Consider the following 72,089-nt stretch of genomic DNA (forward strand, 5'->3'; position numbering starts at 1 on the left):
TAAGGCACCGCCAGGACTTTTGATATTGGGGCCAGAACTCTTTGATATGGTCACTCCGTGTGTCAGGCCTCTGCAAGGGTGGATATATATATTCCTGTGGGTATATGTTAATATATGTAGAGGGAGAAGCCCCTTTCGGATACAGTGTGTTGGGAGGAAATCATGAGAGTATTAAGCATCCACAAGGACAGGTGGGAAAATTGGTTAAGATAATAGGCTCCTCCTCAGAGAGGTGGGACACAACCTCCCAAAAAGCAAGGCAGCTGATAGAGCACGAGTATCAGTGGGCCCTTCAGCAATAAAATGGATATGTCCTAGATAATATTTCAGTCACCATTGATCACATGGAAACAATGATAGCCAGGAACCCGCTGAAAGCCACAGGGAGTGATGCATGGGGTTGGTTGTATTCCTGGCTGCCTGATGGCAGTTGGCTCAGGAATGTTATAGTATTATTAGCAGGACCGCTATTAATCCTTTTGCTTCTTTGCCTCTGTATCCCCTGCTTATTGCAATGCTTGCAGCAAATGATGCAAAGACTCCTGTCACGGAAGCTAGGACCCACAGTCATCGCTGTGATGAGGGAGTATAGGCCCATACCCCAGAACGAACCTAAGTATTAGGTTGTTCAGAAGAAGAGGAGGGAGTGAAGGGAGAGGGGAACGGTTAATCATTAATATTATCTACACATAGTAAATTCCGGCACTCTGCTAGGATGGCTACACAAGCTCAAAAAATGCAGTTATTTGCAAAGCCTAAATCAGACAGGTCAGGAGACCGTTTCCTGTCTAACCAGCTATCTGAAACTGCTGATGCTAGCTACAGGTCAGAAGGTCGTTTCCTGCCTAGCCAAAAACTGCTGTCAACTAAAAACCACTAGCAAGATGTTTCCTGCTTTACTTCTGCTTTAAGTAATGCAAGATAAGAAGAGATACGAAGGAAATGCTTAGCTAGCAAAAGAAAGACACGTGTACAAGAAGGTGGGAGGGGGTGCTTACTGAGCAGAGAAAATGCTTAACCAGCAGAGGAAGTGCTTAGCTAGCAGCCTTAGCCAGCAAATATTGGGGGGGAGGTATGGGAGGAGGGTGAATGCTTTCAGGTATAAAAATGCTTGCTGAACATGGTAACAACACAGTCAGATTTCAGAAACTATATTCTGCTGACTGTCTCTGTGCACAGATTTGCAATAAATCTCTTTTCTCTGACCAAGAAGTCTCTGGAATTGTTTTTCCCCTCTGGCCACGGGGTTGGCGGACCGCTGGACCTCCGGGTACTGCTAATCTAAGGCTTCACAGCAAGAAAACACAAATATTAGAGGAAGTCAGTAATGCATATTCCAGGGCCCTTAACACGTGTGTGTGTGTGTCTTTTAAAGTGTCAATGCTTATTATTATGTTACGGTAAATTGTTTAGGAGTGGTGACCCCAATTAAATCAGGCCGCAGCTTAATTTTCATATACCTGTTAAAAACTATTGTTAAAGATGCAGAAGTCATCTTAGAGGCACTGTTTTTTTCCTTAATATGGTGACTGCTTCAAACTTATTTCTTGTTCATACAGGGTCATTAAGGTATGGTGCTTTGCAGTGTACAAGAGGCCAAGTCCCTGCCCAAGCAGGTTGCAATCCATAATTTGATAAAGGAGGCAGGAAGAGAAGAAGAGAAGTGAAGGTAGCAGGAAACAGGGAAATGTATATGCACTGTTGGGCATAGGCCCAAGGGGGCTATACCAAAGGCTTGATAGAAAAGGTGATCTGAAGGGAGAAGGCGGGGCGGCATCATACAGGTGCATGCACTATCATATAAAAGCCCCCCCCCCTTAGAACTACTTCCTTTTTACTCATTGCAAACATAATAAATCCACAATTTAATGGACAATTTAGGTTTCTGCCAGCTGCAGTATATCTGCTTAAAAAGATAATGTACATACTATACAGGATTTCCTTCAATCTATGAGGCACCCCTAATATAAGACTTTATGCTTAGCAGCAATATTCACTATTCTAAATGACCTGAGGAACAACTCAAGTTATATTGCACCATAGTAAAGACACAGCCCAATTCTGAAGAAAGCAAAGAACAATTCCCTGATAAGTGAGCCAGATTGCTGTACATAAACACGTGCACTGATAAAGGTTCTCATGTTGCTTTTAAGGAGAACTGCCATACTAAATAATGATTCTCCAAGAACCTCTCTCCCAACCCCCAAAAATCAGAGAAATGACTATCAAACTGGAAATTTAACAGGGGCAGATCCAACTGCAGAATTACGCTTTTTGGTCTCGGCTCTCATATCCAAAACAGAGGTAGATTTTTTTAAAAAAGGCTTTTAAACACAGTAATTCATTATTGGAAATCATAGCTACTCCTTTCTTCATTCTTTATAGACACTCCTGCAGAGTGCTAAAGCATCCTACCTATAATTGCTCTAGTGGCAGTGGCTCAAGTTGCTGAATTTAAGGACTGGTGTAGTATTTGGCTGCCCTTGCCAGATTTTGTCCCATTGGTAAAGATGCAGGGGGGGGGAACAGTTCTGGAGAGTTGTAGAAAAATTAACTGTATTTCCCTTAACAAAACGAAACAAAAACTTGAAGTGCAGCAACAAAACTCCAGCTTCATCACTGAAATAAATGTCTGCCATTCGTAATTAAAAAGAGCTGGCACCTTCATAACTCTTGCTATATATTAATATTCCCTATAAAGTAATATGCATTTTAAGACCACTACTTGATAGGTGTCCATCTGACATTTCTTTCTTTCTTTAAATTAATACATTCTTATTTTTGATGCTGAGTACAGTCAGGACCTCAGATTTTCTTGCTTGGGTACTGAAATTGTCAAGCAGAAGCCCTTGTAAACTAAAGGAGTGCTTTTTAGAAGCGTACTCTTATTTTTATGTCCCTTCTCAGGATAATTTAGTCATGCAGATAAAACAACTATATCTCCTCATTGCAGCCTTTTTGTTATGTGGTTTGGCTGCTCTTGAAAATATCTTCAGCATGATTTTTGCACTATATGCACCAGTTTCTAAATTTTCTCTCTTCTTAGTTATTTTTCAGTTGCTCCAGGTAAGATAGGGGCCACTTTCCTGGTAATCTGACCTCATGGTTTCTTCTTTGCCAGCTAAACAACAAGACTTTCTTCCATCTCTTGCCTCTCCTCAAGGAGGCAAGGTGTAGTCCATCTTAATGTTTCAGTTGCCTTGATACCTTAAAGCAATAATTTGCTTTAAAAAAACTTTTAGGCTGTAGAAAACAAAATCAAGATATTCCATCTGATCAAGATGCAGCTTTCTCAATCATCCTTAAGCCATTATTGAAACTGGCTGTCTGTCTTCTACCTCAGTAGGATGTGGGTCAATCTGCAGAGAAAATAAATACACTTTACTGCTTGGGATTCTGAAGTTAATATAAACTTTTTTTGGTAGACTGAGACAGAAGTTGCACTCAGGGATCTTGATTTACCTCTGAATAGAGAGGTGGGGGCTGAAACCGGAACTCCTGAATGTAGGCCAACATAGGGCAGCATAGTTCTTCATTGCAGTCAAGTAGTTGTGGATAAGCAGTGACATGTCTTGAGAACTCTTCCTCTGACACGATATCGGCATAATTGGGCGGTGCTATCAAAAGAAAATATTTTTTAAAACATACATTAGCTACTACTTCCATGGTTCTCTTCTGCAGATGAATCTTCTCCTAAGCCCTACTCTATGATGGCTGAGGACCAACAATACAAATGAGATTTTAGTGTAAATGATGCATCGCTTAAGAAGCACTGGAATTTGAACACATGTATTACTTTCTGTTTCACCAATATGCTTGTGACAAACCAGAGGGATTTCATGATTTATTATTACTTAATGTACTTGTATTTCTTCCTTTCCCAGCATGACATTTTCTTCTCATAGTCACCTGACAAAACATCAGCTAGCCCAAGGCAGGAATGGGGAACCTATGTCCTTCCAGTTGCTACTGGACTGAAACTCCCGTCATCCCTGATAATTGGCCTTGCTGGCTGGGGCTGATGGGAGTTGGGAGTCCAGCAACATCTGGAGGGCCACATGTTTTACCATCTCTGGTTATGTTGACAAAAACCTCCCCAGTTCAAGCCCAACAGACAATTTAATACAGTGGAGGCACCGGGGGAAAAAAATGAAGTATGTTTCTAGGTGGGTTAAAAGAATAAATAAGCACTTGCATGTCCCCCTGCCCTGCCTCTGGAACTATCTGTGACTTTTTACATTGGCTCTATTCACTTCATGAGAGATTCACAATTTATTTTTGCAATGTACATAGCAGCTCCTGCTACTGCAAGAAAAACAACAACAACCCAGCAAGAATAATACAGACACCAATCTCATAACCCAAAATTGTACCTTCTGGATGTTCTGGCATTGATAGTGCCAACCAGCTCATATCCATGTTGAATTGGCTGGCAAGGCTAGAGTTTCTGCTGGAAAATGCAGTACATGGAATCGTGCCAATCACTAGAGGCAGCTCAAGCATCAACTTTTTAGCACCAGGAATATGAATGTACACCTGTGATGAGAGAGACACAATTTCACAGAATCTGTCAGAGAGGAGCCAAACCTAGCACTACAAACATATCCAAAGGCAAGATCAGAATTTTCCCATAAATCCAACAGTTTTGGATTAGGGTTGCACCAATCCTGCAAAGGATGAAATTACAATCTGCCCCATCCTAGTCCCACATAGTTTTAGAAGAAAGTCACATAATTTTTTTTTAAAAAAGGGAGGGGTAAATGTTGTTTACAAGTTAAAAAAACACCACAAGGTGGTTATAGATCTTCATATGTATGAGGTGGCCTGAGGATTGCCTGTCTTCACTCATTGTTTTAAAAAGCTTCTTCCAAGGACCTAGACTAGCAGCTAAGCAGTGCACAGGGCTTCTTGAAGGGGTTCCACACCCTCTGAAGGAGCGGCTATGCAGCTTGGGGGTACTTTTGCATCCTTTGCTGACACTTGAGGCTCAGGTGGCTGGTGGCTCAGCTGTGCCCCTATCTGGAATAGCCTAACTACTATTGTCTATGCTCTGGTAACCTCTAGGTAAGATTCTTGCACTGCATGACACATAGGGCTGCCTCTGAAGATGGTTTGGAAACTTCAGCTAGTGCAGAATACAGTGTCCAGGTTGCTCATAGGGGCAAGACAGTTTGAGCATATTACACTGATACTGGCCAGACTGCACTGGCTGCCAGTTAGTTTCTGGATCCAATTCAAAGTGCTGGTTTTGACCTACAAAGCCTTAAATGACTCAGGACAGCAACACCTCAAGGACCACCACTCTCCATATGGACCTATGGACCATATGGACCTGTTGCCTGTAGTACCCTGAGATCATCATGTGAGGCCCGTCTTTGGGTGCCTCTTCCACGAGAGGTCTGGAGGGTGGCAACACGAGAACGGGCCTTTTCTGCAGTGACTCCCCATTTGCAGAAAACTCTTCCCAGGGAAGTTCTCCTGGCACCTTCATTATACACCTTTAGGTGCCAGATGAAAATGTTCCTCTTAAACCAGGCCTTTGGCTGATTTACAACTGATGCCTTTTTAAATGTATTGTTGGGGGGCTGGGGTTGTTTTTGTTCTTATTTTATTATGTATTTTGTGTTTTTCATACAGGCAATTACTATTTTGCACACATTCAAAGCACGCCCTACTGCGCATGCATGCATCTCCCCAACCCAGAAGTTGCCAGAATAGGAGTGGGGGTGAAACAGGCTTACATGTGCTCTGCTGTTACACACGGGGTCAGGAACGCAACCCCCATGCAAAACAGCTGTTGTCTGTAGTACTTTTATTGTGAACCACCCTGAGAGCTATGCATGTAGGGCAGTATGCAAATTTAACAAATCATGATGACAATAATAAAATATCTAGAAAAGAGGGAGGCAGCCCTCAGGCCACCTCATACCTATGGAGAGCTACAATATATCTACAAATCCAGCCCTGTGCAGCTTCTGAAATGGACTCCTGATCTGATCTGCACATCGGTTTGGGTGAATGAGATCAGACGTGTTCACTTTGGAAACTATGCTCACAGGATTCTTCCTTTATCCCTATTTGGGGGTAAAGCACATATAACTGTGCTGTCGTTCATATACTTCTACCCTCAGCAATTTGGCCTTCTTTCATACTTTCAGCATTACCTTCCAGCCATTTTAACACCATCTCAACCACTTCAGTTGTGGACTCCTAACCCCTTAAAATTCTAGCAGCTAAATGTTACCCTACTGCTTTTGGACATATAGAAAAATTCAAACTCTCTGAAGGAGCAAGCAATGCTTAGGAAGATTTAGTAAAAAATAAGTATGCCTGAATTTAAGTCTGTTTAGTTACATTAACACAGTCTTCAAACCTTAAATTAAACGGTGAAAAGCCACACTTACAGCTAAGGAATATTCAACTCTGATAATACAGCAGTCAAGGATAGAAGGGGTGACAGGTGGAATTTTCAAAGTTTTCCCATTCCAGGTATCCGTGCTCCCAGAAGCAACATGGTTTCCTCGCACATTGGCGACCATCTGCCGAAAAGTTTTCGTTTTCCCACTAGCCAGATAAGTCTGTGTTTGGAAAATAGCAGCTTTTGGAACAATTAAGCGAGAGGAACAATTCTCAATTTCTGCATAAATTGGTATTGCTTCACCTAAAGAAAGAAAGAAAGAAAGAAAGAAAGAAAGAAAGAAAGAAAGAATTTCACAAATAAAGAATTAATTACCAAACATTATGATGTACTTGAGTGACAAAGAACTTCATTCATCACATGATGCAAATTATTTTTCTTCCTTCTGTTGCGAGTTTATAATGTTTAGAAAAAAACTTCCTATGTTTATTGTGGCAACAAGCACCATGAATAGTCCTACATTTGTATATGCATCTGCAATGATTTTAACAATCATTTATTTGGCTTTCTGCTTAACCTTTTCCCTCTTAAAGCGACAAAACCTGAGGCTTTTTAGATAGGGCATTGATGTTATGGGGAAAACATGGCATTCCAACACTAATATAGAAGCAGAAGGACACCTGCAGAGGAGAACAAGAGGATTGGGGAGGGGAGGTCCTTAGCTGTTCCTCTGCCCACCAATTCTACTCTGTGAATGCCCTCATCCCAGACCATCTAAATCACTTTTTCCTAACTCTGGCTCTGAAAACAGCAGAACAGCGTGAGAGCTGCAGAGTAGAGATATTTTTTTGAAGAAAACCAGCTGATGTGGAAATGTTTGAGCCCTTCCATCCCACTTGTCAACACTCCCAAGAAAATTCCACCCCCAATAGGAATTTGGGATAATAGGATCTTGACAGAGGGGTGGGACTTGGTATTTATCAACCTAATATCCAGTTTCAGTCTTATTGAAGAAGATACACTTGCCATTACAATAACCTTTCCTTTCTATTTTGGCACTGAGGGAAACTGGGCCAGAAGTGAAAAACCAGCATCCGATCATCTTCTCCTGGCTTCGTCTTACAGGGCTCTGTAAAAAAGAATAAAAACTCATTAAAAGAATAGTGGTTTCAAACCCACAGGTACCAGCAATTCACCTGTGTTTGACTCACCAATTAAGAGTTCTACACACAACTCAATATAATTAAACCAATATAACATATCCAACCCACAAAGGTCTGTGCAGAAAAGTGCACCTTGAGATAAGTGAGGTAAGTTAAGGCAAGACCCACAATGGCATTAGCTTTGGCAGTAGCCATCACAAGGCAAGGGAGGCAAAGGAGGTAGCTCTACCCATGTGGCACACCACAATCCACTTTAACAGGTTACTGCTCCATATGAGGCAAATAGGATTTGCATTCTCTCAGACAGCTCCAAAGTGAGTGTAATTCTTTTTGGAGAAGACATGTCCCCTTACCATTTTTATTCCACATGGCATCTCTGAATATACACACTTTTGGCAATCACTGCAGTCTCATAGCTCTCTGCTGCCGTAACTAGGCATCCCAGGTTAGCAATTCAAATTTACTATCCAGATGTTCATATCAATTACTATTATTTAAATGACATTAGTGGCCACATGTGCAAAGTACCAAGTCACTGTGTAATACTACTCTCTTGTTGTTATAATTGATCCTAAATATTTATTTGTTTGGAGCAACACAATGTGAGAGTGATCCACTGAGACCATGCATATGTAAGATTTCTTTACTCAGCAGGCACAGACAGAGGTGTGAAGCAGAGGCAGCAATTACACAGGCAGAAAATGCATCTCCCTCCATTCTCTATGGTGGGAAGGGATAAAGCTTCTGCCAACTCTCAACAGCATATTATTTTATTTTAATGGGATGACATGCTTTCCTCCATCTAAATGGACCCAAATGAGAAAATGCATAAAGGAGTCTCTGTTGACAGTGGTTAATTTTGAAACGGAAGTTTACTGAATCCCTTAGGAATTGATTTAGAACTCAAGCCTACTAAGAATCATATGGCACACAACCAGTCCAGTTTACACAATTTTATGAACTACTACCTTATACTATGCTTCAAAATGCAAGTTTATTTTTGTTCACATTCTTACAAATATTAGAATGGGGTGGTCAAAAGGGACAGAAGTCAATTAATACTTTATAGACAGAAAAATGACCCCACTTGAAAGTTAACCAAATTCATGCGACTTTTTATTGTTTCAGTGTTACCAGATTTATCAAACAGGAACAAATATGGGAAGCAGTCATAAATATGGTAAACACACAACGCAGAGATGACTGCATTAATTTCAAATACTCTAGCATCCTTATATGTGAGTGGATTTTGTGTTTTGTGTTACCATAAGTGGGTTTGTGTATGTGATTTCCTAAGGTACACCTAATGGGAAGCTGCTCTGGAAAAAAACCCTGCCTGCAAAACTCTTTTCTCAATGCTAAAGGCTGTTGCCAACAAGAGAAGGCACACTGGTGCTTTGGCCAAAGAGGATATTGTTTTAGTGAGCAGTCTCAACTGGTTTATATTACCATTTCATAATAATGCATGGAAGTTCAAATGTTAGTTTAGACTTGAGAAACAAAACCAAACAAACTGCACAACCTATTCAGCTGGGTAAAGCAGTTACAGTATTTGGCAAGTTATGTTACAGGGCTGAATTAACTACACATCAGAAAACAAGTGTGACTAACATTTTTAATTAACATTGAAGTAATGAAAATATGCAGCCAACAAGCTTAGGAGAGTTACTTGAGGTAATATTAACATCACCTGTGCTAAGCCCTACTAGGCTAACTTAAGAAAACTAACATGAAAGTTCAAGCAAACGGAAGGCATCCTACACAAAAGAGGGAATGACCAGAGACACGATGCAGTGAACTGCATTTGCTATAGACTTAACAGCAACAGCAGGAGATTGAGCTACAGCTCCACTGGCTTTCATCTACCTCTCTCTGGGACATTTCGAACTACTGTACCAGAACAGCAGTATATATTTTAAAGACAAAATGAGTGCATAGTTATTGTGTAACAAGAGTGAATTTTAAGAAGCACAAAGCCAAGCAAATGTCACAGATTCAGAAAGAACCTCATGGGTATTTTAGTTCAAGCCCCTCCCCCACCACTCAAACTTGTGAGTGACCTTCCATAAAAGATTTCCTTAGCAATCTATTCCTTTGCATGGCTTCTGTTATCAGATCTTCCTTAATGCTAACCCAAGTCTATCTTTCCTGTTGGTCTGACATTTCATAAGTTGTAAAAACTCATTTCACTAAAATAAGTTATTACACTGAATAAAGTTAAAGGGTACAGAACTGGCTCATACTCCATTAAGTTATTCGGCGGGGGGGGGGCAGGTAGAATTTCCAGACAATATTATGCAGAGGGGGACAGGATCCAAATAATATTACAGTTAGTTCCACATGTCCAAGGAGGTTTTTGGACCTGTGTTTCTCAAATAGCAGCTCCCTGTTGGAAGGCAAGCTAATTTTGAAAGAGAAAAGCATTACAGGAGTAGTTTGTGGTATGACACATTGATTAGGAACATCAGACTCCTAGCCAAATTCACTGGAACAACCAAGCCTTGAGGACGTTGAAAACTGACCTTTGGGTCCCTTGGACCAGACATTCATGTAAAAATATACACACTTCTGGAAACAAGGTTATACTCAACCTACTTTATACATAAAAATAACACACTGGATTTTGGTTCAGCCATCCACTGAAGTGTGAAGAACAAAATTCAAAATTGGATCCATATATCATTTAAGTGACACTAAATGCCATGAACAATTGTAGGCTTTTCATTTATATATTACCTGGTAACTACTGACAACTAGGAAATTTCTTCCAGAATGACTCAGAGTAATTTCCAAGTGTGATTGCAACCCTTTAAAAACTCCCCCCCCTCTGTGGGTGTGTGTATGTGTGGGTGTGCATGCACAGAGAGTGGATCTCTTAGTTCAGTGCTGATCAAATGCACGTCAACCATCAAGTCAATACCTTTTCTTCAGAAGCTTTCTGCTTTGTATTGCAAAGAGCCCTGTAAATGTTATTTATTTTGTGCCAATTGAAGGCTACTGGACTAAGAATCAGTAGATCCTCTGTGCTCTGTTTTTCAAATTTTCAGGTGCTTTTATATATAAATAGATAGATAGATAGTGGTACCTCGGGCTAAGAACTTAATATGTTCTGGAGGTCCGTTCTTAACCTGAGGTACCACTGTAGCTAATGGGGTCTCCCGCTGCCGCCACACAATTTCTGTTCTCATCCTGAAGCAAAATTCTTAACCCAAGGTACTATTTCTGGGTTAGCGGAGTCTGTAACCTGAAGCGTCTGTAACCCGAGGTACCACTGTAATATATATATTTGTAAACAAACAAACATTTTCCTTGCTCTCAGACCGAATCATAGGTAAGGGTGTAAGGCGAACTCTTTGCTGCAGAAGCTGAAGTTGTTATAAGGGAAAACAGACTGAAAACTGCTTTTGTATGGAGCTTGAAAGCTATGCCAAATGAAATGGTTATTTGGTGAGTAAGGCACTTTAGTAACACTTGAATGCTTCACATATTCTGGCTGAGCAAGTTCTCATGTAAGCATTAGCAAAGGCTTGTTCAAATAAAAGGTGCAGGGGGAAAAGAGAAAAGAGCTGGGCAGGCAGGTATATATACACTGATGGTACAGTGGCAGATATGGCGTATCAAAAAATACAGAGAGGAGGAGACAAGGCTATTCACCTTTAAATCTTGCATAGTTTCTAATCATTGAACCTGATTTGTATTCAGCAAGAATGTTATACTTTATTATAAGGGGTGCGGAACATGTGACCCTCCAACTACAACTCCCATCATTCCTGGTTATTGGTCCATTCTGGCTGAGGGTGATGGTAGTTGGAACCTAACAATGCCTTGAGAGTCACAAGTTCTCCACCTCTCCTTTACACAATGGGCAAATAATACATCCAGTCCTAACCATCAATCTAACAAGAAGCAAAAGCTGCAGGGGAAAAACAATGCTGAATACCAAGAGCACAGAATACTTGCTACATTAGCATCATGATGAAAAGATAAAATGGTTCCAGCATTTCCTGAGCAGCAGAAATCACAGAATCAGATTTAAGCAAGCAGTTATTAGATCTTAGGGCTCATTTTATGTTTAGATGGAATGGGAATTCAGCCCACTTCCATTCTGTTACTTTAGACTGATCGTATATTCTGTAATAATTCCACTGATCATGAGAGGTCCAATGCTTTAAATGTGAGTAAATCCATAATATTAATAACAGAAGATCTGAGACAGCTGCATCTATACACGTAATGCTGAAAAAAGAAATGCAAAATGGAAGGCTGTATAGGATGAAAACCAGAACTTAAATCACAGTCTAGAAATCATAAATATTCACTATAATGCCTTTTCTATCATTCCCTCTATGTCTGATATTCTGGCTGCAAATACTATTGCTTGCATAGCCACAACAGCACTACTATCCCACAAGCAGCTGGAAAATTTGCAGAAGTATGAAACAACTTTAGGGGGGAAAACCCCCAGGAGGGTATGGGAAAAACCCCAAACTGCCCAATGAGGAGTGAGTGTGCTCTGTGGAATGTTGACCAGCTGGGGACCACCTGTGCCAAAATATACTTCTACACGTTATTTTTGTGATGACCAATGGTTCTAACAAATACATATGAGTGACTGGCTGGCTGTTGAGGAAACAGAAAACCAGGGGGTGGGGTGGTGGGATGGAACGGAGTGGCTGGAATCCGGAACAGCCGTACTGTACTCCACACTACAATATTTTTTATTCTAGTCCCACTTATAGCCTAGTATTACTGAGAGAGTGTCAGTCGTTGCAGCCATGTAAATGTAGCTACTCTGATATAAAGTACTTTAGGCTTTGTGTTATTGTTATTAATGCATGTCAATCCTGCCCCAACTTTTGGCAGAAACAGCTGTGCCAGCAGGGATGTAATCAATGGTATTAAACAGCAACAAAAAACTGTTGGCAATCCATGCAGCCTAAAGGCTATCTATTTATAGAGGAAGCTTAGAAGGGAGCTTACATGCATTTGAAAAGTCAGCAAAGTTACAGACCAAAATATCACAGACCTGGTTATAGCCGAGGGTTAATAGCACGTATAGCACAGCTAAATCTGCTCTTACCAGTAGAACGGGTGAATTGACATCTATGTGGCTGATAACCTGGAACTCTCTCTTCACAGTTTGATCAGGGACCATTGGCCTTTCCAGGGTTGCTTTCACACAGTACTGGATATTGCCATATTTGCCAGTGAAAGAGGTTGCTAAAGGTCTGGTCACAAAACAAAACAAAATACCCATTTACAAGTTTGGCACCTTTCTCAGAGGTAGACTTAACAAATGCATGGTCAACCACCTTCTTGCTAGAATGCCCATGGCATGAGCAACATAAACCAAGCAGGTATGCTTAAGAGAAGCTAGGGCATGACAAAACAGTTTTAAGATCGACTGTATGCATTATATGGGCCTGTGAATGAGCAAAACTATGCCAAGCAGCATTTCAGCTTCCTGCACATCTTAGGTGTCATCAAAATACTTTGTAACAGGGTTGGCATTACCACCTATTTGACCAACAGGTGGATAAAAAAATAATCAATGAACACAAGATTGCTATTGTTTGGGTGGCAGTTTACTTGTATCATTTCCCTATAGGTTCATTTGTTTGCAAACACAGGAGAGGACTGTTTGCCTCCTAGCTAGGTAGTCAGGAGGCAGAGACAAGAATTGCAGAAAACTTCCCCTGACAACCTGCTGTAACTGAAGGTTTCTTTAAGCAGTAACACAAACAGCCATTGATGGAAACATCATTGTTTTAATTGCATTATTTTGGGTAACTTTGTACGTCAAGTCTGGTGTACAGGACAACAGCCAACAAAATAAATCCTGTTTAGTCCAGCTGTTGCATCCCATCCCCATTTCCTATGTGCTAGATGCATCCATGTGCTAGAGGAAAAAGCAGGGAAACTGCTTTAGAAGTATAGTCTCCCAATGTTATTTAAATCACCTTTCATTCAGGATTCTGAATTGCATAAGGTGTCTACATGCCTAGACTCTCAATACACAGCCAAGGACATAATGGATGGTTCAGGGCCAGCAAGTGTGTCCCTGTTCTCATCATGTGAACAAGTAAATATCTGAATATGGCTTAACTGCTCAGCGAATCATTCACATTTCTACAGAACTAATCTAACATTGCCAGAAGTCAATTTATTAAAAGTTGTAAATACTGGTAAAAGTTAATTTCATTGTACCACTATAAAAATTTTGTAATTAGAATATACATCAAACCATTTGACAATGGGCAGATCAATTCTAAGTGGGATGGTGGGTGGAAAGCGAAGGGATGAATCACCCAACTCCAAAGCCTTGCATGCTTGTGCCAGTCAGTGTAGTAGATGTCTGCCTGTCTATACCATAGCTGTCAACCTTCCCTTTTTTTGTGGGAATTTCCCTTATTCCAGCACCTGCTGATCCCTTATTTTTGAGGCTGCTGATCCCTTATTTTTGAGGCTGCTGATCCCTTATTTGCAAATCTGAAAGTTGACAGCTATGGTCTATACATGCACGCACACACACACACACACACACACACACACTTTTCTTCTGTTTTGCCCATTTTATGAAACATTCCTTCTAAACCAAGGAGGGGAGGAATTAAGTGGGTGAGTACAATTCTCCTGGAGAATTAAAAGGGTGGTTGATCCAGCCTCTGCCCCACCCCAGAATGTCCTGTTTCAGGGCCTCACCTGGTAACACACTACCAGTGATAATTTACACTTGTGGCGTTTTTCCACTGGCCTCTGAGGCAGATATGCACTGCCACCTTCCTAGGATGCCAGAGAGGGGTCTTTGACACATCTTAATTCTCCCAGCCAGCAGATCTAGGGGTTAGCTTTACTCTGTAGAGTTGTTACCTTTCTTCTAAGAAGTTATCTCTTTAAAACACACTTGACCATTATTTGATTGGTCTGTTAATCAACTGTTTTTTGACTGGTCATCTGTTCAACCATACTTTTTTGGCTTCATGATTGTGATGAAAGGCACAGGTGTTGCCTGCTGAAGGCATGGGATAAAGAAGCTCCTGCTATCAGGGAGAAAAATATCTACAGGAATAACCCTCTCTCTCCCTAGGTCATCCACCATCTTACTATCCACATTTTTTCTGTCTCCTCTCCTTAGAAAGAGAACACATTTCTCTTTAAGCCCTAGCCCAGGGATGGAGACTTGAGCCCTCCAGATGTTGTTGGACTCCTATCAGCCCCAGCCAGCATGGCTAAAGATCAGGGGTGACTGAAACTGGAATCCAACAGCATCTGGAGGGCCAAAGGCTACCCAATTCCCATACAAACAGTATTTACAGTTTCACAAAACTCTATATCAATTCTATTCTATACAGTTTCACAAAACTCTATATCAATTCTATTCTATACTCCTTACGGGGTCTTCGCTGCGAGATCACATTCACCTGGTGCTATACCAGCTGCACTGGCTCCCGGTGGAGTACAGGATCAAGTTTAAGGTGCTGGTTTTAACCTTTAAAGCCCTATACGGCCTAGGACCCTCGTACCTACGGGACCGCCTCTCCTGGTATGCCCCACAGAGAAACTTACGGTCTTCAAATAAAAACATCTTGAAGGTCCCAGGCCACAGAGAAGTTAGGCTGGCCTCAACTAGAGCCAGGGCTTTTTCGGCTGTGGCTCCGACCTGGTGGAACACTCTGTCACAAGAGACTAGGGCCCTGCGGGACTTGACATCTTTCCGCAGGGCCTGCAAGACAGAGCTGTTCTGCCAGGCCTTTGGCCAGGGCACAGCCTGACTCCCTCCCTCGGCAATCTTCGCGGAGCTCTGGCCCAATGGTGGCCAGTGGCTTGAATTTAATTAATTTTATAATGAATGATTTTAGAGTGTTGTTTGTGTTGTACTTTTGTACTGTTTTATTGTTGTTAGCCGCCCTGAGCCCGGCTTCAGCTGGGGAGGGCGGGATATAAATAAAATTTATTATTATTATTATTATTATTATTATTATTATTATTATTATTATTCAACTGCTTCAGCTTTACCAACTGCAAAAATTAAGCTGCTTACATTGACCTGCTGCCTTCTCATATCCTCCTCCATCACAATTTGTTTCAGCTCGTGAGCGCAAGATAAACAGTACTGCAAGAGGCACATTTGTATCTTATGTTGCATTTTACCTCTGCCCCATCCCAACTGCTTGCATCAGGTCATCCTGCTGGATTCATTTAATAGAAAAAAGGGCAGGAGAGTACTAAAGCCTAAATTCTAACTCCCAAGGCTCTACAGTTCTCAACTACTGGTGAATAAGGCACTTTCTTTAAACTCTAAACAAGATACAAACCAAACAAAATCAATATATGGACAGAATTTGGATCACAAAGTATAATCTATATATATATTTCTGTTATTTCTGAAGTGTCCCTAGATAGTTTTCAAGAAAACAATAAAAACCAATATGTCAAATTATGCTACATCACTTACTGCTGGGGGAGTTGAAAGCTGAAAGGGTATTCATGTTTTCCGGCTTCTAACAGGATTAAACCCTCATCACCTACAGGGAAAAGAAGACATGTGGTTGGCTTTTTCCTCCCACTTTTTGAAAAAATTATAGATCATAATGATTTTGAAAACACAAACTGCAGAATTAAGGCAATCTGTTACTTAGGGGACGCGGGTGGTGCTGTGGATCCAAACCACAGAGCCTAGGGCTTGCTGATCGGAATGTCGGCGGTTCAAATCCCTGTGACGGGGTGAGTTCCCGTTGCTCAGCTCCTGCCAACCTAGCTCCTGCCAACCTAGCAGTTCGAAAGCACATCAAAGTGCAAGTAGATAAATAGGTACCGCTCTGGAGGGAAGGTAAATGGCGTTTCCGTGCGCTGCTCTGGTTTCGCCAGAAGCGGCTTAGTCATGCTGGTCACATAACCTGGAAGCTGTACACCAGCTCCCTCGGCCAGTAAAGCGAGATGAGTGCCACGACCCCAGAGTCATCTGCAACTCGACCTAACGGTCAGGGGTCCCTTTACCTTTACTTATTACTTAGGTGCCACTTTGAAGAGGACTCCTATTGTGCTTCATCTATGACCAAGAGCTACTGCAGAATTTGCTAAAGGATGCAAAAATGGCTTGGGTTAGGATTCACTTTCTTGCATCCCACTGTCTCCCCTTATACAAGCAATACAAACACTTGATTACCAGAAGCAAATGTGATATGTGGGTGCATGCTACAAGCAGCGCTCTCTCTTGTGAATCACATTTGAAACTATTGCCTGTCTCCAACCTAAGAAATATATGGAAATAATGCTTTTGTTAATAAGTGAACAGCTAAATAACTTTGTAATAGAATAAAGTAAGAAGAAAGGACAGAGAAGATAGTGTTTACTGCTGTCATGAAAAATAAAAATTTAGTGTTTATGAGGTACACATATTTACAAAGTGTAAGTAAGAGCCATTGTAATGTAGCATTTAAGCTTAAGAATCATGTTCAATATTAAGTGTTGTCACACTCACACCACTAACTGCACAAAACTGAACAGTGTGAATGAATTCCTACTACACCACACTGTCCAGCCTATTGTACTGCACCAATACAACAACATCATGGTTTGTCATGCTGTCTGGGTGCAATGCTCCCACATTACAATCCTATGCAGGTCAACAAAGGAAGCTGCCTTTACTGAGTCAGACCATTAGTCTATCTAACTCAGTATTACTAGACAGGATCTGAAACCATGTTCACTGGCTAGGCCTGTTGCTACAGCAGAAACTTGCACGTGTTGTGTAACAGCCTGTGGAAGAGCCAGGGTTACAGAATAGTGTAACAGTTTGCTGCAGTTTGGTCTCAAATTCTTGTCAGATTCCCACTTCCTCACTGGTGGGGAAGGCCAGTCTTTTAAGACTTGTGAAAGAAATCCAGTGGATTTCACAAAAGTAATTTTAGCATGATGCACTTCTTCGATTGCCTTCCCAACTGCAGTGCCATCACAGGAAGTACCTAAACAAGAAAGGCCCTTTGTAGTCTTTTTGAACTAAAGCAATCAGTATAAGCCCAAGGTAGGCTGTGCAGCGTACCTGTCTGTTGAAGAATCTTAATGACCACACTAAAAACCAACAAGACATGTAATTAACTGTTCCACACAGAGGAAATTGCTTCAAGAAACAACCGGAAGATTCGTCTGAACCTTCCTCTGAATCAATGGTGAACAACGTAACTAAAGGATGTACATCACATGTGCCCAGCCAAGCACTTCCTCTTCCCACATACTTTAAGAATCTGTCCTTTGACTGGTATGATAAGGTATTGCCCAAAGTAGCTTTGTGCTGAAAGCAAGTTGATCAACTCTTGTGACTGATCTAGACACTTAGGCACAATTACTTCTGCCCTTTGATTACAGCTAGTAGAATCAACACTATTCTACTTAAACAGAGATGGATTTGCTTGGAAGCAGTTTTGTAGAGTGAACTGGCAAGAAATTCAAGCGACTGAGCAGGATGATACTTCAAAGAACATCATAACCACCACCAGAATGTTCTCTAAAGGCTCAAACAGTTCTTGGGCATGCCCAAGTACTTAAGTGGGGCTAGCCCTCAGTACTCATGCCCCCAAAACTCCAGCACAGGCCGGTAAACAGAGAACTGGATTTGTACGACTGAGGTTCAAGTCTCAGCTCTATCTCAGCTTCATTGTGTGAAGAATCTAACCAATCTACTCAGTCTCAACGTCATATCATGTTCAGAGGAACCAGTACAATAAAATCTCAATTCATGTAGGGTTTCCATTCCATAGCTCAAAGCTGCCTGCTGGAAGGGGAGGAGCCCCCCCCCAAATACTTCCCTGCATATCCACTGCCAGAGGAAAAAGAAACTTGTCTCAGCTGGGACTGAGCTGGTGTGCGAAAGTCCAACCACTAGGCTACCATAGCATGCAGTGAGAGCAGCTGCTGCGAAGTTTATTCAATTGTGGACTGATCTGGGACTCTCCTGAAGTCTTGCTAATTCACTTGGGTGGCAAGGACATAGGCCTCCTGTTCATCAGGCAGCATTGGCCTGTGGTTAGGCATGTCTGGTTTGATACTCTGCCAAGGTTGGTGTGGTACTGTCAGGGGAACCCCAGGGGCATTAATAGGACCTGGAAGGTTAACCTGGAAATCAGGCTGAAATAGATGATCTTGGGGTGTGGGGTCATTCACAGTGGCGGAGTGTGTTCTCATGGTGCCTAGGGAGTGCACACACCGTGGGGACGCAAGAGGGCAAATGGAGCCCGTCATGTGCCAGCCCAGACCTTGCTGCCGAAGAGACACCGGTCCTGAGCTGCACACGGCCCTGCGTCACTTTGCTAGGCTGGGATTTGATCACCCATTTGCCTAGGCAGGGTGGTTTGTCTTATTAGCTGCAGGTTCAGTTTATTCCTGCACCTATAGGGGTTTCCCTCTGCAGATAATCATCTGGTTTGTTGCATTTAAGCTTAATAAAGTGGTCTTTACTTCAGCCAAACCAACTTTGTCTGACTCCTTATTCAGTCAATGGGTTGCAAATGAATCTGGGTGGTTTCAAAAGAAATGAAAAGTAATCAAGGTTAGGAATATGAGCAGCTGCCTCATACCAAGTCAAACCAATGGTCTATCTAGCTTAGTATTGTCTACACTGACTGGCAGCAGCTCTCTAGGGTTTGGGTTCTTTCCCAGGTCTGCCTGGAGAGTGAACCTGGGATCTTCTACATGTAAAGCAAATGCTCTACCACTTAGTAATCGCCCTTCCTCCCACTGAGTTCAAGCAGTTTGTTTCAAGGTCAAGCAGTCTGGTTTCAGGAATCCCCCTCTCAGATTGTATTAGCAGTTATCACCACACACAGCAAAAACTTTAAAGCACTTTGCATAATTAAAAGTCTTATTAATATAATGGGGAAAGTACTGTCATCTGTGGTGGTTTCCACTGCCCATGAATGATATTAAATAGATAGATTTTTAATCTATTGATAATTTTTTCTTCTTGATTTAATTTTGACTCTTTCTTACATCATCAGCATGATTGTGAATGTTGCCTACCAGCCAAGTATGGCAACCCACCAAGACTTAATAAATCTCCTCTCCCTTTGTTTTTTGCTGGCTACACAACACCAGGGGGGTGGGGCGGGTAAAAAAAAGGTGCACTATGTGCATCTGGGTGGATCACAAACTGCACAGGCCTATTTTTCATATTGCTTTGAAATGAGAAAGGAAATACGCTGAGATACTGTACTGAACTGTTTTTATCTAGAAGCAGAACACCAATTACCACAACATTTTTTCTTAAGTGTCCGAGGTGGATGAAGAAAATTCTTTCTTCGATCTTCTGCAGTAATTTAACACCAAGCTACTGTAAACTTCACAGCTGCAGGGAAACGTGTCCAACCCTAGCTCTAACAGAAAGAATTGCCACTAGGAACACAGCCTAAAAGTAGAAGTCATCCATAACCAAACCCTTGTGAGTAGTCCCTTGCTAACTTCCTTCACACCTGTGCCAGCAAGTCATACTCTTGCCCTTGGCCTGTCTATCTCCCTATTCCAAACAACTATGTAGTTTTTCAGTGTGGAGGAGGAAACCAATTATTAGAAACATCTTCTCAAGTGTTATTTCACATGATGGCCCAGAACTAAAATTGCCAACTTTTTTCTGGCATGGTTCAGGTGCTTTTAAGAGCTGAGTAACAGACTGAGATTCAACAGGTGAAGTTTCTCATACACAAATATTCATACTGAGGCGTTTTGTCTGATGGAATCCTTTTCTGTTATTGGCTAATATATGTAGATATAAAAAGAATGACACTGAGCAATATCTCTCCATGAGCAGAACAGATTTCCTACACACTGAAGGAAACCCTCAAATGGAAAATTGTATAGTAAAGCGCAAGGGCTGGGTTTACTTTTTGGTTTTACAGCAATACTCAATATTTCAAACACTACTTTAACATTAGGATCAGATGAAAGATGTCTAGCCATTGTGTTTTAGATCATGCCATATGAAATTTTGTGTGCACGTTTGTTTCTGTTCCAAATGGCTCAGTCACTGTCACCTTCTGGAGGGAAGTGAAAACTTTACTTCAAAAGGGACTTCGAAGTAAATACTGGCCAATTGGTTTTATTGCCACTGCTGCATGATTATGTTTTATAATGTTGTCATTATTTTAAATCTTGTTTTATCATTGTTAGTGATGTTAGGGGACCTTTTGACAGAAAGGAAAGGCATGTAAATTATTTAAATAAACATACAACTCTCTCAGCCTACCCCATAATCTGCACCTAAGTCCCCTTCCCTCTTAACTCCACATCTTCCTCCCAACTGCAGCCTTAATACAGGGTGCCCCTATAATTCATCCCCAAGTACACAAACTTCAGCCACTGGTCTTTACTCATTCAGTTTATTTTCGCAGGCCTTTTACATCTGTTTCAGCTCTAGATTTCTTTTTAACTTTGCCACTTTTAGATTTTGCTGCTCTCGTATGTATGCTTCACTGTTGATCTGCTTTATCGTTTTTTTAAAAAATGTTTTAGTTCCGGTTGTAAGTCATTCTGAGAATTTGAGTGGCATGGTTTTACTGGATATTTCTGCTTCATGTCACTATTAAATTGATTTTATGCTGCTGTATTTATGCTGGCTTGTGTGTGAATGAGCTGATAATTGTTGTTTAAAATTGGTTATGATTTTTTGCTTATATTTTTTAATTTTTAAAAAAATTGATAAACCACTCAAGTTTAGAAACTTATAAACTATCACGCAATCCTCCTTCCTGGCCTAATGGTCTGACTTTGCATAGTGCAGCTTCCTGTGTTCTTATAAAGGAGACGAGCTATACCTCAACAATACTGCATCTGCTTTGCATGCAGAACATTCCAAATTAAATCCCTGTCATCTCTATTTAGGGTTGGCAAACACCTTTGCCAGTAAGCTTGGAGTATTAACACAAAAGCCCTCTTGCATCTGATCAAAGGTCCATCTAGTCCAGCATATTGTTTTCTGCAGTGGCCAATCAGATGCTTCTATGAAACCCACAAGGAGGGTGTGAGCACAACAGCTGTATAATGAAGGTGCATGGCACACTTCCTTGGCGAGGGATCTCCCACAACTTAGGGGCTGCCACAGATAATGTTCCCTCTCCAAGTTTCTGAGGGCAGAGGAACAACCCTCTGCTGATCTTGGTAACCAAGAGAGTTGGGAAAAATACTTAAGTTTTACATAAGTGCACACAGTGAAATTAAGGAGTAATGTTTCACTCAGTACTCATGGTTTTTAAAAAAGCTACCACTTGCAGTCCCCAATCTCATCCCAACCCCTCCTACACTGTGTGACCCCTGGTTTCATTTACATATATTTATACCCCACCTTTCCTCCAAGCAGCTCAAGGTGGCACACACAGTTCTCCCCCTTGCACCCCATCTTTTCCTCCCAACCCTGTGAGGTAGATTAGTTAGGCTGCAAGAGCAACTTGCCCAAGTTCACCCACTGAGCTTCGTGACCAAGAGGGGATTTGAACCTGAACCTTCCCTCACACCGCACTGGCTCCCTTATGTAAACTTCACACAAACCGCTTAGGGATGCGAGAAATTTATCAGGACACAAATGCCTTAAAACAAAAACAATAACAAACACCAACTTGCAGTGAGCGCGCTATTAACAATGCCAACATTATTAATATTCTGATCAAAACCAGACAATAGATCTGTTCCATAGGAGGCAAACCCCTAGGGGCCGACGTCACTCCCCCCCATAATCTATTTGAGGGGGCTGCCCCCCAGGTTGATGGGCATTACCATTCAAATGCTGCTCTGATCGGTTATGTGGGGCGGGGCTTACCTGCCCACCCCAACATATTATTCAGGTTGGCACCCCTGATACGTTGTTCTCTCCCTTCTGGCCCCCTCCAAGCGACCTCTCGCAGCCCAAGACCCCGACCAAGCCAAGCCTCCCTTCCCCACGCCATGGTCCACTTCCTGCCTCCTTCTCACCTGCCGGGCGCGGGTCCTGCCCGAGCAGGTGCTGCCGGACGTCCAAGTAGGGCACCTCTGCCTCCAGCCGGGCCCCCGGGCCCCCTCCTGCTGCCGCTGAGGGAGAAGCGGCGGCGGCGGCCACAGCGGCGGCTCCTTCGCCCCAAGCGGCTCTGGCGCGCCCGGTGGCCTCGAGGCGGAGGGCGCGGAGGGGCAGCGGCGCCGCCGCCTCCAGCACCACCCGCCCGGACACGGTCTCGCCGCCGCTGTAGCCGCCCGCCGCCGCTTCCGACAGAGACAAGGCCAGCTGCGCCTTCACCACAGACGACGACGACGAGGACTCCTCGGCCGCCATGACGCGCCTCAGGCCCCCCTGCCCGGACGACGACTACGGACACCGCCGGCGCCGGCGCCTCAATCCTCTGAGGGGGAAGGCAGACGAGGAAGGAACGCGGAGTTTCGCCTCAGCCTCCCTACACAGGCCCTCTCGCCTGATTGGCTAAGCCCGTGACAGCCCCTGGCGTCAAGCGGCGTGATCGGGGCGCCGCGGCCAACCGCTAGCCGGGCCTCGGCGCGTGGACAGCGCCGCCATTGGAGACGCCGCGGCAGACCCGGGAGCCCCGGCCAATCAGAGAAGGGAAGCAGCCATGTGCACGGGCTGCATGGGTAAACACAGGCAGGCAGGCAGGCAGGGAAAAGGGGAAGGGCCTGAGAGTGACGTGTTTATTTCTCTGGTGGAAACTCCCTAGGATTTCCTCTCAGGGTTCCGGTGTATACAGCGGGATTCCCAGAAGCACTTGGGTGGCCGCGGGGAGCGCAGGGTTTTCATTTCGTTTTCACTTTTAGTTTGTATACCGCCTTTCTGCGTTGCTGTACGCGAGGGGGTTGGCAGGCATGAGAAACAGGGGAATATGCCGCAGAAATCAATCATCTAACAATCCCATCCAATGAAAACAAGTCATAACAACAACAAAAAAAGACTTTAAAATGAACAAATTATATTAAACAATGTTCAATAATCCATTAGCATATGATAGTACACAATAAAATAAACTCTCAACATACCAGCCGATAAACAGGAATTTATTCTCAACGATTTACAATGTAATCGTTACTAAACTACAATCATTCAAAATAACAGCAAGTCACAATGCACAAAATACAGCAATACATAAAAGTAAAAAGATTTAGTTGAGCAACAGAGTCACATAACTTCTAAATTTATTATTGCTGTTATTACTTGTGGACTCCTATCCCAGCTGCTTCTGCTGCTCTTAAAGCCATGGGAGAGGCCATTGCTTTGCTGGACTTAACTGATGGTGGGGCGCCCTTCACATTTCCTTGCTGAGGAAGCTGGCAGGACGCTGAGGCAGCTTTAGCTGTTAAAGTGGGATGCAGAGGTGTACCTAAGGGTTGGCGCAGGCCCAGGGGCATGGGCGTAGCCAAAGGGGGCAGGGAGGGGCAACTGCCCCTCCAATAAATAAAAATCAATAAAAATACATAGTAAACTTAAGTTCTGCCCCCTCTAACAAAAGACCCCCCCCCCAAATCCTGGCTACGCCCATGCCCAGGGGGGTACAAAAACTGCTGCTCTCTACTTGGGCTTGGAGTGATTAGGAGCTTGCCTGCCCCCTCCCAGCCCCTGTACTTCCTGGGCTGCTCCTCTGCTGCTCTGGGCACTGGCTCCCCTGGGTGTCTTGGTGGAGATACTTGCCAAGGGTTCAAGGGACGGGAGGAGAGCTCTGATACAGCTCCTTGGCAATAGCAAAAGGTAGCCTAGGTATGCTTCTGGTGAGATATAGTAGTAAGGTAAGGGAACCCTGACCATTAGGTCCAGTCGTGGCTGACTCTGGGGTTGCGGCGCTCATCTCGCTTTATTGGCCGAGGGAGCCGGCGTACAGCTTCCGGGTCATGTGGCCAGCATAACTAAGCCGCTTCTGGCGAACCAGAGCAGCGCACGGAAACGCCGTTTACCTTCCCGCCGGAGCAGTACCTTTTTATCTACTTGCACTTTGACGTGCTTTCTAACTGCTAGGTTGGCAGGAGCAGGGACCAAGCAACGGGAGCTCACCCTGTTGCGGGGATTCGAACCGCTGACCTTCAGATCGGCAAGTCCTAGGGTCTGTGGTTTAACCCACAGCGCCACCTGCATCCCATAGTAGTAAGAGTTATGGCTAATTGCATCTCCATGCCTCTTCTCCGACGCTGGACCAGATGGGCCGCTGGCCTGATCCAGCGGTCTGTTATTATGCACTACAGCTCCTTCCATAGTGAAGAGCTATTTGGAACCCAAGAAACTGCCTTATGCTAAATCAGACCATAGGTCCATCTGGTTCAGGATTACCTCTGTGGAGCAGTTGATGAGAATTGGAAGTGGCGAGAGCGCTGTGGCATTCAAGCACTTTCTAAGGGCTGCCCATCATTCTAAAACAATTAATAATGATAATAATAGCAATAATGTGCTTGACTGCTAACCTCTGACAACAGCCCTGGCCTGAGGCAGACCATTCTGTGACATACTTCTGCCTCTTGAAATGATTTCTTTTTGGAAAGCTTGTTGTGGAGTAGTGAAGAATAATAAAGCAGAGGGAACTTAGGAGAATTTGGGACCTGAGGCAATGATGATGATGATGATGATGATGAAATGATGCCCTCCCCCATGGGAAAAACAGAACAAAATGTCTGTTCCTCAGTGTTCGGACTACAACTCCCATCACCATGCTAGCTGGGGGTGATTGGAGTTGTAGTTCAAAGTATCTGGAAAGCACCAAGTTGGGGAAGTAGGACCTAAATAATTGACTCTGAATGAGAATCTGCTGCCTGCAGCAGACTCTCCTGCCATGTGTAATGATAGGGTTGGCCCCAGAATGTATGATTTGTCATAGAAGAAGGTGGGAATCTTGTCTGAGCAGCTTTTACGTTTCATTTCAAAATAGGTTGTTGTTCTTCTTGGGGGGATATGGAAAAATGAATTAGAGAAGGGGATAGTGCTTACAGAGTCGATAAAACCATGTAGTTGCACAGTGTTGGAAAGGTGAGATCTTTTACAGGGCTGGTAAAATATATTACCGTGCACTGCTATAGGTTTATTATTAACTTGTACTTATCTGTGCTTATATGCTTTTCTGCACGTACAGTTCCAAGAGCTCTCAAATCTCTCTCTCTCTTTTTAAAGAAAGCAATTTAACACCCCTTCTGCAGTTGTACTGGCTGGCTGGCCGCCCCCAAGGAAAAGTGTATGTATTTCCTTTTGGTCCAAGTGCACTCAAGGAGGTTCATAACATAAGCTGAAACAATATCTAATATGAATTGTTATTGCTGCTATTGTTATTAATCAGACGATATAGAGTAAAATGGGAACAGAAGAAAAACCGCACAACATATAGCAGACACATAAACAGAGGCAATTTGTTGAGCTCAGATTCTGACCTAGATGGACTATAAGGCAGCTTTTAATGTCCCTTAGCAGTTTTGTTCATCAAGGCTTTTTTATGGCAAGTTCCTGATTTAAGGCTTCTTGGGAGGGTATATGTCCTTAAAGGTACACTAGACATCCATTAAATCACATAGACCTAAATCAATTAGTGCATGGACTATGGAAACAATGTGAGGCTCAATTCACACCCCCATTTCATAAGAAGAAAGAAAAAGGCTAAATAATAAAGTTTAATGCAACAGAATTCTTCCTGAAATTTCTCTAGATTCAAAAAGATGTTTGATCTGGAAACTCTGAATAAGGGAAACAATTTCCTCCTGAGTCCTGATTATGGAATCATAGAGTTGGAAGGGACACCAAGGGTCATCTAGTCCAACCCCCTGCAATGCAGGAATCAAGGGCTTGGTAGAAGTAACATGTGATTCTACAGCTAGAGTTGCTGCACCTGTGAGCTGAAGGTGTGACCCCAGGGCCAACACTAGCTGGAGTGATGGATGGTAAGCCAATTAACCAAGGGAGATAAAATGAAGACACTGGGCCTCTGTTTCCTGCTGTAACTTCCTCTTGCTTGAAGTTTGTGACAAAGTTTGTCTCTTCATGAAGTCCTTGTCCAGACATCAAAGTTCTGCAGACATATAACACTGGGAAAAAGGGAGAAAAAACTGAACTACTACAGTGGAGTCAACTACATTATGCAAAGCACATTTAAGCAAAAGTTACTCAGACTGAACAAAAGTAGGACTGTGGTTAAGGGGGAAGGGTTGTTCAGCATGAGCAAACTAAAAAACCATTCTAGGTCGATGGTGGTCTTTCATATTTTGCTACCACCAACTGACTTCGATGTTCTGCAGCCAGAAGTCAGCAAAAATGTAGCTTATGCAGGTAAGCTCCTGCAGGCTGCCACAAGACCCTTTACTAAGGGACAGGCTTGTTCACAATGCAATGCTGTTCAGCAGTGCAGTGCTAGAAAATAGAATGCTTAGGGGAGAATAACATATTTTAATGTACTCTCTCTCACTCTCTCACACACACATACACACACTGCATGTGGAAATTGAGCATATCACAGAGAAATGTTGCATTTGAGCCTTACTCCAAGTCTTCTGAACAGCTCAGTTGGCTAGAGCATGGGGCTGATAATGCCATGGGCACATTTTCGGTCCCTGTATGGGACAGCCGCATATTCCTGCATTGCAGGAGTTTGGGTTAGATGATCCTCAGCGCCCTTTCCAACGCTACCATTCTGTGATTCTACATACGGAGGGGGTTATTCAGTTGTAAAATTGATCTGTCTTAAGAGACATCCAGTCCAGTTAAGGCTGTGTGCTATGCTTTATCTGATCATGTAGTTCGGCTTCAAATCAATCCACAGGAGGGACAAGACACAAGGGGAAGCACAAGCAACTCATGTCAGATCATTGTGCTTTAAATTCTACTTTTCAGCACCAAATTGGTTTCCAAACCTCCAAGTACTTCATGTTCTTCCCTTTAATTGCCAGAGAAGCTCTTTCCCAGCACAGAACTGTAGGTCTCGTTCACCCTGACAGTGTGCAAGGGCTCACGCTTTTGTGAGGTGGGTGTGTTCTCTCTCCCCACACTTTAAGAAACAAGCAACACCTTCCCTTCCACATCAGGCAGCTCTGCTTCATGTTCTGTTTCCAGCCTTATGGCAGCGCTTCTCTGGGTTTCAGGCACTGGACATTCCCGGCCCTACCTGAAGATGCCAAGGAAAACTGAACCTGAGACCTTCCGCATGCAGAGTAGATGTTGTGCCACAGGCAATTAACTGGAAGTCTTCTGCAAAGAAAGCCTTCCTCCTCTGACATTGTGACACAATTCTTGCTAATAAATTTCATCAACAGGCACTTTTCAATATTATGTAAAAGTGGGGTGGGCTGTTGGTAAACTCTGAAAACTGATTCCTCCAAACAGGCAAGAAAATGGGAAATGTTGATCAATACATAAGAAAGTGTAAAGTGATAGATATTGGGGCAAACAACCCTAACTTCATGTATACACAGGTGGGGTCTGTACTGATGCTGACTCACCAGGAAAGAGAGCTCAGAGCCACAGTGGGCAGCTCAGTAGAAACATCAACTCACTGTGTGGCAGCTGTGAAACACACAAATCCCATGCTAGGGATTATCAGGTCTGTACAGCAGTACCTCGGGTTACAGACACTTCAGGTTACAGACACTTCAGGTTACAGACTCCACTAACCCAGAAATAGTACCTCGGGTTAAGAACTTTGCTTCAGGATGAGAACAAAAATCACGCAGCGGTGGCGTGGCGGCAGTGGGAGGCCCCATTAGCTAAAGTGGTGCTTCAGGTTAAGAACAGTTTCAGGTTAAGAATGGACCTCTGGAACGAATTAAGTACTTAACCCAAGGTACCGCTGTATACAGTATTTAATATGTGGCTGTACTATGGATTCATAGAAAGGCATTATGGGAAAAAGGAAGCTGTCTTATACGGAACCAGACCCTTTGTCCTTCTAGATCAGGCATAGGCAAACTCGGCCCTCCAAATGTTTTGGGACTACAACTCCCATCATCCCTGACTGCTGGTCCTGTTAGCTAGGGATGATGGGAGTTGTAGTCCCAGAACATCTGGAGGGGCAAGTTTGCCTATGCCTATTCTAGATCAATATTGCCTACACTGACTAGCAGCATCTCCTCAGGGGGCATCTCCAGCCCTAAATAGAGATGCTGGGGATTGAACCTGGGACCTTTGGCATGCAAAGCAGATGCTCTGCCACTGAGCTGTGGCTGTTCTTGTCTCAGCATTGAAAGACACAAGCAATACCTTCCCTACCGCATCAGGCAGCTCCATTTCGCTTTATTATTTCCTGCTTTGTTTTTTCTCCACAGATGGTTAATTGTGAGTCCTCTGCAAAGGAAAGTCCCCTCCTCCAACAAACTGGAAATCTCAAAAAAGGCTCCTTTGCAGATTCTCTGTGGGTGACAATAGCAATACCATTTCCCCAAATAATATAATACTGTGAGTGTGTTATCATTCCCCCCCCCCCCACAACAAAAATGCTTCAAGAGTTCTTGAGATGCAGGATGAAATCGGGGAGGCATTCAAAGGAGAAAGTGTTATAGTAATGGGTGACTTCAATTACCCTCGCACAGACGAGGAAATTGATTTCCAAGGAGGAATCTTCTAAAAAAATTAGGAGGCTGGCAAAAAGGAAGTTGAAAGAGAAATTGAAGAGGGTTAAATTTCTCCGGAACATTGTGAGATTATTCAAAACCACAATAATTGAAGCTCAACCTAGAATGTGTGCCACAGATCATGAAAGATGATACCAAGTCAAAGAGGATGCCAATGTGGTTAATGAGTAGAGTCAAGGAAGCTATTTCAGGCAAGCCATTAGAAAAGGAAGTCTTGCCTGAATGAGATCAAAAAAGAGAAATACACACACACACACACACACACAAACACACACACACCAGAAGCGAGAAACTGGTTAGCAAGGTGACAAGCGTCCTGCCAACCTAGCAGTTCGAAAGCACGCCCAAACGTGCAAGTAGATAAATAGGTACCACCCTGGTGGGAAGGTAAACGGTGTTTCCATGCGCTGCTCTGGGTCTGGTGATCTGTTGTGCCAGAAGCGGCTTAGTCATGCTGGCCACATGACCCGGGAAAACTGCGTACAAACACTGGCTCCCTTGGCCTGTAAAGCGAGATGAGCGCTGCAACCCCAGTCATCCGCAACTGGACTTAACTGTTAGGGATCCTTTACCTTTTAAAGGTGAAAAAGGAGGCTATAGAAATAAGGTGAATGAATAATTTATGTCTATCTTCATTGTGGAAGATGCATGGAAAATCTCTCTGCCTGAACTGACTTTTCAGGATGGTAGTCAGAGGAACTTAGTGGTGATATAACTTTTTTTTTTAAAGGGATTCAAGTAATTAAAGTCTAGGGAAATTGGTGGAAAGCCTTATTAAATATAGCATTATTGAGTGTATGGAAGGAGTGTATGGAAGGAGTGTATGGAAGAATAATCAAGAGTGCTTCTGCAAAGAGAAGACTGGTCTCATTAACCTTTTAGAATTCATGAAGAGTGTTATGAATTGTGCAGCTCCCATCTTCCACCCCCAGATCAGATCCAGGAGGAGAGCTGGTGGCAACATCTAGGGCAGGAGAAGGTGCTCTTGCCACACCGTCCATCCCACAGACATTTGTCTCCAAGAGACTAAGAATGCTGCTGCTCATGTTCCCTTGAGTGATCTCTAAAAGGCTGGCCATACTTTTCTCAGAGAAGTAATGTGACCTTTGATTGCAGCAGGCAAGAGGTACCATTTTCAAAAGCCAGGGCAAACACATCATGCCCAGAGAACCGGGTATCTGCTCATCAGCATTGTGCTAATATCAAAAGATCAGGCTGTTGTTGAGTGGCATGCAGTACCCGGTGTTTTGATTTGTTTCTTGAAAGACAAATATTGAGTGAGCGGCTGGGGAACTTAATTGTGCCTGTTTTAATCTTGCCAGGTGTTTGTTCTTTGGGTTCCTGGGACAAAAGCTGAGCCAAATATAGAACGTAGAGAACAAGAGCTCCCACCCGGTGCCCCTTCGGTACCTTCACCCCAATGTCGATGCAAGGTTATGGGAGCAGACGGCAGCACACAACAAAAGCTCACAACATTGTATATGGGGGAAGAGGATCTTTGCTGAGAAGTGGTTCTAAGTTTGTCATCTTTTCAGGGGTGCAGGGCTTGCCTGTGTTTGTTTCCCTTTGGAAGGAGGTCACTGGAGGTTGGTTTATTAGGAGCCAGTGTGGTATAGTGGTTAAGAGCTGTAGACTCGTAACCTGGTGAACCGGGTTCGATTCCCCGCTCCTCCACATGCAGCTGCTGGGTGACCTTGGGCTAGTCACACTTCTCTGAAGTCTCTCAGCCTCACTCAACTCACAGAGTGTTTGCTGTGGGGGAGGAAGGGAAAGGAGAATGTTAGCCGCTTTGAGACTCCTTAGGGTAGTGATAAAGCGGGATATCAAATCCAAATTCTTATTCTTCTTCTTCATTGGTGTGTTGTCATATTTGGGTTATTCACAACATTTCCTCCTGGGCAACCTGCTGGGGACCACATGTTCATGGTGAGCAGGGCCAGAGGCAAAAGAAGTTGGAGCAACAGAGGTAGATTTTCCCTCGGTACCGTAGCCTAGTCTCTACAGACCCACTTACACATCTCTTTCTGTCCTCAATCCAGGCAAGCAATTTACATGATCAGAGTTCCAGCCAGGCAGAAACACTCAAGGAGGCTGCAGAGCAAAGCTTGGGAGAGCGCTGTGGCATTGGGAGGATGTGAGTCCCACAAGCCCCACCTCATCCTTGAAGCACCAGAAGGAACCATCAATTCTCAGGAGTCCTGCCCCAGTGCATTTAAAATAATATCCTGTCCAATGGGTTTGACCACTTTAGCAGACCCTTCCCCGAGAACCCAGTCTTAAAATCATGAAGTCACTGAGTTGGAAGGGGACTTTGCAGGTCATCCAGTCTAACCCTCAGAGCTTCTGATACAATTGCCTTCACTCTGTTCGCCACCCTCCTACAACTCCAATATCCATTTAAACTCTAAAATCATGTGGTGGTGGGGGGGAGAGAGGGAATGGGGCAATGCAAATATTTTATTTTTATTTTTATTATTAATATACTGCCTTTCAACAAAAGATCTCAAGGCGGTTCACGAGATAAAAATGCAAATAAGTAGTTAAAACAAAAATAATGAAACAATAGCCCCCGCCTCCCACAATAGAGGGGTGGGCGAGATTTCAGTGGCTCCCAGGGAATTCAGCGGCACAAAAATAATATAAGCTTCAGAGAGAGAACAAAACTTGCTTCTCATGCCAGACACTGGGATCACCAGGAGCAGGTTTAAGCCCCACCTTAATGGTGTCTGTGACTTCAAGCTTTTTCCTATCTTTTCCCATTTGTGAATGGCTGCCATTCATTCCTATGGGAGAAATAAAGTCTGGCATTTGGAGGGGAGGCAATGCTGTCAATGACATTCTCCCCTCTCCCTGCACATCACTTCTAGCCTTCCGTAATGATGGACATTTTACAAATTTCTAATAACGACGGGCAAATTAGATGGATGAATTAGATTTCCTTGTAAACATCCATCATGTGAACTTGCCATTTATTCACTGTGATATCCAATCTTTTAAATTTCCTGAATGAGAAGAGCTTTTTCCAATTCATTTCACCTATTCACTTGGAGGGGACTATATTTCAATTGTGGTCATCTTTTCTTTTTAAATACATTTTTGTTCTAATCTCTCTGTATGGCTTGGGTTACGGGAATCTGCAAATTCCCTTAGGCTTAACTGATAAAACACTCCATTTATTCTTTCCTGGGATGGTGTTTGGCAAACTTTACGGCAGAAAGAAACAGCTGGGAAAATGGGTTCACTGAAAGGTGAAGGTAATACAGACAGGAAAAACAAGAGGATAACAATTTTAAAAGGGATAATAGTTGTAATAACACCATTAACCTCTTGCTTCAAATTATGGAATGTGTAGTCTTTTAAGAAAACTAATCAAAGCTTTTCAGGGAACGGCAATGGAGAAGTATGAGCCAATATTCCAATGCTCCCCACCCCCTTGTAAGGTTTCTTTTTTCTTTTCAGAGAGGAAGAAATATTGTCACTGCTGACCACTTATTAATAGATGACCCCTTGCTATCATGTCAGAACTCTTTCCATTTTCTCTTCTTTTGAGAGACAGAACCACCTCTCTTTTGATAGTTGATCAAGAAGGCTGTTGAGTGGGTTCTGACACATTTAGGGTTTTGCATAGGAGGTAAACCTTTTGACTTGCTGATCAGAAGGTTGGCAGTTCAAATCCCTGTGATGGGGTGAGCTCCCATTGCTCGGTCCCTGCTCCTGCCAACCTAGCAGTTTGAAAGCACGTCAAAGTGTAAGTAGATAAATAGGTACCACTCCGGTGGGAAGGTAAACGGCGTTTCCGTGCGCTGCTCTGGTTCGCCAGAAGTGGCTTTGTCATGCTGGTCACATGACCCGGAAGCTGTACGCCGGCTCCCTCAGCCCATAGAGCGAGATGAGCGCCGCAACCCCAGAGTCGGCCAAGACTGGACCTAATGATCAGGGGTCACTTTACCTTTTTAAACCTTTTGTCACTGAAACCATGTGAAAGAGAGGCTTCTCTAAAAGAGCAGTGGGGAATTTCAGGCCTGGGGGTCAAATGTGGCCTTCAAGGCGTCTCTTGCTGGCCTTTAGAATTCTCACCATGTCATGCCCCACACTGGTCCTCCTTTGTGTAGAGATACCATTATGCAAATCCGTGATGTGGCTGCATTTGGAATTCTGTGTTCAGTTCTGGTTGCCTCACCTCAAAAAGGATACTGCAGAGCTGAGAAATGTTCAGAAAAGGGCAACTCAGATGATCCAGCAGATAGAGTAACTCCCCCATGAGGAAAGGTTGCAGGGTCTGGGAATCTTTAGTTTAGAGAAAAGGCGAGCAAGAGTGACTTTTATACAATTATGCATGGCACGAAGAAAAGGAGAGAGAAAAGTTCTTCTCCCTCTCTAATGACACTAGACCTCATGGACACCCAATGAAGCTGAATGTTGGAAGATTCTGCATGGACAAAAGAAAGCGCTTCTTCACACAGCGCAGTTGACCTATGGAACTCAGTCCCACAGGAGGCAACAATTGCCACCAACCTAGATGGCTTTAAAAGAGGATTGGATAAATTAATGGAGAAGATGATCAGTGGCTACAAGCCATGACGGTTATGCTCAGAGGCAATAACTGTTCTGAATACACTGGTACCTTGGGTTAAGAACTTAATTCGTTCTGTTCTTAACCTGAAACTGTTCTTTACCTGAAGCACCACTTTAGCTAATGGGGCCTCCTGCTGCCGTCGCGCCGTTGCTGCACGATTTCTGTTCTCATCCTGAAGCAAAGTTCTTAACCCGAGGTACTATTTCTGGGTTAGCAGAGTCTGTAACCTGAAGTGTCTTTAACCTGAAGCGTATGTAACCTGAGGTACCACTGTACCAGTTCCTGGTAGAACTCAGAAGGGAAGAGTGCTCTTGTGCTGAGGTCCTGCTTTTAGGTTTCCCCACAGGGATCTGGGTGGTCATTGTGAGAAAAAGTTGCTGGACAAGATGGGCCATTGGCCTGATTCATCAGGCTCTTCTTACTTTTTTTTTGCATGTAGAGTGTTTTTGCCTGGCTGGAAAAGGTCCTTGCACTCCAATAATGTCTCTTGACTGGCTGGCTGGTGGACAGTGTGTGTGTGTGCGCGCGCTTGTGTGTGTGTTTAGAAACTAGCTTACTGTGTGAAGGTAACATTTACATCAATGGTTCCATCCACTTTCCCCTCTGGTCCTGCACACCATAGGCATGTGAGCCTCAGGAAGTTGCCCAGAAGGGAGTGTGGGTCTTGGGATGAAATAGCTTCCCCACCTCTGTCTTAAAAATAAAATTTAGGTCCCCCCCTTCCATCACATATAACTCAAGAGTGGCCAGTTTATTCATTTTTTAAAAAGGAGACCACGAATAGAACAAGATGCAAAACATGCCACACAGCCTTCTCCATCCAAACTGCATCTCAGCTTCCACCAGGTGGATTGTGTATGTTAACACCTCATGTGCATAATTTGTTTCTGGCTTAAACTCCCCCTCCCCAAACCACATAAGTTAATGAATATAGATGGACTAATTCATAGCATGAATGCAGAGGGTCATCCTAGGTTCAAATGCATTTTCCGGTGTAATCAAAATCCTATTCCCATCTGCAGTCGGTCCTCATAACCAAGGAGAAGCCAGCATGGAAAGTTGAGCGCATGTGGAAGTAATGCTTTTCAGACCAAAATGGAAATACTGATTGTAAGGATAGGCTGTGACTAGGGCCATTTGGGCGTTTCTCAGTTCTTCACATTTCCACATCAGTTTGCACTTTTATTTAAAAGCCTTAGAAAATTCATCAACCTTTTTATTACAAATTTATCCCAACAAACATCTTTTTGTATGAGGTTTACCCTAACGTCTCCACTTTTTCAGAGCAATTTCCCTTAATATAATGCATTTACCAATACGTGCATTTTTATGGACACTTCTCCTTGTTATATGCATTTATGTACACCTTCTAAAGAACTGCACTGCGATATCTGAAGAAGTGCAAATTCTGAAAGATGGTTTCTTATACAGCACTCATCCTGATTTACATGCACAAAGCTTACATGGTGGTTAGATGATGGGAATCTGATCCCTCCATGGTAGGCTGACAGGAATAGATAGACAGGGAAAGCTCTTACTGAAGTCTGTTATTCAATATTCACAGAGAGAGGCCTTTTGGAGTAATGGCGTTGCTACGAGTAATCTCCACCCCCCTTCTCTCCTCAATTATCAACAGCACCACCCACCTTACGGTGGCCACTTAGGGCCATTTGCCTCCGAGCCCTTTCCTCTCCTACTTTCAGTGCTCACGGGGCAAGACCCTGCCCTTTGGCCTGATGTTACTGTGGGTGATATCCAGCAAAGTGCTTCAGCTAGCGTAAGGACATTTGGCAGCACGATACAATCTCCCCTCTCTCTCCTCTCCTCATACTCCTCAATCTATTCTGGGTGTACGCACAACCCTCCAGATCAGATTTGAGAGGGGGGGGAGCAGAGGAGGCAAAGATGGAGGAGAAATTTTGTTGCACAAGCAGAAATCTTTGTGCTAGCTGAAGCACTTTGTTATCACCAAGTGGCAGACGTTGGGCTCTCAAATTTCAGGGGTGCCCCATGTGATGCAAAAATTTGGCGCCCCCCCCCCATGTTCCACTCTACAGAGTTGTTGTGGCATCCCCTGCAGTGCAGCATTCAGTATGGCAGCACTGGTCATGAGACCCTAAAACAGGCATAGGCAAACTCGGCCCTCCAGATGTTTTGGGACTACAACTCCCATCATTCCTAGCTAACAGGACCAGTGGTCAGGGGTGATGGGAATTGTAGTCCCAAAAACATCTGGAGGGTCGTGTTTGCCTATGCCAGCCCTAAAACCTCCTCTGCCCCCTGCATAGCATCATGTTCCTTCATCATGTACATTACATTTTAATTGCCATAACCAAATTATTCCCAAGTGCATTTTTTCTTTTTAAAGTATGGTTTGACATCTTCACTGCAGAGCTGAAACCTGGTTAAATATTTGTGTTTTAGAATCTTTTGGGGGAATAGTTACTCTGCGTATGAACAGCTATAGCATATAAATGTTGCTAGTGGGGTGGAGAAGAGGAATAACCTCCCAGAAATCCACACACATTACAAGTTTTGTTTGTGCATTTCTTCTCTAAGAACGATCCTTTTCCCTTCCTTCTCTCTCTCTCCCCCCCACCCGCCGAATGCCACTTAAATACTTACATCTTTTTTCATGCTCAGTAGTTTGCGTAAACTGCTGTGGTTCTTGCTTGGCAATCAACCCATTAAATCATCTTAAATACCATGTTTTAATGACAATTTGATGCCACCAGCTGCGTTATGGCAGATTTAAAAACAAAAATAAAATGGTTTCGTTCCACCCCGCACCCCCTCTCCCCGAAGATATAGCTGTGTGAATTTTAAACTTACTAACTCGGCTCATGCAGCTGTTGGGAGTCTGAGTGCACACTTCTGCCTCTGTGCCTAGCATCCATCAAGCACCAAGTTATGGCTGCAGAGGCAACGGTAGGAGAAAGACGTTCTGTTTCATGTAAGGAGTGTTCCTGCGGCTTCAGACAAGGCCAAAGCTGACCTAGCCCAGATTCTGAAACAATATGGTCTGGTTATCATACACATGCCATTACATTCCCACTCCATCTGTTTATTTGGTTGCATTCAATGAACATTTAAGAGTTGGCTGACTTGGGTTCATTCATTTCAACGGGTTAAAAAACAATCAATTCGTTTTTGTGAGAGTCAGTGTGGCTTAGTGGTTAGAGTACAGTGGTACCTCGGGTTAAGTACTTAATTCATTCCGGAGGTCCGTTCTTAACCTGAAACCGTTCTTAACCTGAAGCACCACTTTAGCTAATGGGGCCTCCTGCTGCTGCCGCCGCCACGCTGTTCTTATCCTGAAGCAAAGTTCTTAACCTGAAGCACTATTTCTGGGTTAGCGGAGTCTGTAACCTGAAGCATATGTAACCTGAAGTGTATGTAACCCGAGGTACCACTGTATAGGACTAGGACCTGGGAATCTAGGACTCAAATCCCCACAGCCACAAAGTACACTGAGTAATGTTTGGCCAGTCACTGCCTCTCAGCCTAACCTACCTCACAGGGTTGTTTTGGCCATTAAATGAAAAGGAGAACTCTGTTTGTCGCCTTGAGCTCCTTGGGAGTTGTGGGAAGGCAGGATATAAATGAAAAATGGCTGAATACACCCCACAAGCTGTCGGAAGCTTCCCATAGGTAGTTTCTGATCAAGTCTAAAACATAGTAACCAAAGCATCGCCATCCCACTTTAAAAGAGTCATGGCTTCTGCCCAAGAATCCTGGAAACAGCAGTTTCTTAATGCTGATGAGAGTGGTTAGGCGATCCTCTCACAGAGCTTCGATTCTCAGAGTGCTTTAACACCTCAGAGTTCCCAGGGAACTCAGGGAAAAACAGGCTCTCATTAGGAGAGGAGTGGGGAACCTGAGACCCAGTGGCTGAATGCCACCCTCCAGTTCTGTCCATCTGGCTTTTGGGTCACTGCCCACACCTCTTTCCAGCCACGTCCCTTCCCTGCAGGCCACACCCCTCACCTGCCTTGCTCCACCCCCTCCTTGTGTGCATTCGCCCGGCAGAAACGTGTCCTTGACCTCATGCTCGCCTGGACGGAGGACAGTGCATATAGAAACTAGCCTGGTGTTCAATGGTAACATTTGCATTCAATGGTCTGTCCACCTTTGATTCTGGCCCCACCCAGGTATCCCAGAAGTGTGGCCGTTGGCAGGTACCCCAGAAGTTTCCTCAGCTGGGAACTCTGCATTAGGGGACAGTTTTAGTTTGCAATCCTCCCCTTTCAATACACACATCTCTGCTGTTATCCTAAGTACAATCTATGAATAGAAGGCGCAGGGAAATGGCAGAAATGGCGCCGTTTTATGAATTATAGTGGAGGCGGGGGGGGGGGGAGAGTGTGCCATCTGTGACTCCGTGCAAATCCCAGTTTTCCATCTGCAGTCTAAGAGCAGCTTCTCAGAGAAGCCTCAATCCTGGAGTCATTTCGTATGATAAAGATGCTCCTCCAGGAGGAATTGAGTGAGGGGGTGCACTTCTTCTGTCTCTGGGAATTTACATCTTCTAGATGAGGTGGGATGCCCCCAGGACTCAGTTCTGCTCCCACTTAAATGAGATGTTCTGGAAGGTGGATCAGGCAAGAGTACCCAGCCACATTTAATAGAATTATAGAATTGTAGAGTTAAAAGGGACCCCGAGTGTCATCTAGTCCAACTCCTTGCAATGCGGGAATCGGCAGCCATCTCACACAGGGATCGAACCTGCAACCTTGGTGTTTGCAGCACCATGTTCTAACCAACACGGCTCCTCTTATGTTCTCATACCTGTCACTGTCAGCTACTGGTTACTCACTGTTCTCTCTCTCTCTCTCTCTCTCTCTCTCTCTCTCTCTCTCTCTCTCTCTGTGTGTGTGTGCATGTGTGTGTGAAACCAGAAATTGCACAACACTTTTTGTTCTTGCCCTTGCAAAGGAATAAAATTCGACAATTTGTCACCAAAGGGATTAATGAAAATTGGAGGCTTTTTGCTCTTCCTCCATTTTAATGGCCCAATTGTTCCACTCTCTTTCCTCTCCCGCATTTTAATCAACTCCCCCAACCCGTTAGGAAGACGAGGCGAGCGTTGCCATTCCATTAAATAAAATAATAACTTCTCTGCTTTTATTTTTAATAGGGTATGACCCTGCATTTCCATTGCATGTGGCGGCCCCGCTGACACACACACAATCTTGCTGAAAGCAATTTCGGCATGCCGGCATTCTTAGCGTCTGATGGCACATTACACATCATCCGTCTTTTCTATGTGCTCTGCGACGATGGTTCCTCTTCACTCCTAAATGACACTAGATCAGTAGGGTACTCTAAAAAGATTGAACTCAGGAGGGGAGCAAAAGGGGAACAAATCATCCCTCTTCCCCAGCCGGGATCGGCAACTCTCCAAAGCTCAGTGTGCCTCATGACCACATATTAGATGTGCTGAAGAGAGGTTGCCACCTTTCCTTCCCAGCTCTGCTCTAGTGCTCTTAACAGCAGTCTAGTGCACAGCGACAAAGAAGGCAGACCTTTCCTCCCCCATCAATTCAGCTCCATGCCAGGAAATTCTTTGTTTGCCAATTTTCTTTGTACAAGTCTCTGGTTAAAAAGCAGGGGAGCAGGGGAGTAAAGTTGGCAGTTTCTTCAATCCAGTATTTAGGATGTCACAGCAGATAGGGACGTGGGTGGCACTGTGGGTTAAACCACAGAGCCTAGGACTTGCCGATCAGAAGGTTGGCGGTTTGAATCCCCACGACGAGGTGAGCTCCCGTTGCTCAGTCCCGGCTCCTGCCAACCTAGCATTTCGAAAGCACGTCAAAGTGCAAGTAGATAAATAGGGAAGGCGGGAAGGTAAACGGCGTTTCCGTGTGCTGCTCTGGTTCGCCAGAAGCGGCTTAGTCATGCTGGCCACATGACCCGGAAGCTGTACGCCGGCTCCCTCGGCCAATAAAGCGAGATGAGTGCCGCAACCCCAGAGTCAGCCATGACTGGACCTAATGGTCAGGGGTCCCTTTACCTTTACCTTAGTCACAGCAGGCAAACTGATGGAGGGTAAGACTGTCAATGACTACTGGCCGCAATGGCTACATTTTACATCCACTGTTGGAGGCAGAATGCCAGTTGCCAGGAATTACAGGTGAGCAGAGTGCTGTTGTGCTTGGGTCCTGTTTGTGGACTTCAGAGAGGAAGGCAGTGATGTTCCTATGTATGAGTGGGTGGGACTAGGGGCAGAGTCTGGCAGGTTGGTGGTCGATGGTGGCAATAGGATCTGCAGGTATGTCCACTGCCGAGGTGTGGCGAAAGACCCAGCAAGGGGAGGTCAGAAATTCATGGTTGGGTGGCAGGGTGGACAGCAAGGAAAGGCAAGAGTCAGAGGTGTGAGTTCAGCACCATGGACAGCACACTTGCAGCTGAGGCCAGGCATCCAAGTTGTCTCAGCAAGTTTCTGGAGCGACTGGCTGTTTTATAGGAATGCTAGGTAGTTGTTAACTGGAGGTCCAACAACCCCACTGCCTGAGTCCTGTATCCTGGCCAGTTACTGAGCTGGTGCTGTTGGCTTCTTTGCCAGAATGGGGCTTCTAGCTGTGGAAATCTCACCTCTGAGCTCTGCCTGAAGAGCCAACAGAGTCTGGTGGTATAGGTCTCTCCTTGATGCTTAGGAAAAGGGAAAACAGGCTCTTATGTCCATAGACCCACATAGGATGGGCAAGGGAATGGAACCATCTCCTGGAAGCCGCAGGTGATGGAAGGCTCTGCTTCCAAGGAGTTATGGTCTGGGTCTATGTCATGTAAAGGGAACCCTGACCATTAGGTCCAGTCGTGACCGACTCTGGGGTTGCGCGCTCATCTCACTCTATAGGCCGAGGGAGCCGCTGTTTGTCCGCAGACAGCTTCCGGGTCATGTGGCCAGCATGACTATGACTATGACATGACTATGACATGACTATGTCACGTGGGCTATTGCAATTCAGGCGAAAATGTGTCACAGGTGGAAAAATGAAAGGGGAAGGAGATCTGAAGGCATCTAAAAAGGCATATAATTTAGATCCTCTGTGCTGGGGAGGTGGGGGTGTTGTTGGTTGTGTTTGTTACTATCTTATGTACTATGTTTGTATTTTTATATTGTAAACCACCCTGTGATCTTTGGGTAATGGTGGTATAGAATATATATACATGAAAGAATTGTAGCCAGCGAAGTTATACTCAGAATAGACTAAACCCATTAAAATTAATGGCCCTAAGTTCCCCATGTCCATTATTTTCAATAGGTGTACACTGAGTAGGACTACCACTGGACTCAATTCCTAAGAACACCTCTGGTTACAGATGACTAAAGCAGTGTATATTACATGTATCTTCACCATATTGCATTTATTCCATTTGGAGGACTCCATTTTACAGCTACAGAAAACAGAGAGTTGGGGGTCTGAAAACGGTGGCTGTCCCAGCTGAATTGAGACAGTTGGGAGGTACATGCAGTGGAGGCAACTGAATCAGGGAGAATAGGGTGCTGCCCCACGAACCTCTCTTTGCCCTTAGCTAGCCCCTATCAGCTATATCAGTTTAGGGGTGGGCACTTCTTGTCAGCTTCCCACTTTTTAGTCTCAGTATTGCCCTTGATTATTCAGCAGGGAGGAGGATGGGGACAGAATCAGAACTAGCATCATCTGTCATTGGCTCTGGCGCCACCTACTGTTAGTCTCCCTGCTTTTCACCCTACTGGTCACATTGGGCACCAGCCACCATGCTCCTATGCTCCACAACATACAGTACGGTGTGTGTGTGTGTGTGTGTGTGCACTTTAATTCATCGGAGGGCCTTAATCTCATTTTCCCAGTTTGCCTCATTCCTTTTCTGTGAGCAAGAGGTTGACACAGCTCCACACATTTCTAAGGGCTGTAGAGAGTAATTGTTATTATTATTACTTTTAAATATCCACATATATTAAAAAACAACACACAGGATAAAAAAAAGACTCCAGATTCCCTGCCTTTAATGCCTTTCACTTCTTAAACTGCTGAGGCACTCAGAACAGTAGCTTGGCTTTGATCTGTACGTACAGTTCCCACAGACATTGCTGAGGAAAATCTGTGCACGGATTGAGGGCACCAGATGGCATTTTGAAATTATCCAAGTTACACAGGCCTGTTTGAGAGGCAGGAAGGGAGAGGGAAATATATATATATAAAAGCTTGAAGCGCAATCTCTTTCTTCTGATGCAGCAATTCAGAAAAAGGGAAGGCGATAGAGCTGCCTTTGGGAAGTAATTTCTTTTCTTTTCAAAAAAGCTTTTTTGAACAGTCAGCCTTAAAGCAATAATTCAGGTATTCTATTGGAAAGTACTGGAAATCAGTATGGAATACCCAAGTATGGTTATTTTGTGGCTGTTTGTGGCATAGCCGTAAGTGGCATGTGTGTTGGTCACACACACACACACACACACACACACACACAGGTTGCATGTTCTCAGGGCAACAAGATCCACACTTGTCTTCTGAACAATCCTGGAAAAGTGATGGCTGAATCATCTTATGTAAGCTGGACCAACCTTCCTGGCAAGGAAGCGCCATCTAGCGTTCTTATGGAGCCATCACCCTATTCCGAGGAGATCCAGCCAACTTTGCATTGTGAAAACAAAACCCCCAAAGCAATGCCAGATCCTGCAAGCATCTTCTACCCCCTCCTCCCCTTCCCTCCCTGCCTAAGCTTTTAGTCTCTTTCCTGAATAAATCTTGCTGGTTTGATCATGTCATGAGTCTTGGAGAACAGAAAATGCCAAATGGATTCGGTGGGACATATCTGCAGAGGCTTCACCAACCACTTATATGCACCTGCTCAGTAAGTCGGGGGTGAGGACCCTCTGACCCAGAGGGTTCTGGGTGAGGCTGTTGTCAGGACTTTACTGCTGAGGTTGGAGTCATTTGTCTACAAATATAGGGGCTGAACTCACATGCTTTTCATTCATTTTTTTTAAAGCACTTGTCTAAAACAGAATATACATATTTCCTTCATTGCATGGACATCCCACCTTTTTTCTCCAAGAAGCTCAAAGTGGAATACATGGTTCTCCACATCCCCGTTTAATACCCACCACAACCCTGTGAGGTAGGTTAGGCTGAGAGGCAGTGACCAGCTCAAGGTCACCCCGTGAGCTCTATGGCAGAGTGGGGATTGGAACTCTGGTCTCCCAGGTCCTAAGGGACGCGGGTGGTGCTGTGGGTTAAACCACTGAGCCTAGGGCTTGCTGATCAGAAGGTCTGCGGTTTGAATCCCTGTGACGGAGTGAACTCTCGTTGCTTGGTCCCTGCTCCTGCCAACCTAGCAGTTCGAAAGCACGTCAAAATGCAAGTAGATAAATAGGTACCACTCCGGTGGGAAGGTAAACGGCATTTCCGTGCGCTGCTCTGGTTCGCCAGAAGCGGCTTAGTCATGCTGGCCACATGACCTGGAAGCTGTAGGCCAGCTCCCTCGGCCAATAAAGCAGGATGAGCGCCGCAACCCCAGAGTCGGCCACAACTGGACCTAATGGTCAGGGGTCCCTTTACCTTTACCTTTTACTCCCAGGTCCTAGTCTGACACTCAAATCACTACAACATACTGACACTCTCTGCCTATTGGAAATGGGCATATACATTAGCAAGGGTGACTGCCCAATGTCAATAGACAGGGAGTTCCAAAGTGTTGCCTCACTGAAAGGCTGAATTCTAATAGATGTGGAATGAATGTTATCTGGCACTTCTAAAGCTGCATGTTCTACAGACTGAAGAGGATATAGTGGCAGAGGTGGGAGGAAGCAAATGGGTGATTGTTAGGCACTAACAGTGTCTAACAATCACAGTCCAAGGGGCATTGCCAACCTGATCCTTGGTGGATCACATAGGACTGGCAAAGCTGCTTTCTGCAGCGATCAACAGTACAGTTGAGTCCACCTGATCCACATCTCTACCTGCCCTGCACTTGACATCAAACATGAAAACAGTCTTCTGGGCCAAATTGGGACATGTGCTGGGCCAGATTTGGTCCACAGGCCGGAGGTCCCCAACCCTTGTACTATACACATGTTTGTATGCAATTTTGCCTAATACGCACATTTTTGCATAGCAATTTCCCCATACATAATGCATTTTTCTGTGCCAAATTCATCAACATATGCATTTTAATGCAAACCATGCTGCGGTATATACAATTTTGTATACACGACATGCCCGGAGAACTGCCTTGCAAAATTCAGAGATGTGCGAATTTCAAAAAAAGGCTGTGTTTTGGTCCACATATTGTTTTCAGAGAGGGCAGATTAGGCTGCTTTGCCTATGAACATGAACTGGATCAAATTCCTCTTCCCCTTCCCTAGCCTGCACCCCTGTCCCTGTAAGGCAGGCCTCATCTGTTCATATCACACTTCTCGCTGCTCTCGCTCTCCATGGCCTGCCAAGAGGAGCTTCAGCAAGAAGCAGCATATGCCCAGCTGGTACGGCGTGTCCTAGGAGAACTTGACACAGGCTCTGTTTACTGCCACGTTCTCCGCGCTGCAACAGTTGGGCAACTCTCGGCATGCAACCAGGGTGTGAGCGCCGCCTGCTTGGATGCGTGGCTGCAACCTGCTTTCTTCACGAGGCCGCTAAATGGGTGGGCAAATAGGTTTGATGTGCCAGGATCCCACCTGACCAGGTGGCATGATCACGACGTGATTTTTTGGGGAGTGGGAAGCAAAAGGATGGGTTTTTCTCAATTTGATTGCTCTTCACCAAGCCTATTAAAAACAGGCCCTGCCATGTAGAAAAGCTGGAAGGGAAGAAGTGAGCAGAGGCCAGAGGAAGAACTCTGAGTGGAAGAGTGTCCTATTTGCCATCTTTTGGACCCCTCCAGGAGACTCATCAAGCACAATCTCTGGTAGCCTGGAGAGTAGATGAAGAGAGCCAAATTGTGGGCAGCCTCCAATAGGTTCCTTGCCTGCTGTCTCCATCCACCTGCCCACTAGACCAAGCTTCCTGCCACCACACCTTAGATGCCAGGGCTCCCTGTCGTGGGGGCAAAATGTAATCCCCCCGTCTCTGCTTATGCCTCTGATATGAGGGTATTTAGCATGCTGCCTAATATTGCTTTTATGAAGATTTTAATGGATTTGCTATGTGTCTGCATGTTTTCTTCCCTGCTTGCAAACTTTTATGAACAAGCAGCTTATAAATTTCCATATAAATAAACAAGCTCCATCTGTGCTGTAAGACTGATATTTTTTAGGTGCAAGTTGAAATGAGAGTAGCAAGTTTGCAGTTGCCCATGTTCCGATGAAAGGATAGCCTTCTTCTCATCGGTGATTTCCTGCAGTGACATCTGGAATGATGGAAAGGAAGTCTGGAGGAAGGAAGTCTGGTGAAGTCGTCCTAGATGATCTTGTGGATTCCTCTGCCAGGAGAATGAAGGGCTGAGGAAGAACAAAGATATTTGCATTCTAAATGATTGTGGGGCAGGGGGAGAAAAACGAAAACCCAGCCAATGTTGTTTTTCTTGTTCTGTTTGGTCTGTGAATTCTTCACCAGGCACTCAAAGACATCATCTCTATAGGTCCCTGTGAGCCTCTCAGGATTCTGTTTCCATGGCATTCTTTAAGGCTGCACCATCAGCAGACAGGACTGAAATGACTCCCAGCAACCTATTTCAAACAATAACTCTGATGCAGGAGGCCCCAAGTGGGCATCAAGCGAGTTAACAAGTGGCAAAGAATAATAATAATAATATCAGCAATAGTAACAATACTTTGACTTTCCCAAAGGTGTCAGAACTACAAAGGGCTATTTATGAAAAACACCAGGGCTCCTTTTCTCCATATTTAGTAGTTTTAAAATCACCCAGTTATCCATCAGATGATGGGTTTTCCCCCCTGCTTGCTTTACTATCCCCCGTCTTTCTTCATTTAAGAGTGTTGGGGGGGGGGGGAGATTGAGAATTAGCAGGATCAAAGCAGGCATGAAGGGGATTTTAGCACTTTCAGGGGATAACATTTTGAGCACCAGAAAGTCTTCCTAGCCCAAACTTTTGAGCGAGGAAGAAGGGGCACTTCCAGACTGTTGCTATTTTTAAGCAGCAGTGCTCTGTAACCAGACAACATCATCTAATCTCTGTGCAAACAAATCAGGAAGAATGCTCAATAAATGCATCATCTGAAAGTGCCAGGACAGACGGGGTGGAGAAAGTGAATTTTATCAGAATAGTATGATGTCAATTCAGTCTAGTGTTAAAAAAAATATTCAGATGTGCATGGGCGGGTAGCGGTGTGTATGTTAAGGAGCAGGAATCCACTCAGATTAGTAATAGGTTTGCTTCAGTAAATCCATAAAAAACCCATCTTGCCAAAATTGTGTGCGTGGCAAGCTGCAGTTATAAGTAGGAAGTTAAGAAAGGTCTGTACATTATTTAAAGGAAGGGTGAGTTCACACTGACCCAAATCTCAGCGAGGTTGAATTAATCTGACGAGTGAAGTGGATGGTGTTTCCTCTCATCTAAAACTTTCTCTCAGGTACAAAAGTGCAACACGGTGCCATCCAGTGGCTACTCGGATCTATCACAAAAAGCAGTGCCTCTTTCCTCCAGGGTTGCATTAGCACAAATAATTTGGCACCCAATTTTACCTGAACTGGATATGCACAGTAATTGAAAACAAATCTGGAGCACACTCAATATTTGCCTGGAGAAATGGAAGCGATGTATTTCTCTTCTGTTATTTGAGTTTATATCCAGCATGGGCTAAAAAATATGAAGCTTTCTGCTGCTGCTGTTGTGGGGGTGGGTGTGGGTGTCCGTTTTGGATTTTAATGGATTCCATTTATTTTTATGATGACGTAGCTTTACCTGCGTGTATGCTCTGAAATAGGTTGTAAGTTGCCTAGAGACCTTTCCAGTGCAAAAAGCAAGTGTGGTTTGTTTTGTTTGTTTTTGTTATTATACACCACCTCTCATAACGTTTTGTTTCCCCAAATGAACAAATTTGAGACATTTAGGACTGAAGACTGGGGGAAATTGCTTATGAGAAAGTAGAACAGTTGGATACCATACTAGAGTGAATGTTTTGAATGATTTCTTTTTTTGTAACTGATGGACAGAAAATCGGTGTTCCTTTTTTCTTCCTTCCTTCCTTGTATCTGTTCCTTTATTATACTGTTTCCTTTTTTCTTATTTTTTCTTCATTCCACCCCCCCTTCTTTTTCTCTTTTTCTCTTTGGTGTCCTCTGCTTTGGGCCATTATTGGGGTAGGTACAGGGATTACACACACAGGAAGATGGTGGATGTTTGGTGGAAGGACCCTGAGTGAGAGGCAGGGAAGGGAAGTTCTCCCAGTCTAAGAGGCTGGGAGAAGAAAGGAAAGCTCCCAGGTCCCTATTTCCTCTGTGTGACAAGGATTAAGAGCTACCTTTCAGAGAGGTATTTCTTTCTTTCTTTCTCTCTGTTTTTGGTTTTATTTCAATTACTTTCTTTTATCTTATTTTATTATGAAAAAGCTTTAATAAAATTTCGCGAAACAAAAACACCTCCCCAACATTTTGGGGCCCTCCCCCTTCTCTCAGAGTACATATTTATTTATTTAAATTAATATATATATCCCATCCTTCCACATGAACAAGCGCAGAACGGCAAACACACAACGGAAACATCCAAAGACAGTTAAATACAATTCCAATATAGACGCAGGCCAGGAAAGAGCTTGTTGAAAGAGGGAGGTCTTTAGTCCACACTGAAAGAATGACAGAGATGGCCATCTCACCCATTAGGCAGAGTTTGGTGGTGGCCTCAGGCGGTAGAGCAACTTGCCTCTTGCCCACCACTGCCCACCCACTCATTTGAGTGAATCCAAGTCATCCCTATAGTGGAGCATTTTTCCTATGAAGAAATGCATATGGCACAAAGGTGAGTGAGAGGATGTGTTATAGAGGTTTTTATAAAATCATGCATGGTGTGAGGAAAATGGACAGAGAAATATGTTTCTCCCTCATAACATCAGAACTCATAGACACCCAAAGAAACTGAACATTGGGCAATTCAGGACCGGCAAAAGAAAGTACAGTGCAGAGTTAAATTATGGAATTTGCTCCCTCAAGAAGTAGTGATGAACACCAACTTGGATAGATTTATAAGAGGACTGGTCAAATTCCTGGCAAATAAGGCTATCAGTGGCTACTAGCCACAATGGCCATGTTCTCTCTACACTCTCAGTGGCATTATGCTTCTGAATGCCAGTTGCTGGGAATCACAAGTGCGCAGAATACTGTCAGACTCAGATGCTGCCTGCAGGCCTCTCACAGAAAACGGCTTGGCCACGGAGAGATCTGGATGTTGGACTAGAAGGAATGTCCAACAGGTAGGTCATGATCTACTGGTAGATGACTGGGGTGTTCCAGGTAGATCACAGGATGACAGGAAGTGATCACTCTCCCCCCCAAAGTGGAAAAACTGAGGCCTCTCTCCCCGCAAAAAGCTCAACAACTTTGGTTCCTCCCAGGGGGTACGCCCCGGGTGTCATGTCTAAGGGGGGGATCACAGTGTTGGTGGCCCCCGCTTGAGGATTGCGTCGGTGGCGTCGGCCCCCGCGTGAGGATTGTGTTGGCGGCCCTGTACCGGAGGAGATAGCTACGTCCCTGCCCCCCAAAAGCTCAACAACTCTGGGCAGTTAGTCGCCATCTTGGGTAGATCACTGCCAGTTTTTTTATAGTGGGAGTAGATCGCAGTCTCTTGGGAGTTGGACTTGCCTGGACTAGATGAGTCATGGACTTGACCCAGCAAGTGCTTTCTTTTTTTTTTACCTAGTTATATATGACTGGATTGATGAAGATGATTTTATGGGAGGACAAATAATCTCGATGTGAGAAATGCACTGCAAATGACAGCAAGTCGTCCTTCCTCCCCTCTGAAGCCCGTTCCTGTGGTTCCTCCCTGCTGATTTTCAGCCCTGCCTTATTTCTCATTTGAATTTGTCCCTTGATTCGTGCTATCAGCAGCTTTCCGCTCCTGCTTGAAGGGCCCTTTAGCGAAGGTACTTATACCCCATAATCAAGTCACCTCTTATCCTTCTTTCTGATAAGCTAAGCAGCTTGACTTCCTCGAGTCTCTTGCCAGGAGGCTTGTTTCCAACTGCAGAAAAAAAATGATTCTTGCAGTTTTTCCTTTCCTGGCATCCTTTCCCATTTATGAATGGGCTTCTCTGGGTGCCAGGAATGTGCTTATTTGTGCATCTACATTTCTGCCAGTCATATAAATGTGCCCCCGGATTAATTGGGGGTTCATCTGAACGTTCTCTTTATTATGGGTGTATCACCAGATCCTTCAACATCAAAACCACTGAGCCTCTTGGGCTTGCTGATCAGAAGGTCGGCAGTTCGAATCCCTGTGATGGGATGAGCTCCTGTTGCTTTGTCCCAGCTCCTGCCAACCTAGCAGTTCAAAAGCACACACAGTGCGAGTAGATAAATAGGTACCGCTGCGGCGGGAAGGTAAATGGCATTTCCGTGTGCTCTGGTTTCTGTCATGGTGTACCATTGCGCCAGAAGCGGTTTAGTCCTGCTGGCCACATGACCCGGAAAGCTGTCTGTGGACAAACGCTGGCTCCCTCGACCTGAGAGCGAGATGAGTGCCACAACCCCATAGTCACCTTTGACTGGACTTAACTGTCCAAGTGTCCTTTACCTTTACCTTTTTACCTCAACATCAAAATAGCTCCTTTCGACCTCAAATCAATAGGCGACAAGACAGAAGACTGGGAGGAGGAGGTGGTGTTGGAAGCTGAAGAGGTAACAGGGTTTAGTGATCAGGAAGAGTCTGTGGCAGAGAGCAGTTCAGAATCAGAGTCAGGAGCAGAGGTTGGAGAGGAGGGGAGGCCAAGAGGCAGAGATCAGGCAGGGCGGTGAAGAAGCCGAGGTGTCTCCCCCTCCTGCTGCGACCCATTCCTCCCCTTCATGGTCTCCCAGAACCAGAAGAGGTATGAAGAGGGAGGAGCAAAGACAGGCACACGGCAGAGCCCCAGATTGCTTGGGAAGCACCAGGGGAAGGCGGAGACTTAGGCAAGTGTGGGAAGGATGGGATCTTCAGTCCTCACAACTGCCTCATAGGAGCAAGATCTACTGGGATGAGTTGCTGTGCTCACTAGGCCTGGCCTCCTGAGCAGACCTTGCTTCCTTGAATAAAGAGTTAACTTTAACTGACGCTGTGTGAATTATTGCTGACCTGTTCCTGACAAGAGGGGAACAGCTTCCTCACCCTGTTTGTTAGTATCCCACAGTAATGGAAGCAACAAGAATGCCCCTCACCTGCGCTGCCAGCAGCCCAAGAGCTCGGCCTCTAGCCCTAGATGCAAAGTTTCAGATCTGTTCACTAGCTTACCCTGTGGTGCAAATGCTGATCAGTTGCCACAGTGCCCGGTGGGTGCCCCAGACAACTGGCGGCTTGTTAAACATCCCCCCCAGCTTACAGGCCCACAGCTCACTGACAAGAACCACACTCGTGTTCAATCGCAGCTTAATCACAGCCAAACTAGATTAACAGCTCATACTAATTACCAACTTCTAACAGGTTGCTGAGGTTTGGAGGCAAAAAACATCCTCTGTTTCTAGATGAAAAAGGGTGTGTGGGGGGGATGCAAAAGCAACCACGAAGCCAGCCTCAATTAGGTCCTTTAGAACAAAACACTCCCAAATTTACCAGCGTCCTCTTTGTGGCGACGATGGTCTTTTAAAGTACAATTGTACAAGGATATATTTGTTTGTTTCCATTTTCCTATCTGCTGCGTTGCCCACAAGGGCCTAATTAGCTAGTTACAGATGCTCGGATCAGTATTTTATTCTTGTCTATTTTTTGGTGCGTTCTTTAAAAAAAGAAAAAGGGAAAAAAAGCAGCGCAACTTGTAGCACAGATTGTTGGCCCGGAGGCATCCAAAGATCAACAATGAGTTTCTGTGAAACCAGCCCTCCTGTGAAAAACCAGTTTCCCTCTCCCCAGAATTCCTAATGAAGAAACAGACGGGGCAGGGATGTGGGGATGAGGAAGACACAATCCATCATGGCATACTCAGAATGAGTCAATGGTGGAAAGAGTACAGTGGTACCTCGGGTTACAGATGCTTCAGGTTACATACGCTTCAGGTTACAGACTCCGCTAACCCAGAAATAGTACCTCGGGTTAAGAACTTTGCTTCTGGATGAGAACAGAAATCGTGCTCTGGCGGCACGGCAGCAGCAGGAGGCCCCATTGGTTAAAGTGATGCTTCAGGTTACGAACAGTTTCAGGTTAGGAACGGACCTCCGGAACGAATTAAGTACTTAACCTGAGGTACCACTGTATATTGAAGAAGGGCTCGCCTTTCAGTAATAGGAGCAGCAGCAGCAGCAGCAACAACAACAACAACAACAACAACAACAACAACAACAACAACAACAACCTGACTTTGAATATAATGTTAGTGCTCATGTAAGAGTTTAAAAACCTAAATGACTCAGACTCCAAATACCCCAAAAGACCTTTCCATTCCCTGTAGAAGCCACGATGGATTTTGTAATTCCGGCACTGTCCCTGGAATATAGGGACAGTTGCAGAGGTTACGGAAAGGGCTTTTTTCCAACCAGAACTTGCCAGAACTCAGTTCCAGCACCTCTCAGGTGGGTGCCATTGCCATTATAAGTCAACAAGGGTCACGGTGAGTTCCGGCATCTCTTTTTCTTGAAAAAAAGGACTGGGTGCAGATATGGAGAGGCCAAGCACCTGAGCTAGGCATGTAGAGGGTCCCCAGGTCCAATGGCTAGCATTACCAGTTAAGGAAAGGGACCAGGCGATGGGAAATGCTGTCTACCTGAGACTCTGGAGAGCTGCTTCCAGGCAGAGTCAACAATGCTTAGCTGGATGGGCAAATAGTCTGGCCTGATACACAGCCGTTTCAAATGTTCTTAGAATCATGTTGACTAAAACGTGGTGGCTCAGCCCAGCATTTCAGGCTGGAAAGAAAGAAAGAAAGAAAGAAAGAAAGAAAGAAAGAAAGACCAAAAAGGTGGGAGGGGGAGGCAAGAAAAGAGAGGGGCAGACAAAAAGCACCATGATTTCCAAAGGGCTAATGTTTAGATGGCCTATGTCTATCAGTCCAATATCATTTAATAGGGGGGCTGTTAGGATCAGCTTCTAATGCACATGGTGCTAAGAGCAATAATTGGCACCTGGATAATAGCTGTTTCTTCTCAGCTTCAATCAGAAAATTAACTATTTGATGGAAGAGTAACGAGAGCAGAGGAAATGCCATGGCGGCTGTATTGTCTCTAATGCGTTGTATAATATTATGAGGCCTCCCGCCTTTCCTCCAGTTCCAGATATTCTTTCGGCCCAGCTCTCGCACGCCTCAGAAAACAGAGTGCGGCATTGGGCTCTGCAGCTAAAAGCCAGCTTGATCCCCAGCGGCTGTGCTCCCCACGACCAGAGGGAGGAGAAGGCATGCTCCCGTCCCCTGTTGCCCATTAATTAGGGATGGGGAGAAATTCCGTTCCATTTGCAATTAAAGGCAAACTCACCTAATTCACACTTTTCACAACAGCGTGCAAACCAAAACACAACCATCCTTTGAAATGAGCACTTTTCTGGATTTTGCAAGGCACTGCTCCAGCCAAGTAACGTGTAGACCGTTGCAAATACTGGAGCAAGGTGTGCATTAAAATGCCATGCAAAGGGGAATTATATTAGGAAACACGGCTTTGCAAAAAATTAATAATGTGTATGTTAGGCAAAACTTCATACAAAGTTGTGCATATTGGGAGAAATTTGCACTACAATGCTGATGCATTTTCACGAGGACTTTTAAATCAAAAAAACCTGCAAACTGATATAGAAATGTGGAGAACTGAAGACAGGGGGAAAAAGAGAAACAAAGAGAAATTGAAATTGGCAGGTTTGCCCATCTCTAGCCTGGACTCATTATCCACCCTTAGCATTAAGGAGGTGAACCCTACAGTGCACAGGTGTAACAGGTGTAACCTTCTGATCAGTAAGGTCAAGACACAGGTGTGGGAGGATTCAGACCTGCATAGGGGCTTGGAATGAGTTCCCAGACTCACTTTAGGTGGCACTGTGGTCTAAACAACAGAGCCTCTTGAGCTTGCCAATCGTAAGGTTGGCAGTTTGAATGCCCGTAACGGGGTGAGCTCCCGTTGCTCTGTCCCAGCTCCTGCCAACCTAGCAGTTTGAAAACACTCCAGTTCAAGTAGATAAATATGTACCGCTGCAGCAGGAAGGTAAACGGCATTTCCATGCACTCTGGCACTTGTCCCAATGTCCCGTGTGCCAGTAGTGGTTCAGTCATGCTGGCCACACGACCCGGACAGCTGTCTGTGGACAAATGCCGGCTCCCTTGGCCTGAAAGCAGAGATGAGCGCCGCACCCACAGTCAAATTTGACTGGACTTTACCTTTTTACCTTAAAAAAACCCACACCAGGTAATGTTTACACTAATACATATACTAAAGTGTTCATAAAAATATTGCCCGGGGTAAACTGTTGACGGGCTCTATTTCTCAGTTTGTATGGTTCTTGATCTTTGAACCATACTTGGCTGTGACACAGGGCAGGCCCTACCATTAGACAGAGTAAGACAGCTGCCTCAAGTGTTTGACTCTAGGGGAGGCATCAGAGCTCCCCCACATCCCCCAAGCTGGCCTAAGCTAGTGGAGGATGTTGCCCATCCCCATTGTTGAAGTAAGATTCAATTGCCAGTCCAGTCAGATTTCTGAACATGAAATGAGGACACCTTCTTAGCCTTCCCTTCAGCCCTCCTCCCTCCACATACCTTTTCCCTTTCATGTCGTGTCTGTTAGTTGGCAACCCTGAGGGTTCTAAATGGTGTTTTATCATTTTATGTTTGTGAGCTGCCTAGAGAACATCTAAAATTATTGGACAACAATACATTCAGTTGATAATGAGGATAATAATACTAAGAACAATCGTTCTTAAAATGCATCTGTAGTCCAGTCTGGGAACCTTTTTGGCTGAAGAGGAGGGTAAAGGTAAAGGTAAAGGTACCCCTGCCCGTATGGGCCAGTCTTGACAGACTCTAGGGTTGTGCACTCATCTCACTTAAGAGGCCGGGAGTCAGCGCTGTCCGCAGACACTTCCGGGTCACGTGGCCAGCGTGACGAAGCTGCTCCGGCGAACAGGCACCAGCGCAGCACACGGAAACGCCGTTTACCTTCCCACTATAAAGCGGTACCTATTTATCTACTTGCACTTAAGGGTGCTTTCGAACTGCTAGGTGGGCTGGGACCGAACGACGGAAACTCACCCCGCCGCGGGGATTCGAACCGCCGACCATGCGATCAGCAAGTCCTAGGCGCCACCCGTGTGGGAGGGTAAAAACACTTTAAATAAATGAGAAATAAGATTTAACCCAGGCTGATGTCTTTTATTTCTTCTAGAGGTCTTTGCAGACCAGAGGGAAATGAACTCCTGTTCAGCTTAACGCTCAAATAGGCAGGTGCGGGATTTGGTACTGCACATTCTCTTCTGCTTCCCACATGCCTCTGGTCTCTCTCTAAAACCTTCAGAACAAGACCCTTGCGGATGCTGTATCATCTCTCACTGATTGCAATGTGGAGAAAATGGCTTTCAACAAAGACCATCCATGAGCCGTTTATTCTATTACTTGTGAGATTGTGGACTCTGTATCTGCTTTGGGGGGAGTGGGAAGACCTTTAGCAGTGATGTAGTGCACATATCTTGCTTCTCCATAGATACCAGTCTCACAAAACAATTGTTCCCAGTTAAACAATGAAATCTGGCACTGCGCTGCAACCAGGGCAGAAATCTGTCAGGTAAATAGAAATAACCACCTTGTAAACCTCCCCAAACAGCTCTGCTTTTATACTTTAATTGAGGAACAGAACATTTTAGGCTTCTTTTATAGGGTGGTGCTTGCTGAATGGCAGATGTCGACAGTGATGTGTAACAGTATGCCCCCTTTCATAAAAAAAGAGTCACTTCAACGCTTCGGAAAGACTTACACTTACAGACCTGGATGAATAGCAGCAGGGTGTGGACGCAGAGCTCGTTCTTACACTTCTGTGGAAAATGGGGAAGCAAGTGGGAATCATCTGCCAGAAGAGAGATGAGGGGATTAAAGCATGTATAGAATCCTAGAATTGTAGAGTTGGAAGGGCCCCAAAGGGTCATCTAATCTAACCCCATGCAATGCAGGAATCACAGCTAAAGAATTCCTGACAGATGGCCATCCCTGTAGGGATGATCGCGGGGTGGGGAGTGGGGTCTGGAGGGAGCACACTCCCCACCCGTAGGCAGCAACAGTCTGTCTGCTCATGTGACCTTGGGGTGCAGGGCACCCCCCCACAAACAAGCCACAGCTGTCTGAACATCGTACCCTCTGTCTAACCCTTTGCGGTCTCAGTAGTCTGCAGTGCCCTGTCTGCAACCTTTGTCTCTGAGACCTTTTGTCTCCTTCGTCATACGCTGTGCAAGGGGAAAATGATGCAGTGGAAACAGGTGCCAAAATAACTTTGTACCACCCCTCAATCTTGGGACTGGAAGATGTGTAAAGGTCACAGCCCAAAATGTATCTCCCTGGTTTGCATATTTGTGTCAATAAAAGGAGGCTCCACAGGGCTGGCCAGCAGCTTGCATGCAGCCCACCTGTGCGCAGCTCACCTGCATTATCAACTCCTGCCTCATGTCCATCACTTCACATCCCACCTCTGCTTAGAAGCCTCCAATGAAGGAGAGTCCACTACCTTCTCAGGTGGTCTGTTCCATTGCTGAACAGCTTTTACCTTCATAAAGTTCTTCCTAATATTGCGTTGGAATCGCCGTTCTTGTCATTTGAGTTCTCCCCTCTTGTGTAGCAGAAAACAAGCTTGCTCCCTCTCCCATGTGACAGCGGTTCAGTTATTTGAAGATGGCTATCATATCACCTCTCAGTTTTCTCTTCTCCAGGTTCAACATAGCCAACTTCTTCAAAAGTTCCTCATAAGGCTTGGTTTCCAGACCCTTGATCATTTTGGTTGCCCTCCTTTGCACATGTTCCAGCTCAATAGCCTTCTTAAACCGTGGTACCCAGCACAGTACTATGGGGTTGGGAGGGTCTGATCAAGACAGAATAGACTAGAACTAATAATTCCCTTGATCTGGACACTATATTTCTGTAGATGCAGCCTAGAATGGCATTAGCTATTTTTCCTGCTGCATCACACTGTTGACTCATGCTAAGTTTGTGGTCTACTAAGATCCTTCTCATGTGTAATGCGGTCAAGCCAGGTGTCCCCCATCCTATATTTGTGCATCTGGTTATGCCTCAGTTTGTAGGGATACACTTCCCTACACTTCTACCTAAGTGTAGAACCTTACATTTGTCCCTGTGGAAATTCATTCTATTACTTTTGGCCAGGCTATCTACTCTATTAAGATAATCTTGAATCCTGATTCTATCTTCTGTGATATTTGCTAATGCTTCCAAGTTCGATGTAATCTGCAAATTTGATGAGCATCCCCTCTATTCCTTTGCATTGAAATGAAATGGGGTAGAATAATATAATGACCACATAGTTAATCATGCAACTTACAAAAAATTGCCACAGCAGACAGAAAGACAAATGATATAGCTTTTGGTGGAGGGTGAACTGCAGTGGAATGGAAACAGTTCTGTCATGGAATGGAAAACGATGCCTCTATACATCCCTAATGTTCGGATCTGCACTCCTATGTTGTTGTTCAAGGTACAAATAAAAGTGATTGTACAACATCTGAATATTCCTAATTATGGATTCCCTCCCCGCATTCTGCTTCCCAGCTGATATCAGTATTCAATAGAGATTCTCACTGATTTTTTCTCTGCCAGAGGCAATGGAATACATTATCTGGGAGCGAAGCGCGGAGTACTCATGGCTGCAGAAGCTCTATGGCAATTTGGATTCCACGCTAGTGATAGGGTGTGAGCTTTCTTCAAAAGTCATTTTCACTGATGCTGACACATGAAATGTCCCTTGGCAACCTGTCTATCAAACAGCAACGCGTTGTGCAGAGAAATTAGATTACTCATGCTACAACTAAGAGGCGGGGGGCATGGAAAGGAGCGGAGAATTAACAGCAGCAAAAACGGGGTGTAGACACATTTGCAAGCATTTGGGAAGGAAGTTGCACTCGAAGTCATGGGCAGCTACCCAGCAGCAGAACCATTAAGCACAAATGGCAAGAGTCATGCAGATCGCAGAGGAGCTGACTGCTTCAAATGCCATGATGCAGACTGGATCAACTTTTTTAAAATAAATAAATAAAAGAGACCACATACAGATGCCCATTTCATTGTGCATTCATTATGATTTTTTTTTTTGCTCATGATGGTATTAGGGGTTGGCATCCTGCTTCATCTCTAAGTGGCCTATTTCACATAGCTTCCTAGTGAGATTCTGCATCTTTTCCTGCCTCATGTGTTCTGTTGCTTTGCTTCTTTGTTGTCCGGCTTTTGTTCTGTAGTGCAAGAGTGACTCTCCAGATGAAAATACAGTGGTACCTCGGGTTACATACGCTTCAGGTTACATACGCTTCAGGTTACAGACTCTGCTAACCCAGAAATAGTACCTTGGTTAAGAACTTTGCTACAGGATGAGAACAGAAATCTTGCTCCGGCGGTGCGGCGGCAGCAGGAGGCCCCATTAGCTAAAGTGGTGCTTCAGGTTAAGAACAGTTTGAGGTTAAGAACGGACCTCCGGAACGAATTAAGTACTTAACCCGAGGTACCACTGTAATGTGGTAACATCAGAGAACCATCACAGAACAACTTATAAGGCAGAATGGTGTGTAGATGGTCCGGTATATATCCTCTACTAATGCAGTATTGTTGCCTCAGTTTAATGTGGCAGGATAAACTCGCGAACAAATGCAAGCAGAAGTCTAGAGGGACCCCAGGATTCTATTAACCCTGCTATGCATGTTCATTCTGATAGATCCTGCACACTTCATTCATACAACCATGCCATGCAGAGAGTCCCTGGTTGAAACCATGGTATCTCCAGGTAGGACTGGAGAGCCAGTTCCAGTTGTTTGCAGGCCTTTCAGTACAGGTTTTCTGCTATATAGTGGTGGAATGGTCATGAGGGGCCTCTGGCCAATCAGAAAGCTCAGCCAGGGGGTTGAGTTGTCACAAGGAGGTCTGAGCATGCTCAGTGGCCTCCAGGTCCCATGGAAAGTTGAGTGTCAACTGGAAATGGGGGGAAATAATGAATGAGGCTGCTTTATCTTCTTGCAGCTTATAATAGCTGAGAGGAGGACATAGCCAGTTGGCTGGAACCTGGAACAGGAGAACTCCTTTAGGGGTTTGAGGTACACACTGCAACATTTTGCTACAGGTCCCACTTGTCACATGTATTCTCCAAATGTAATATCACCCTGCAAGTTTGAAATAGACTACAAAACCCATGTAGCAGTGTGAATGTGGACAGGTCAAATAATTATGTGGCTCAGAGTTCAATATAAGTATTTATATAATTTGGAGTCTTGTGTTTATGGTGGAATTTCCATATATTTTAGCAATTTGATAAAAGACACACATGTAACAATTACCCATGTGGCGTGCAGAATATTTGCACAACTTAAGTAATACATAACTCATGGTACAGTATGGCCTCAAGCAGCAACTCCTTGTGTCTGTATGCAATCAACATGTAAGACAAACAGCTTCCAGAGGATTATTTCACCATAGGCTTAAAGTCTTCTCTATATTACTCTTGTTTTCACGCATATGCTGCTGACGTAAGCCTACTCTCTGCAAATTTGTTTCTGACTATTTTTGTCTTCTTTTTTTAAATTGTAGTGAAGCAAACGCTTTTTTTTAAAAAAAATCATGCTCAATCAAAGTAATGCAACTCAGCACAAAAGATCCACAATTCCTTGCGTTTCTATGGTTTTATAAGCCTATGAGAGATTTAAAGTGGTTTCCGAGAAACTCAATGAGCCCAACTTTTGTGTGATGATGTGTGGCTCCCTTTCATGGAGAATCAGTTCCTTTGCCTTAACAGTGCAGAGTGGTAAAGCATAGCTTTACGAAAGGTAAGGAAAGCTAATTCACATCTTAGCAAAATCTCGTAAATCAAAATGTAATCCAGCACTGTGAAAGTTTCCAGTGGGTGGAGGGGGGCCAGGAATCCCTCTGTGAGAAAAATATCTGTGCACATTTTGAGGTTAGAGCATCTGTATCACCAATAAAGGGGTAGCTTAAGACAGACAAGACTTTGGGGTTTGTTTTTATACTCAAGTTATTGTTGGAGTCTTGACTTGAGAGTCTCCTTGATGGTGTTTTGGGGTGCTAATTAAGACAGTGAACTTTTCAATACATTCACCAGTAAAATTCATATTTTATATGTGCTTTTTTGTTTTGTTTTGGCGGAGTGTGTGTAAAAAATGAGGTGCCTGTACTCGTATCCTGATCAAAGTGTCCTGAGTACCAGCAAAAAAAGAAACGATGGTACTCCATACCAGTTAAGGCTATTGCAAAAAGGATTGCTTTTCCGTAAAATGCAATTTTTTGTGTGCACATCTTGAAAAATAGAAAATGCATTGCAAAATCCATAGAAGTGTATCACCCAGCTGGGAGTTGTATCCCAACCTGCCAGTTCAGGAGCATTGGATTGGGTTATTATTCTGCAGAAATGTCTTTCACATCTCAAATTAAGATGTGTAATTTCTAATTATGCTATGTGTGGCAAAGCTGGATGTATGCACTGCTACCATGCTACGTTAGTATGTTGCCTGCAGTCTTTTCCCTCAGTGCATGCTGTGGAAGGAATAGGAGACACACACAGGCCCTGTCTTCTGCATGTGCTTACTCTTCATGCATACAATAAAATACTTGCATGGGGAACTATGCATAGAGTGTATGCCATGTGATCTGTAAGGTAAAGGTAAAGGGACCCCTGACCATTAGGTCCAGTCGTGATCGACTCTGGGGTTGCCATGCTTATCTCACTTTATTGGCCAAGGGAGCCGGTGTACAGCTTCCGGGTCATGTGGCCAGCATGACTAAGCCACTTCTGGCGAACCAGAGCAGCACACGGAAATGCCGTTTACCTTCCCGCCGGAGCGGTACCTATTTATCTACATTACTTTGACGTGCTTTCGAACTGCTAGGTTGGCAAGAGCAGGGACTGAGCAACGGGAGCTCACCCCGTTGCGGGGATTCGAACCACTGACCTTCTGATTGGCAAGTCCTAGGCTCTGTGGTTTAACCCACAGCGCCACCCGCATCCCTATGTGATCTGCATTTGGCCCCAAAATGCAGATATTGCAAATCGTATCTACACACACACCGGTACCCTGTGCAAACTTGCTACAGTAACCCTCACTGTACTCCATTATTTCTGAGCAGACATCCACAAAAAGTCACCTCTTCAACTAGTCAGCATCTCCCAGTGAAATCACTTGGCAACCTTTAAACTAGACTGCTGGGGACAGCAGGAGGGCCAGCCACTGGGAGGCATTATCAGGGAAGGGTTGTAGTTCAGTAGTAGACCATCTACAACATCCCAGGTTCCTTCTCCAGGTAGGGCTGGGGAAAATTCCCTGGCTGAAAGCCTGGGGAGCTGTTACCAGTCATTGTAGACAATATTGAGCTATATGGATCAATGGCCTGGCACGTTCCTACTGGTCTTGATATTGTTATATTGAACTTGCAAGTGTTATGTTTTAAAGTATGTCTTTGTTGTTTTGCATTGTAGCCTGCGTTGAGTTTCCTTTAATAGAAAAGCGAGGTATAAGTTTTACATCTCTTCTAGCCATTGCATGCCAGCAACCATTATTACTGAATGCCAGCTTCCAAATACTGTCAAATCTGAGACAGCACCACATGTTGGCTGTCAAATATCATTATCAAATATTGAAATTGAATTGCAGGAGCTGTTAGATGCAGATAGCAAATATTGAAAGGCTACCTGGCTTAATGGGAGCAAATTCGCTTCAGCCCTACTTGGAAATGGGCTTCCTTTATTGCCTGTTGGACTTACTGCCATGAAGCTATGCCTAAGTCAGCAGAACCAACCCTTCCAAACAGTTAAACTTAGGGATGGGTGAAACTGTCAATTTCGGTTTCTCTCCCTATCTTATTGTAAAAAGAAACAAACCCTTACAACATCTGCCAGCATTTTAGTGCACATTTCTTCTTCTTTTTAATTGGGTTTTATAAATGTGCAAATTTTTGTAAGCAATTTCCCCTAATAAAATGTATTTTTCTACGCTATTTTCATTTATAAAAATGCACACCTTTCCCTAATAGACACATTATTGTATTCATTTATTTGTTTGAATTGTATCTCAGAGTCAGGAGAAGTGTGAATTTTGATGGACAGATGTGTTTCAGTTCCCATGTATTGCTTTTGGGATTAGGTAAGGTCACAGTAAAAAGGTGAGCCAAACCAAAATTCTTCCCCATTCCAAGTTAAACTATTGTGAATGGTAAATGCTTCCATAAATGTTAGTAAGCAGCAGTCAGATTTGCCATGCCTTGGCATTGACCTAGGCACTGTAGATTTTTGATAATTTTGAGAAAGCACTGCAGCTATGAGTGCTGGGTGGTGGTGCTTTTCAAGACACCGTCTTGCTGAGTTGGCAAGAATGAATCCAATAACCTGGCCAAAGTGCCGAAAATATTTTAAAAGCTCTTTAAGTATTACATTTCCTAAAGCCACCTGTCCCCTCAAACACATTTAATCAGTCACAGATGGGAGAGACCAACCTGCTAACCTTTTGGCTTTGAGAGAAAATATTTCACTTTGTAAACCCATTCCTAGGTATTTCCTTAATTCTTCCTAAACGAAGCTTTCATCCCCTATTTTCCACTTAAACTTAATGAGTTAACTGGACTCTGAAATTCTGCCATATTGACCTTGGAGGTCTGTTTAGCCTGCTTTCCACCTGCTCCTTTAGAAGTTAGGCCATTAAAAAAAAACGGAAAGAAAGGAAAAGAAATTCAAAAGAATGAAGCGATCTCCCCCAACCCTGTGTGATTCCCCCCCCCCTCCTGAGGTGTGTAGTAGCTAAATTACAACAAGCTTTGAGGCACATGTTTGAAAGCAAGAGGAATGCGAGTTTTAAAAGTATTTGCTGCAGAGTTCCGGATAGCTCAGAGCTGCAGGCTGATTTTTGCTCTATCCAGTTTGTACAGTGGTACCTCTGGTTACAGACGCTTCAGGTTACATACGCTTCAGGTTACAGACTCTGCTAACCCAGAAATAGTACCTCGGGTTAAGAACTTTGCTTCAGGATGAGAACAGAAATTGTGCGGCGGCCGTGGGAGGCCCCATTAGCTAAAGTGGTACCTCACGTTAAGAACAGTTTCAGGTTAAGAACGGACCTCCAGAATGAATTAAGTTCTTAACCCGAGGTACCATTGTAGTGCCATGACTGGCTTTTCAAAAATCTGTCACCAAAAGTCCATTTTGGCTGAAGGAGAGCAATTGGCAGCTGCTGGGATGCATCTTAAGGTCATTTTTTGTGGCCTTGAAAGCCCTACAAAAATTTAATCAAGGCGTGTTTTTCCAGTTTTACTTGTAAGAAAATGGTGGATTTATTTTATTTTATTTTATTTTATTTCACTGCACTGCACTGCACTGCATTGCAATCTTTCCTTTTTCTCCACAACAACCCTGTGAGGTAGGTCAGGCTGAGAGGCAGTGACTGGATCAAGGTCACCTAGTGAGCTTCATAGCTCAGTGGGCATTTTAGCTCTGGTCTTCCAAGTCCTGATCTGACACTCTAAACACCAAACCAAACTGGCTTAGGTAGAGGTCCTACCAGGTAGTAAGAAATACACACACACACACACACACACACACACACACAGTACTGCATAATGTTTGGGATTATTGTATACTTTGTAGGAATGCCGTGCTGCTCTCACAGATAATATATATCAGATGTATGCTGCCAGTTGCAGGAGTTATAATCTCACCCAGCACCCAAACCATAAGATTACCACCAGCAGTAATGAGAAGCATCCTCTGGGGACATACTCCCATGCAGAAATTACATCAAGAGGTAGTACGAGATCAAGTTTTAAACAGATATCCAGGGTAATGGAGATTTTGTAAGGGCCGCAGTAATGGCAATTCCAGACACACAGCCTAATCAGAATCAGTGAGGTCAGTCAACACCCCCAAGTTGGCTGAAATCCAACAGAACTGCTGCTCAGACTCCGTTCATTAAATATTAGCCTCCTCTCCATATATTGGAGTGAGGGGGAATGCAGAACATTTAGAGGCGGGTCATGAAATAGTTGTTTTCTAACACATCCTGACCCTCAGAGAAAAATGCCCCCCATGACAGAGTGGAAAGGGATGGAGTCAATTAGTTTTGGATTGACATCGTTATTCTCTTCTACCTGGTGGAGAATGATGGTCAATATGTGGCATAAAAGGGAGGGGGGAGAGAAAGAAAAGGAAAAGCTGTGTTTTATTAGCTTTCCATCTTCTTTAAGAGATCGCCAAACAGATCTGGTTTCACTTGGCCTTCAGCTCTTGTGTCAACCTTTCGGGTTCTGTTTTTGCTGGGGGATAGGTTTCATTGCGTTAATACAGCACCACAAATGGTTCCAATTGAGAGAGGGCCGCAATGAGCTTGTCAAAAGCGATCAGGCCAGAGCTTTCAACGTTTTGGTCCTGGAAATCTCTCAGGCTGCTCTCCCCAGCCCCAGCCCCGATACCGCCATACCCCGATGATTCACTTGAGTTTGCTCACCTGCTCTGAGATGAGAGGCTCCTCCACCTCCACATCTCATCCATTTGGACTGGTCTGGGTCCAAACACCTGGAGAGAGTGTTCTTCCAATCCATGTTTCCTGGCATGGTCAGGTGGTGGAGTGAGGAGCTTGGTCTTCCAGAGGCCTAGCAATGTGCAAGAAGAGAGAGGGTATGGCTCTGCTGACCAAGGAAGCAGAGAAGGGCAGACATGTCATTGTTGGAACAGTAGGGGCATCGTGCCACCTGTCAATGAGGCCCCATTTGCACTATTTATTTAAAGCAGTATCATACTACTTTAAACAGTCATGGCTTCCCCCTAAGAATGCCATTAACTGTAGTTGGATAAGGGTGCTGAGAGTTGTTTGGAGATCTCCTATTCTTCTCACAGAGCTATAATTTCCAGAGTTTCTTGGAAAGAGGGATTGACTATTAACTGCTCTGGGAACTAGAGCTCTAACGGGCTGGACAGGGCTAAGTAAGTTTTGAGGTACCACAGAATGTTCTGGAAATCCATTCTCTCTACTTTCTGTTCCAGGAAGAGCTGAGCAGAATTTAATTTGCTTCTTTCTTTCTTTCTTTCTTTCTTTCTTTCTTTCTTTCTTTCTTTCCTCCTTCTTCTTTTTTTTAAAAAAACACACAGCTCACTTCAATTCACCTGAAACTGGTGAGGAAAATGTCATTTGTAATAGAAAAGCAAAGTGGGGAAAGAAGATCTTTGTAGCTAGTATTTGACACTCGCCGCAGTAGGAGACTTTGCAGACTGTTTTAAGTCCCGGAGAGGTAGTTAAAATGCAGACTGCTTATCCTTGTTCTCAGACTTTGAGAGGCGTGGCTTTCTCCTGTGGACAAGTTATCGCCCCTCTCTTTGATCCACCGCTCGATGTTCAGAATGGCTTTTATGCTGCCTCCGCATGTAATGGATAATTTAGCCTATGCCATTAAGGAAAAGAGGGAATGTATTGTGCTTTTTTTTGGTTATATGCTTCAATCGCTTGTGAAAGTACATCTTGTCACTCATCATCAAATGCACACTAAAAATAATAATAAGAAGAAATTGAATTATGATTGATTTCTTTAGTGTTTAATTCTTTAAACAATGTTTACCAGCACCTAATTTAAACACAGCAAGGGTTCAAACCCACTTAATAGTTGGACAGCACAGGTTTTCAGGCTAGATTCAGCCTTAGTGATAACATAGCTATTGGTGGAGCAGGCTGAAGGTACGCTTGTAGAAAGGGAGTAGGGATAATGCCCCAGCCTGCATTCTGTCTCAGCTTCCATTGAATGTTATGGAACAAATCAACGAGGTTTTCTGTCCTACCGGCCACTAGCCAGCCACTCAGTGGCCCAGTCAGAGCTCAGAGCAGCTTGGAGTGATATTTTCACCCAGCTGGACCACCCACCTGTCAATCATGTAGCACCATTATGACATTGTGCGACTGACAGGTCACTAAGGTTCTGACCTGTGGAGCCAAGAAGGTTCTTCACCCTTGGTCAAGGATTTCAGGCCAAGGAGGGGGGAAAGAGCCTTTTAACAAAACACTTAGCCAAGAGCACAGGGTTCAAGGAGCAGCATAATTTCAACAAGCCAGAGGGTCAAGCACAGAGAATAGTCAAGGTCCAAAGCTGGATGCAGAAGGAAGGCCAGGAGACAGGCCAGTGCCAATACTACAGCAAGGAGGGTGAAGAAGACTCAAGCACAAAGAACCAGAGATTGTGTTGGAGACAACAACACTTCTGACACCAGTTGCTGGAAACCACAGGAGGGGGCAGGGAATGTTGTGCTCATGCTCAGTTTGCAGACTTCCCAGAGGCATCCGGTCTCTTAAACTGGGTGGGTGGGGTTATTATTTTTGTTTGTTACTTTGGTATGGTATTTTTGTGTTTTTCTATTATAAACTGCCCTGTGATCCTCGGATGAAGAATAGTCTAGAAATTTAATAAATGAATAAAAAAATGTGGTTGGCCACAGTGAGAACAGAATGCTGGACTAAATGGGCCACCAGCCTGATCTGCCAGAGTTCTTCTTAGGTTCTTGAAATATATTATCTGCACTACTGGAAAAGAATTATTGGAGTATTTTAAAACTTAGTATCAAAAATAAAACTCCAAGAAAATAATAATATCATGACAGTTAAGCAAAAGCTGCAGCAGGAAACCACCACCCACCAGCAGTAAAGACTAAGTTTCCCCAGCCAAGTTCTGACACTAACTATTTCTATTTGCAATACTTTGGCTGAAGTTTACCAGGTAAGGACACTGTCCAGAGTGTAGCTGTTGGTTGGGGGAATTCTACTGGCTAGGGGTGTTGGGGGAGAGATTTATAAGCCTCTGGGAAAGATTTATTTTGATGAATTGGTCTGTATTAATATGAACAATCTCATAAATATAACTCCCCAGGAAAGGGCCGCTCCAGTCTCAAACGTTTCGACGGACAGCTTTGGCAAAAAGTCAGGATGTGCATTAAAACACACACTTTTGGAAGAGCCCGATAAATAAAAGCTTTGAAATACGGCTTCCTCGTGAGAGAACCATTTTAAATCATTTTGATAAAGCACCTAAATTAGGCCCTGGAAATGGAGGCAAAGGAGACCCCCTTATAACTAATTATTTGGAGGTATTTGGGATGTAAAGAGAGATGCAAGTTCTACCCTGATCCAGACCATTTTGTTGAAGCGATGCAAGTTGATTTTTGTCTGTATGCATAGGCACAAAACTGTGGTCCAAATGACTGATTACCTTGAAAGCATGGCAGTCTGCCCATCCAAGTCTCCTCTCCTGCCCTGTAGGCATCAACTTGGTTCCTTTGGGTACCAGTGTGCACCTCCTTTGGTGCCTGCAAAAGGATCTCAGTAAATATCCCAACAAAAATCCACAACGTATGAGAAACTACATGCTCTTCTTGCCTAGTTCCTGTTTGCAATGGCACAGCCTGTTGCGTGGAGAGTTCCCGACCCCCCCCCCCGGTAGAATAATGACACACAACACAATTATTAAGCTTAATGGGCTAAAAAAGGCCACAACTTTATTGGTTACAGGTGAAGAGTGGTATTGGCTTAGGCATTGGACCTAACCGTCTATATCTGACTCCAGCCCGTCTGCTTGAAGTCCAGGAAGGGTTAACCACCAGTAGGGGGAGTCCTGCTGATGCACACCAACTAGGAGCTCCCCCGGGGTCACCGATAAGGGGCGTGCCTTAGGCCCTAACCTCCCTAGGCTTCGGACAGGGCTACGCCCCCTTGAATCCTTTAATGGACTACCCTTCAATATGTGGGGCAGGTGATGGTGCTACCTCCCCTCTTTCCATCTACAGAACTATTCCAATGCCTAACCACCAATACCCAGGAAGTTGTGACGATTTGCTATGAGGTAGGCGAAAACCAAGTGGCTGGTGCCAATTTGCCAAGTGGAAAAATTCCTACCAGGCCCCTCAACGGTGACCAACCATAGCAAGGTCAAAGAGAGCAAACCTTAGAGGGCAGGAGGGTGGGAAAACTGGAGCAGCTGGCAGGCGGACAAAGAAGAAGATCCCCGGCTGCATCCTGCCTTGAAGGGGCAGGCCACACCCCCAGAGCAACCCAATTGGCCAGCCAGGGGGTGACACAGCCGGGAATCCCCCAATCATGCAGGGGCTGGTTTCCCACCCCCTGGGCACGTGGAGGGGCTGTGAAGCCCACAACCCCACCTCCTCTTTAAGGCGGAAGTGGCTTTGTATATTGAACACACACCCTTAAACATGCTAAGATTTCATTTAATGTCAGCACTGGACACCCATGTTCATTTCCATTCTGCTCACTGAGGAGCAAAGACCTGCCCTCTGTGAGCCAGCCCAGTGGTGTCTGATTTCCCATTGGGCTACATATTTAATAAAGAGATACCATGCCGTTTGAAGCTTTCCTTCTGTCTTTTAAAAAAATTGTTCCCACCTTTCACCTCTTGCGCCAGCTTTTCCATGAATGCAATTGTTCGCTGGTACCATTCAAATAGCAAACGGTCTCCTAAATTCTTCCACCTTCTAGGTACAGTGGTACCTCGGTTTAAGAACAGTCCGGTTTAAGAATGATTCGGTTTACAAACTCCACAAAACTGGAAGTAGTGTCCCGGTTTGAGAACTTTACCTCGGTCTAAGAACGGAATCTGAACGGTGGAAAGGCACCGGTGGCGGGAGGCCTCATTAGGAAAAGCATGCTTTGGTTTAAGAATGGTTTCGGTTTAAAAACGGACTTCCGGAACGGATTAAGTTCGTAAACCGAGGTACCACTGTATTGTCAAGCAATAGTAAGAGCTTTACTAGGTCCTTATTTGTAACATGTTGACTTCCTTCATCAAATACAGACAATAGCACCATCATCATGGGATATGAGTCTAATATCTGACCTGCAATAAGTTCCATTTTGTAAAAGCCCCCCCCCCAATTCCTGGATCTTCTTGCATGACCACCAGAAGAAGGGCTCAGGCTAACCAAGAAAAATACTTTGAGTGTTAGCAGGGCCATTGGGAAGGTTTCTGAGGGCCAGCTAAAAAGTCCAGAGGGATGCATTTGCCCCCCCCGAGGTTCTGTACCCCTTCATTAGAGTCACAACATGGCCTTAGGTGGTACTTATCTACAATGTCACTGTTGTCTTCTTGTTGATAATAAGGGGGGGGGGAGACAGAGAATGTGTGCATGGATGTGTGTGCGCATGTGTGCGTGAGAGAGGAGAGGGGTAGAGATAAAGGAAGAAACTCCAAGGAACTCCTGAGTTTCCTGGAACACATTCTGAAAAACACTGCACCAGACCTGCAAGGGCTGCGTGGGCATGAGAGCAAAGCACTTGAAATGTAAACGCTGGCATTAAGGCACTTTACACCATTAAAAAGCAGTTTAAACCACCCTGGTGTGTTCATACCACCTCCCAGCTGAACGATAGGAGATTTTTCTTCTTTTTTTTAAAGAGCGAACACTTTTCCTAGTGGGAGGGTGGCAGTGATTGTTCAGTAATCTTTGCCGGGGGAGCGTGTATTAAAGATCACAGTTATTTGAGTCACATTTGTCAAGGTTCCTAGTGAGGTTCCCTACTGAGCCCTTCAACTCAGATTGCCATTGAGATGCCTTTTGCTTCAGATTCCCCCCCTTCTTTCAATTTGGTCTTTGTTTGTTGGAAAACTCGCTGCTCTTAGCACCCTGCGTCTGAGCTGGTTGATGTTCTCCCTCGCTCCTTGAGGATGGTCTTGCCTTGAGTCTCCCCCTAAGGAGGGGATTTCGCTTCTCTCTCTGCACGAGAGGCACTCCTCCTCTTTAAACTTCCTTGGAGGCCTATCATTTTTCTGTGGGTGCCCAAGACTGCCTTCCTCCTGTGAAATGTTTTATGATATAAAAAGGGATCAGACGCAGCATTTGCATAGGCAGGAAACACTTCAGTTAACAGTCTTTGATGTGCTGAAGAAGGCAGGAGAGCTCTTCCTCAACCATTCAAATGGAAGGAGTCTGTGGGTATTTCCAGAAGAAGGCTGCTGCTTTGTGAGAAGGAAGCAGTCACATATCAGCGAATTCAAGTTCTGCAATTAAAGCTGTTTTGGAGCTCCTGAGCAAGAAGCCTGCTTCCCCACATGATCAGACTTTTTGGCGATAAAGGAAGTAATGGGAAAAGGCACTGAAAAGTGTCTGATAAAGCTTGATTTAAACTCCCTGCAAACAAATCAGGATGAATCCTCACTCATCTGGAAGCAACTTGCGTAATCTTTTCACTTACGGGCACACTCCAATTGCATGCCATTCTATGGGATCAGGAAGGGGGGAAGAAAGTCGATTCAGTTCATGTTTAAAGGTGAACATTCCAAATCTGCCCTTTTCAAAACAAGATGTGAACTGAAACACAGCCATCCTTTGAATTTTCACTTCTCTGAATTTTGCAAGGCCGTTCTCTAGCCGAATAGCATGTACCGTACAAACATGTACATACTATGGTAAAGGTGTGAAAATAGCATACAAAGAGATACATTATATTAGGGGGGAATTGCTTGCAGAAATGTGTATGTAAAACCTGCATACAAAAATACCAGGAGGAATTCACATGAAAATGCTGTGAATTTTTGTAAAGGTTTTCTTGTTCTTTTAATCACAAATTGCTGCTGAAATTTAGAGAACTGGGTTTAAGGTTGGAAAATTGTGAAACCTGGAGAACTGAAAACGATGGATTGGGGGATGTTGCCGCCCCTCCCCACTGCTATCCCTTGGAAGTGTTGCCAGGATGCAGCCATTGGAGTGGTGTTTTCTGACCTTGTTAATTTTAGTGCCATCAACTAGACCAGTTGTATGTGATGAAATGCACATGTGTTGTACATGCACACACACACACACACACACACACACTTCTCGTGCTCATATGCAATGCAGGGTGCCCCCCAACAATGTATTGTGGGGGCTGAGCTCCCTGTTAAACAATACCAAGGAGGCTGAAGACACCGCAGTCCTAAGGAGTTGGCAATGACAAACCTAGACAGCATCTTAAAAAGTAGAGACATCACCTTGCCAACAAAGGTCCGTATAGTAAAAGCTATGGTTTTCCCAGTAGTGATGTATGGAAGTGAGAGCTGGACCATAAAGAAGGCTGATCGCCGAAGAATTGATGCTTTTGAATTATGGTGCTGGAGGAGACTCTTGAGAGTCCCATGGACTGCAAGAAGATCAAACCTCTCCATTCTCAAGGAAATCAGCCCTGAGTGCTCACTGGAAGGACAGATCCTGAAGCTGAGGCTCCAATACTTTGGCCACCTCATGAGAAGAGAAGACTCCCTGGAAAAGACCCTGATGTTGGGAAAGATGGAGGGCACAAGGAGAAGGGGACGACAGTGGACGAGATGGTTGGACAGTGTTCTCGAAGCTACCAGCATGAGTTTGACCAAACTGTGGGAGGCAGTGGAAGACAGGAGTGCCTGGTGTGCTCTGGTCCATGGGGTCACGAAGAGTCGGACACGACTAAATGACTAAACAACAAAGGAGTTGGCGCTTATGTTACCCAACCACACGTGTGACCCCAGATGCATACGAAATACTTATAAAATACATACAACTAAATGCAATTTTGTGTGTGTGTGTTTGGTTTTAATCCACAACAAGAGGAATGGATTGGATCTACATATGATTGCGTGCCCAGTGAACATGGCACAGACAACAGCAGATTCCCCCACCCATCCCTAGCACCTAGGAGTTTGTCTCTGCACTTGCCAGAACACCTCAGCAATTGTCTCATGGAAACCCGAACTCTCGTTTCATGAGGTCTAGCGATCTGACCTTTGAAGCAGAAATTCAACAAGCAGTAGTCCAAGAGAAGCGAGGTGAGGAAAACACTCCCTCGGTGCCAGGAGGCAATAATGACCTGCCGGGGTGGGTGGGTGGCGGGCAGAATTCATGCAGAGCAGTGCGCAAAGCCAGCAGTGAACCCTGAAAAAATAATGTTGTGCCTGGTCTGGGCTTCTGTTTCCCTACAGACTTGGAAGTTTGGCAAGGTTTGATCAGATTCATCGGGAGGCCTTTTGGTGATTTTGACAATCGAGTCTGGGATACGTTTCAAGCGAAGCTTGGCAAAGGGAAACAGCTTTGGGAGGAAGCCACGAGAGCGTCAAGTCTCATTTTGGCGGTTCCTTTTGGACCAAATGTCCAGTTAGCTTCAGTGCTGTCCAAGCATTTGCAAGTCCACTCCAGTAGCCTTTGAATTTCTTTCACATCTCCCACTTTCTCGGTTAAACTCACTATTATAAAACATGACAACAATGCAAAAGAATACAGATTTAGGCTCGAATAGAGTATGGTAGATGTTTCAGCAACTGGAGAGAAAGCTCCTTTTATGAACCAGATGATGGACAAGGCAACATTTATCTTGCAACAGAGATCCCAAATAAAGCTGCTGTACATTCCCTAAGATCACAGGTCTAATCTGCCTGGCAGTGGTTCTCCTGCTTCTAAAGACTCCTTCCAAGCCTTGCTGAATCAGAAGAAGGATGGCATGCAGGGCCAGTCCCAGCAGCACTCTTGCAAGAAGTATGGGAAGGGCCAAAGCTCTGCAGCACAGCATCTGCTTTGAACACAGAAGGTCCCAGGTTCAATCCCCGACATCTCCAGGTAGGGCTCTCTGCTTGAAACTCTGGAGAGATGCTCCTGGTCAGTGGGAACAATACTGAGCTAAATGGAAATCACCCAGGCAAGCAAAGAAACATGATCAGAGTCCAAGAACACATTCCAGCCAGGCAAAAATGCTCAAGAAGGAGGGTGCAAAGCAGTAAGGGATGTGGCTTGGACAGAGTTTTGAGGGCCACAGAGGAAGGCACAGAGGGCCACATCTGGCTTCCAGGTCTGGGGTTCTCCATCCCTGCTCCATAGTCTTCCTTCCTTCTTCTCTTTCTCCTCCTTTGCTTACTTTTTTCTTTTTTGCATACGTTTAAAACTCAAACCCGATGAAGAAAAATTCAGAGCACTCTTTGGAGAAAGGTGCAACCAAGGTGTTGTGTTGTGTTTTATGTGTGTGTGTGTGTGAGAGAGAGAGAGAGAGAGAGAGAGAGAGAGAGAGAGAGAAAGAGAGAGAGAGAGAGAAGAGGGAGGATTGCTGAAGAACGTTGCTTGTGGAAATATCATAATATGATATTATGCACCTGCCTCCGCAACTTAGTATCATGAGGAATAGTAGCCTTGTGATGCCATGCAGCAGGTGTTAATTCCTTTCCTCCCCTCATCCC

General features: G+C 44.5%; 1 protein-coding gene across 3 annotated transcripts; it reads right to left on the reverse strand.

Moving 5' to 3' along the window:
* Nucleotides 1-1,298: 1,298 nt before the first annotated feature.
* On the reverse strand, nt 1,299-22,912 carry ARRDC4 (arrestin domain containing 4). 3 transcript variants are annotated; one of them, XM_053364869.1, is made up of 8 exons: nt 22,474-22,912; nt 15,977-16,046; nt 12,602-12,749; nt 7,385-7,487; nt 6,405-6,661; nt 4,374-4,536; nt 3,463-3,617; nt 1,299-3,359 (listed from the first exon to the last, which is right to left on the reverse strand). In XM_053364869.1, the coding sequence occupies exons 1-8, from the start codon at nt 22,805-22,807 to the stop codon at nt 3,303-3,305; spliced, it is 1,287 nt and encodes a 428-aa protein (XP_053220844.1). In that variant the 5' UTR covers nt 22,808-22,912; the 3' UTR covers nt 1,299-3,302. The 3 variants fall into 3 exon arrangements, with proteins under 3 accessions (XP_053220844.1, XP_053220845.1, XP_053220846.1); XM_053364870.1 differs by having other exon boundaries at nt 6,405-6,655; nt 7,379-7,487; XM_053364871.1 differs by lacking the exons at nt 12,602-12,749; nt 22,474-22,912.
* Nucleotides 22,913-72,089: the final 49,177 nt, after the last annotated feature.

The sequence above is a fragment of the Podarcis raffonei genome, chromosome 14, assembly GCF_027172205.1.
Source record: "Podarcis raffonei isolate rPodRaf1 chromosome 14, rPodRaf1.pri, whole genome shotgun sequence".
Classification (NCBI taxonomy): Eukaryota; Metazoa; Chordata; class Lepidosauria; order Squamata; family Lacertidae; genus Podarcis; species Podarcis raffonei.

Excerpts from the sequence above, each read along its gene's own strand:
- ARRDC4 (XM_053364869.1), bottom strand. The coding sequence starts at position 22,807 with ATGGCGGCCGAGGAGTCCTCGTCGTCGTCGTCTGTGGTGAAGGCGCAG. Across the intron at positions 12,750-15,976 it reads AGCTTTCAACTCCCCCAGCA|ACCTTTAGCAACCTCTTTCA; the intron begins GTAAGTGATGTA and ends TTTTGTGACCAG. Across the intron at positions 6,662-7,384 it reads AAGGAAAGGTTATTGTAATG|GTGAAGCAATACCAATTTAT; the intron begins GCAAGTGTATCT and ends TTCTTTCTTTAG.